Source organism: Leuresthes tenuis, unplaced genomic scaffold (assembly GCF_036924035.1).
Source record: "Leuresthes tenuis unplaced genomic scaffold, fLeuTen1.0.hap1 SCAF_1, whole genome shotgun sequence".
Lineage (NCBI taxonomy): Eukaryota > Metazoa > Chordata > Actinopteri > Atheriniformes > Atherinopsidae > Leuresthes > Leuresthes tenuis.
Window position 1 is genome coordinate 13,641,660 of NW_027325355.1, and position 72,089 is coordinate 13,713,748.

The window sequence follows — 72,089 nt, forward strand, 5'->3', positions numbered from 1 at the left end:
CTATACAACACATGAGGGGCAGAGCTTTACTGTATGTGTGTTGCAGATATACTTTTTGCACTTGATGCATGTATATTGTGTTTTCCTGTCCATCTTGGGTCCGCACACTTCGCACCGCTTCTTCTTCTTGTACTGCAACAGCATCACACACACTTACTTCAGGCTCTGCAGATTGTAGTTCTGTAGTTCTGTAGGGTGGGTGGACAGGGCACCAGCATTCTCCTCCTGAATCCTCCTCACCATGGCTGCAGAGGCTGGGGTTCTGGGGATATGTTTTCTTCTCTCGATTTTTTCCAGATCCTCAAGAAAGAGCCGTCTTTTCTGGAGCTTCACTCGTTTCCACTCGGGGTTCAGTGCCATCCAAATGACAAAGGCATTATACACTGAGATGTCCAACATGTCAAAGAATATCACCAGTGGCCAGCGTAGAGTCCTCCGTTTGCAGCTGTAGGCCGTCACCAGCTTGTCCATGTTGTCTACCCCTCCTTTTGTGGTATTATAATCCATGATGATCTCTGGTTTGTGATGTTCCTGGTCCCAGATTCTTCCATCCCCGTGCAGTGTACTCATGAGTAGCACATTCTTGCCTTTCTTTGGCACATAGGGTACATGGGATGTGTCAGTTGTGTACGCAAACTTTGAAGACTTTGTTCTTTGAAGTCAGCTGTTGAGGTGGGAGCTCTGACCTGTTTTTCCTTATTGTTCCCACCATGGTCAGCTTCCTCCTCAGGAGCTCATGTCCCAGTTTGTGCGAGGTAAAAAAAATTGTCGTATGTGATGTTGTGTCCACTGAGTCCCTGAGACATGTCGAGGACAACTCTCATTCCTTGGTTTTTCTTGGGGTATCCTCCATCAGGTTTCCCTGTGTAGACTTGTAAGTTCCAAGCATATGAGGAAGTGGCATCACAGGCAGCCCAGATCTTTATACCATACTTTGCAGGTTTAGATGGTATATACTGCCGAAAGGGGCAGCGGCCCCTAAATGGCATCAGTGTGTCTGTGTGTACGTGTGTGGGTGTGGTACACAGAACATCAATTTCCACACTTCTATTAGCCCTGGGTCCAGTGGACCCGGACATCTTATATGTAATAGAAATGTATAGGGGGGGTGTATGGTGTGTGGTAATTAAATATGTATTCTGACATATGTTCTTCACGGAAAATGAGCCAAAGTCAGTGAGTCTCAGTTTGAAAAATTAATTGTATAATTTTTATTTTAATAAAAAATGAAAACGGGTCCCACAAACCCGAACACCACACAAGGGTTAAGTCAGGACTCTGTGCTGGCCAGTCAAGTTCTTCCACACCAAACTCGCTCATCCATGTCTTTATGGACCTTGCTTTGTGCACTGGTGCACAGTCATGTTGGAACAGGAAGGGACCATCCCCAAACTGTTTCCACAAAGTTGGGAGCATGAAATTGTCCAAAATCTGTTGGTATGCTGAAGCATTCAGAGTTCTTTTCGCTGGAACTAAGGGGCCAACCCAAGCTCCTGAAAAAAAACCCCACACGATAATCCCCCCTCCACCAAACTTTACACTTTGCACAATGCAGTCAGACAAATACCGTTCCTCTGGCAACCGCCAAACATAGACTCGTCCATCAGATTGCTAGATGGAGAAGCATGATTCGTCACTCTAGAGTCCTGTGGCAGTGCGTTTTACACCACTGTATCCAACGCTTTACAGTGCACTTGGTGATGTATGCCTTGGATGCAGCTGCTCGGCCATGGAAACCCATTCTATGAAGCTAATCTGAAGGCCACATGAAGTTTGGAGGTCTGTAGCGATTGACTCTGCAGCAAGTTGGCGACCTCTGTGTACACTTTGTGATAATACCACTGTCAGTTGACTGTGGAATATTTAGTAGCGAGGAAATTTCCGGACTGGACTTGTTGCACAGGTGGCATCCTATCACGGTACCACACTGGAATCCACTGAGCTCCTGAGAGTGACCCATTCTTTCACAAATGTTTGTCGAAGCAGTCTGCATGCCTAAGTGCCTGAATTTATACACCTGTGGCCATGGAAGTGATTGGAACACCTGAGTTTAATTATTTGGATGGGTGAGAGAATACTTTTGGCAATATAGTTTACATTACCCGGTTACCCTCTGTGACTAAATCCCTTACTGGCTTAGAGGTGGATCAACTTTGACCCTCCCTATGCCTCTGATACCAGTCCTGGCTTGAAAGGCACATGTGAAAAGGCATTTAGTCTCACCACAAGTTTTTTGACAGGTTGCATACACAGGAAGTAAATTCAGCTGTCAGTTACATCAGATAATAGAGGCCAACATATCCGGAGGTTTCATTGGAACAAAGATGCTACAAAGGCACTTATATGGGTTCATTTGTGACTGCTTTTATCAGCTCCATTGAAGCTCGAAGTAGGACAGGCAGCTACTTACCTTACAGATTACTCTAATGAGCAATTTAATGATTTATAGCTTCGTTATCTACCTTACAAGACAGCACATAAGTATATTACAGCACTTCCAGCCTGCAGAGGATTTCTTCTTGCTCCAAGTAAGTGGAATGTAACAATAAACAGGCCAACTGCAATCGTCTCATGGACCCTCTAGGAAAATGTTTTTCCTACTACAGAACATGTTGGTTCTGTTAAGGAGCACATGGCTCAAGAAGTAGGGGTCAAATTATTGGCCACGGTATGTGCATGACTGCATGTATGAATTTCTCCATGATGACATGCATTGATACAGTGACAGAACATAACTGAGAGTTTCTAGCCTCTTCAAATGTAAATAGAGGATCTTCTACCTTCAGGAGAACAATAAAGTTCCTCAGTTAAATCATTACATTGCATTCAGCTGTTCTGTGCTCCAGTGCTATGCTAATGGTACTCTGATATCTTGGGTGGTATTGCATGGGATAGCAAAGATTTGAATTACCTATAGGTATCATAATATAAGGATACAAGACACTGGGACGCATCTGCAGATGCACTGGAGTTTTAACAGGTGAATTGTAATTTAATCATGGAGTCAGTAAAGATTCACACCTCACACTTCTGTGGCAGTTACGTTACATAAAGGAGAACAAAAAACTTTGTTTTTAAAAAAAAAGCAGATTAATCATTAAGACATTCATATACCTATTTTCTTTCTCTCTTTTGTATTACTGAAAAATGTTTGGTCATGGAAAATTTACAAAAAAACTTTTTTAAGTAAGAGATAGTTTGAAGGGATAATTAAACTTGCTGTCTGTATCCTTTAAAAAAAAAAGTAATCACATATGTTTCTTAAAGTTGTACTTCAGTATGTGAGCCTTTATCAAAATATTAAAGGGAAGATTGATATTTAAAGTTGACCTTTCTTCCTCCTACTTGCAGTTGAGATGGGAAAATAATACGAATGTCCTGCATTGACATCAGTTTCAGGTGGTACTAACATTTTTTTTACTGGTCTTCCTTTTCAGTTAGGAAATTTGCAGTGGAAAAAAAGTTTATTTTGAATCCCTTCAGTCCCAACAGTCATAGAGGACAGAAGTGAGAGTGTGATGATAGAGTATGGGGCTGGATGAGTGTGAAAGGCATTGGAGAGATGACATTTACAGAAGGAACCATGAATGTCTGATATTATTCAGAATAAATACTGGCTAACAGTCTCCAGAACCTCAGCACATGAGGAACATCTCAGCATAACAATCCAGACCTGAAGAAAACTGGGTTTGCATGATGCCTCATTTTAATGTATTTTAAAGACTAAGATAAAGCAACAGTCGCTCCTGTAAATACTAGCTGAAAAAAAAGACTCCTGATCTACAGTATTATTGTGAAATTTCTGTTATATGCACTATTTAAACTAAGCTAACCGTCCAGTGGTGATCCAGAGACCACACAGAGCTATTACTATAACACAGAATATACAATGGCACACAGTCACACAAAGTTATTTCTTAAGTCAAGCTTGTCAAACTGTGTAAATTCTCAAGCAGGTGAAGTATGTGTTGTTAATGTACAATGTCATGCAAATTGAAATGATCCAGAAACTTAACCCCAATGAGGATAAAATCTGCCGACCCCGCACACAAGGGGTAATGGACATTGGGGTAATTTAAGGATATGAAATCTTAGAGCTCAGCCAGAAAGGGTTTCCTGTTTATATGATTATGGTTATAAGATTACTAAAGATATTACATGGATGTGAGGGATGAGAGGAGTGACACGCAAAACAGAGCACAGACTCTAACCTACCATACAGACTGATGGTACATCAGGCACAAAACCAGCAGTTTGACAGGGTAAAAGTGAAGTCAAGATCTCATTAAAGGACAGACGGGAAGGCAATAACAGATACAATATATATCCAGAGGGCTAGTGATCACAGACCAAATGAATATCCACAGACATCACAGCTGCTGGTGCCTATAATCAGATCCTTTTTGTCTCATTGTGGATAGGCAAAATATTCAGCCAGAAAATATAAGAATACTTAACCTGATTTAAATGAGGTTTGCATGGAAAAGCATCCACTGAGGCTCCATTCTAAAATATCTCTTTGCAGCTGTTTTATTGTGTTTTACACAGGTTTTTAGAAAGGGAGAACATGTCGTTCCTATGTACTGATAGACTGACATAATCACAAAAAAACACTACATTTCAACCTTTCAGTTGAGATGCACTTGCTCTTCTCATTAACTCCTGTCTTGGTTGGAAAGCTGTCCTTAAAAATACAAAAGACGTAACGTGACCTCAGAGTGCTAACTGGCTGAAAAGGGCGAAAGCCTACCTGGTACAAAAGTATTAGTTTTTCCATTTTCCAGTTTACCGTCGCTGGCGAGTCATGACACGGGCACCACACTTTCATAACATTTGCAAACTCAAATTTTCCAAATCAGTGTAGCGGAGGCAGATAAATCCTCAGGCTTTCAGTTTCCACAATGGGTCAGCATCAGTTCTTGCATCCGCAAAAAGGTCAACTCTAACATCCTTTCATTAGACAAAATAAATGTCGATGTCTCAACTAACAATCTATTTTTGTTCAAATGATGTAGTCTAGCTCAAAACTCTTCAACTGGGATTTTACAGGTATCTGCTTTTGATTTATCACTTTTTCTGGAATTCAAAAGAAATATGAGATATAACTAATGTGACAGTTCTTTGCTTTTATGTCCTTAATAGTACCTTAAATAGAAATGTTCGCACTGTAAACTCAATTTCGTCTTAATAACTTGCAGTCATTCTCTTTCACTGTCGAATGCTGTCTCCGAGTATGGATTATTTTCATTATCAATCAATCTACTCGTCTAATAATGTGTTTTATTAAAACAGTCCTTTTTTTATCTTAAAGGACCATGTTCTTCCTTTAATTTTTATGATAAAAAGCATTAAAGAGGAAGTTTACCAGAAGAAAGCAAGTTCTATGACAAAACGAAGATGTATATCTCTGTTTTTGATAAGAGAAAATTAAGAAAATGAGCTGTGTTAAGGTCATACAACTCAAAATCCCACAACAATCAGAATGGTGCCCATACAAAAATACTTCAATAGTTCTTCCATTTCCACAAGCTAAAATCCAACTGACCTGAATTACATAGATATAAGAGTTATTCCTACTTAAATCCTCTGGAGTAAATAACTTAACCCATAACCCATGGCAACCACCAAACTGTTTGTGGTATTCAGTTTTAGCTTTAGTGTGCTCATTTGAGTTGGTTTAGGGTGATTAATCCGTTTCAGAAAGTTTTCTCTTGTGTTTCTTTGACTTAACTTCACATCGTGTTTTGGGGAATGTTACCCATCTAAACTGGGAATCACTGTCCAGTTAGTTTGGTATCATCTGACCAAATCTGAGCAGCAAGTATAGTTCTTATATGAGCAGCAAGATCATCAATATATTCCAGTGACTCGGTCCACTGATAACAGTCATGTCCATGCAATGAAATGCCTCCACCGTATTTGACAGTTTGTTGGTTCCTTCTCCAAACTCTTCTTCTTTATCCTGACATCATCTGCTACACATTAGTCTTGGTTTAATATGTGCAGCGTTGTTTCAGTTGTTTAAAACTGTATTGTCATGTAGGTACAGGAAATTTACAAAATTACTCCTCCGCATTTAACCCCTCCAAGATGGCACCTGTTGAACAAACACATGCACGGGGTCACAGCCAACCTTCAGGTTATTGGATGACCCACTCTCACCACTGAGCCATGGCAGCCCACAAAAACATGTGCACCCAATGTGGGGCTCGAACCCACGACCCTAAGATTAAGAGTCTTGTGGGTTTGGGAATAAGTGTCTGTGTAAATCTCCTCCAATCACGTTGCCCCATTTCCATCTTTGCCTTCACAGTGGTCCTTCTCCAAAAATGCTGGGAAGGACCAATTGCGACCCACCATTTCCAAAGTTGGGGAACAATAGTCTGTATGGGGGGAGGAAGAAGAAGGAAATAGTGGGAAAGAGAAAAATTAAGAAAAAGAGCAAATTTTGAGAAAATGAGGGATAAAAATGGAAGGAACTTGTACTTATTTGTGTGTCTGCTGCCCATTACAAGTAAAAGCATACATATACTGGTGTATTGATTTGAGAAATCTAACCAAACATAAGATAAGACGTAACTTTACTGTAGAATAGCATAGGAGACTCTTGAGTCAATGGTTGCCGGTTCGATTCCACCATTGGAAAGCTTTTACCAAGTGTTATCAAATGTAACTAAATGTACTTTTATAGTTATTTTTAAATTTCTGAATTAAGTACTGCAACAATGTAATCGTCTTCTATGAATGAGTTTTCACGTTTGCAGAAAAAACTGAAGACACTCACTGAAATGCAACAGTTTATTACTAATTTCACACAAACACAAACACGTGTCAAATTAAACCAGAAAACCTAAAGCAATAAAAACAGGAATACATTAAATAATTAAAATAAATAAATAAGAAAATAAAATGATAAATAACCTAAATAATATAAAAGCAATAAATGAACAAATATAGAAAATAATTAAATTTAGGAAATATTAGAACAAGAGTAACAAGAGTGCAATAATAATAATAAAATAGAATAAATAAATGATAAATGCCAAAAGAAAATACATAGAAAGATAAGCAAAAATTAAATTTTTTTAAAGTTATGTAAATTTAGAACAAGAAACAATTTAAAATAAAATAAGAAAAAAATAGAAATAAAACAAAACAAATAAGTAAAATGAATACAATAAATTAGCAAAAGAAGAAAATAAATTTAGTAAGGAAAATGAGAACTGCAGTAAATTAAGAATTTTTTTTTCTTTTGCAATTATTTACATTATATTACATACATATTGACAAAGAATGTCATACCATTTTTTTCCTTCCCTCTTTTTCATCATCTCCTCCATCCATTCTTCCAGTGGCATTCTGTTATTTTTGGGACAGTATATATTCCCATAATACTGCCCATGACCATTTTTCCTTTATGTGCGGCAGGTGGTACTGACAACATTTGTTTTTTTCCATTATGCGGGTGTAAGCTCTCCGGGACAGAGGTTAGGGGGCCAGACGTTTGTTTCCAGTTGGGATGACAAACACAACTGGCACAATGAAGGGGCTGGGGTTTGAAAGTACAGGAGATGGAGGTGGTGGCTGACTGAATAACTGCATCTGAGCTGCTGACTTTCGCTGATCCACTGCCTGTCCAACTGTACTCTGAGGCAAGGGGTACTGATGGCGGGGACCAGGCCGTGGAGGTACAGTTGGAGGGTGCACTTGCACAAGTGGAAGAGGCCTCGCAGCAATAGGGACAAAGTCAGGCAGGTTGACCCCTTGCAGCAGAATGCTACTGTTATCCCTCTTCAGTCTCTTATTGCTCCACTGAGTTAGTGCAGTTAGTGCTCTGCATCATGGTGGCATTCCCCAGGACAAGCTGTCTGATCTTACTGTAGTCAGTCAAAATCAGAGTCCACCTTGTCATGCTGTAACTGCCCTGTTTGTTGGGGCTTTTGTGAATGTTACACAGCTTGACAAGACGACTGCAGTCTGGGGCAGGAGATCCGAGAAAGCTAATTCACAACGTGTTGTGCTATCTACACCAGTTATAAATTCAGGTCTTTTTTTTAGAGCTCCTAAAGCGTCCTGTAGTAAGGCACACCTGGTGACGTGCAGCATATGCCACCTATTGCTGGTCATACGGCAGAAGGTTCTGCCATAATGCTGTTATTGCACTGGTCTGCTGATTGCTCAATGGTTGACCAGTTTCTGTCCTCAGACCTACCAAGTATTCTCCCAGGCTATCCACTCTGTCCATCCCTGGGATGCCACGCTCATCAAAAGCCCGGAAAAGATGTAGGAGTATACGTCAAAATTAATACACAATTACACAGCTAGAAAAGTACAACTATCACAGTCCAACAGTCACAAAACCATTACCAACTACTGTAGAATGTTCTTTTAATCAGACATATATCCATATATCCGTTGCTTTACCTTGACATGTTTTGGCTGCATCTGGTGTCTTCCTCACAAGAGTCACCTGATGTTGCTGTGATGTTTCACACCAGCTGAACATTGGTGATTATCAAATGAAGTCATAATGACCTTAACTAAGACTTACTAAGACTTACCGCCTGCTGCACAGGTATTACTGGGACCAGGGTAGGTGCCCCAGAGGGACCAACCGTTGCTGTGGAGAGAGTTGCTGGTAGGATGTTGAGGGGAGGGGCAGAGTCTGTGCTGGAGGTGCCAGCTGTTGGTCCAGAGGACAGGGTGTGCTCAATCTCTTGGATGTAAGAAGACAATTATTAATATCAATGATATATAATACATTGACAAGCAGGACATTAAGACCACTGACACCTTCTTGATGCAAAAAGACTAACCAGCTATTTCTCAGGGGCTGCTGGAGTAGCGGTGGCTATTCTTGACCCAGCTGTGTCTGTAGCGGCAGCAGCAGAGGCAGTCGATGTGAAGGCAGTGGAGAGAGGAAGGGCAGAGGTGGTACTGGTGGTACTGGCTGACTGGCCAGAGGACAGCTGAGCCTGAAAAAAAAAGAAATAAAAAAAAGCATATTAAATCATATTACCAGTGCAACAGATGATATGTCACATAATAAGAACACTTACCACCTGCGACAGTTCAGCAGGCGTACTTGCTGGGAGGCTGGTGAGCAGAGCAGGTAGGAAGGGATGACTGATCAGAGTGTGTGGACTCAGAAACAGGCTGTAGAGGGCTGGAGAGAGGTGGGAGTTGGAGTGCGAGCTGATCTGGTGGTGACAGGTGCTGGATCAGACAGGTCCATCATCTACAGTCCATATCTACAGGTCCATATCTACAGTGGGGTCTAACCCACTTTCTTAAAAACCCTCATCTTTCTGTTCCTCCTCAGTGCCTACATCTTCAAGTAGTGCCTCAGTTTCCTCTGAGTCAGGATGTACATCCTGCAAGGCCTTTCCTGTCTGGCTGTACAAGCAGTCTATGCCGAGAAGCTCACCTGGGACAGTGAACAAGGTCTCCATAATAACTCAGCGGGAGGCAGGCTTGACTGCTAGAGATGCAGCTTCTCTGTCCTGGTTCCACCTGTTCAGTCCTTCCAGGAGGTACAGCTGGAAATTCAAACAGTTTGCACTCGTTTATTAAGATAGTAGAAAGACAAACACAATGATATGTTCATTTGTTGTGTTTGGTCATCTGTAAATGATTAATTGTGCCACTGTTTCCAGGATAATGGTAATGACAAACAACAGAATTGTGATTTTAAAGAATCTCACTGATGAATAATGATTCATACTGACCTGGAATGAACCTGTTTAGGTGGAGGTGAAAGGATTCCAATGATGTGGACCCTCTGGTTCACCTGTAGTTTGGCAGGACAATGCCCACCTTGGTGGTGGTACCTGTCTTGGTGTAAAGAAGCACACCTGGTTCGTCCTGTATGCTCTTAACGTGCCTCTGTTGGACTTGCCAGATGTGCTGCAACCTTTTCCTGATCCAAAAGAGGAACGCCAAGAAAATCCCTGCCCACATCAGTTCATTGAGTAGCCGTTCAGTGCAGTGCCAGCTCATCTTTGGTGATGTGCTGATCGATGAGGGTGTCAGTGATGCCAGGGATACCTTCCTGTCTCAGCTGCTCCCGCTTGGCCTGATGCAGAAAGGCAACATCTCCTCTGTCCCACTCAGAGATGCAGCTCGACACCTTCGCCATGAAGCCAGGATACAGAGGACTATCAGGTCTGACCACCCACCAAATCTCTCCTTACAGTTTTGTCTGACCTCTGCCCTCCTGACAACAGTCACGGTCAATGTAAAGCAGCTGAGGTGAAGCCACACCTGCATTACCGTACCTGCAGATGAGGCCAGATGCCATTCTGTCCAGGGCAGGACCCTCCTGAGCAGGCAGGATAAGGATTTGCCCTCTCTTGTTGCTTCCAGATGTAAGCCACAAGGCTGTCCCCTTAGCAATGCCTGAGAGCTTCTTGGTGATCTGCAATAGCACAGAAACCACAGTGAATGCCTAAATAAATTGTTGAATTTGTACCTGAGCACCAGGGTAATAATCATGTATTTATTTTACATGTATTTACTGTATTTTACAGCATTAGCATTTAAAAATACCCCTTTTGTGGAGTCCATTTTTAGGATGGTGCCAAAGGTGGACGTTATGTTGGCTTTGATGTGGTCCAGCCTGCTCAAAATGTCACGCCCATAGACAGCCACCTGTGTGATGGAACATCGACAGGCTCAGGAAGATCCTGGAATCTCACAGGGAAAAGGCTTGGCCTTTTTTTCCTCTCTCGTAGTCACCAAAAATACATTTTGCGTTGGCCGGGAATCGAACCCGGGTCAACTGCTTGGAAGGCAGCTATGCTAACCACTATACCATAAATGAGAAAGAGGCCACTCCAGATTATGTGACTGCCTACCATAACCTCTTGAATGTAATATGAAAGGCTACACTTAAATCACATTTTGGATGCTGAAGGATTTATTGTGGAAACTGAATGCACACTTCACACCTGATTATCACGGATAACCGGATGATATTGGTGGCAAATGGTAATCTGACCAAATGTTTAATTAACCAAAAACTCTCAGGTTTAACCATTTACAAAATAAGATAAATATTTCAAGTCTGCATATTCCTTGCCAGTTTGTACTATAGCTGTCATCACAAACTAACCCCTCTCTGACCAAAGCCCATCCTCAGAGACAGAGGGGAGAGATGGGAGCTGTGTAAACATTGCAAACACATTCTCTGGAAAGCAGGGCGTTCATACACACACACGCACACATGCACAGACACATGCTAGAGATGAGAGTGCCAAAGCTGTCACTGGGGTCAGTCGGAGACGCACGATATCTTGACAGAGCTGAAGTGTTCACTGACACAAACTCACTGTCAAGAGTCACAGTCTGTCCTCATCGCTTTGTGTGACCAAGACATCATGCTTGTGTGTGTCTATGTGTCCTAACTGCATTCGGATTGGTCAGCATTAGGATAGATATTACAGTTAGAATGCATTTACGGCGTTTTAGATTCACCAAAATGGAGATTAAACTTTCACAAAATGTAGACATTTTTAAATCCAGTTTAAAAACATTTCTATTTTCATGTGTCTATGCATGAAATCTGCACAGTATATTTTAATTATCGAGACTGTTCCTTGTTTTTAAATTCATCTTAATTAATTAATTTATTTTTATTTATATTATTTTACATATTTTTAATGCTTTTCTGCTCCCTGCTGCAATGCTTTTATTTTATGTAAAGTACTTGAATTTAATTGAATTGTTTTGAACATGAAATGTGCTATACAAATAAATTTGACTTTGACTTTGACTAAAATATGTACGAATTTTATTTTGTTTTTTAACAAGACGCATTTAAGATACTGGCCCTTGTGGCCCAATTGTTGAAAAACACATGCTAAAGTGCCCCCTTGGGAGCCAAAACGCTTGCTAAAGTGACCTCTTGGGAGCCAAAATGCGTGCTGAGTTGCCCCCATAAGAGCAAAAACGCGTGCTAAAGTGCCCTCTACAGTGTTGAGGACACTATATGTGCCCTTCTTTTTCTTTGCGCCCCTGCCCTTCAAAAAGTCTGTGCACGCCACTGATTTTGAATATTTATGTGGTTAACAAACACAGTTAATTAGCTTTAAAATAAACATAATACCGACTAATAAGATACCCAACAAAAGATCCATTTAAAGAATATAGTCTGTAGGTTTTTAACAAGCATGATGTCACCGCAGCTAAAGTTGGATTTGCTATTTGGAATTCATCGAGATGTCTGAACGCATTCATCCACCCATTTTTTATACCCGCTTAATCGAGTTTAGGGCATTGGGTAAGAGGCAGGGTACACCCTGGACAGGTCGCCAGTCCATCACAGGGCCACATAGACAGAAAATGAGACAAACAACCATCCACACTCACACTCACTCCTAGGGACAATTTAGAGTCACCAATCAACCTGACATGCATGTTTTTGGGTGGTGGGAGGAAGCCGGAGTACCTGGAGAGAACCCACGCATACATGGGGAGAACATACAAACTCAACACAGAAAGGGAATGGAGCCTGGAGCCCACTTGCTGTGAGGCGATGGTGCTAACCACCACACGTTGAAAGCATTCAGTGCACAAAGAGCTAACTACGGACATAGGCACAGTCTTTTGTAATTTTGCCTTTGTGTATTACAACAAAGAAAATCGAGCAATCAAGACGCTTTCCCAAGCTTTTATTGCACACACCTGCAGTTGCTGCTTGTTTGTGGGTCTTTTTCCATTCAGCTTTGACTGCAATAATAACCATAAAGCACGCAATAGTCAATGGCCCATTTGAGAAGATGAAAATCTTAACTTTGCAAAGTTCTTAGGTTGCTTTTGCAGAATGTTTTTTTCGGTCAGAATCAGTCTGTACTATGAAGCGTCCTCCCAGTTTTGCGGCATTTGACTAAATCTGAGCAAAAAGTGCAATTCAGAATTCGTCCTGCTGCTAGTATCAGCAGTCACATCATCTGTAAACACCAGTGACCCAGTTCCATTAACAGAAAACATGCTCATGCGTCATTATGTTATGATAATGTGAGTACTCTTCCCACAACTCCTAAATAAGCTTATTTTAGTTTCATGTTCTTCAGTGTTACCAGTGGTTTATAATTTGGCGCTATATAAATAAAACTGAATTGAATTGAATTAAGTTTCTTCTATCTTTTTGACTGGTTTATGTCGTCATGATGGCTGCCTTAATGTACACTGATGCCTCTTTGGATCACATATTGAGAGTTCCCATGGACAGCTATCATATGCAAATAAAACACTTGGAAACAAACTCATATTTTGCTCAAGTAAAAGGAGGGAAAGACTCCACACTTGTGTGATCATACTTTGTACTTCATCCTATAAACTCACCTTTGTCCCTAAACAAAGGGGCAAATTCCCTGAGATGCAATTTTTTTTTCTGTGTCTCTTAAGCAAAACGAAAGGGTTAAAACTATGGAAAGCCTTGTACAGTATAGCTGCATCATCTGGAGCCTGAAGACGGGCTGTGCAGTTGAAAAGATTACATAAAGGGCAGACGTGAGCTTTCATGTTCACGTTGGTGTGTTGCTGAGAGGGTGGACCTCATTACCTGGAAACCGAAGAAATCCAATATTATTTTTAGCAGAATTCCAACAAAAAAGACGACTGATGCGTTCTGCTTTGTTATAAAAGGCCAGCGTTCGAATCTTAACAGGACTTGATAACACGTCCTCCCGACCTTAAAACTGTTCATGCAGCACAACAGCAAAACACACTCTGGAATGTCACCAGCTGGCAGTTCCCAGTCAAGAGTAGCTGGCTGATTATTCTTCCCCCTTCTTGTGCTGATATAAACTATTGGACTCATTGGTCAGCTTAATCAAAATGCCAATGGGGTTTTTAATGTGAAATAAACATTTTTTAAATAAACATATTTTTAATCACTTACAGATAACCCACAGAAAATAATTTTTCAGGATTTGTAGTTAGCCCCATGACCAGCTATGATGACGTGTGGAATAACCTTGCTCATTCCAAAAAAAAGAAAAAAAAGTCAACCAAATCATGGAACAGAAAAATACTAAAAGATTACGGCCTTAAACAGTTCCCTCCCCTGTGCCCTACCCCTGTGCTTTGCAGGATTAAGGTACTCCTTCTCTTTTGGCTGTCAAGGAGATGATCAGTACTCCTTGCAGCCCCTCATCTCCGAGAAACAGTAAGTAAGTAAAATTAATTTGTATAGCAACTTTTTCCGACAGCAGTCACAAAGTGCTTCACAGGATGGGCATCAGTAAGTACAAAATGGACATTTAAAAATACATTTCAGCAACATGCAGTCAGTATCAGTCCTAGGGGACCATTGGACTAGAATGCTTGTTTAAAAAAGAATGTCTTGAGTTGTTTTTTAAAGGCATCGACAGAGTCAAGTGATCGCAAGTAAAGTGGTAATTCATTCCACATTCTTGGTCCAACAGCTTGGAAAGATCTGTCTCTTCGGAGCCTAAAGCGAGTGCGCGGGACCATCAATAGATGTTGATCAGAGGATCTCAAGCTACGAGCTGAAGCATAAGGCTGGATCAGATCACATAAGTAGGGAGGAGCCTGTCCATGCAATGCTGTGAATGTCAAAACCCAAACTTTATAGTTTATGCGGTAAAATACAAGGAGCCAGTGAAGACATTTTAAGACGGGGATAATGTGGGCTCTTCTGTGAATGCACGTCAGGATCCTTGCAGCAGAGTTTTGTACAAGCTGTAAATGAGTCAAATCCTTCTTGCTTAGACAGGTGAACAGGCTGTTACAGTAGTCTAGACATGGTGAAAGAAATGCATGCATATATATTATTTTGTAGAGATGATACTTCTTAGTTTGGTGATGTTACGCAGCTAGAAAAAGCAGGTCTTTAGTAACCGTTTTGTGGGACGTTCTAGAGACATGGCTTTGTTAAAAATGACTCCCAAATTTCTCAGGCTAGTTTTGGATGTCTGGCTGAGGCTGCCTAAGTGCTGGTTGATGCCAGGAAGAGCACTATCTGGGGCAATGATGAGGGTCTCAGTTTTGTTTGAGTTTAACTGAAGACAGTTATCACCCAACCGTTGTTTTATTTGTGATAAACAAGTTGTCAGGTAGCTCAATTTATGGGTCTCAGATGTCTTAAAAGAACAAGATAATTGGATGTTGTCCGCAAACAGATGATAAGAGATAACAGCAAACCGTTGTATAGTCCTCCCTAAGGGAAGTATGTGCAGCAGAAATAGAATTGGTCCCAGGACAGAACCTTGGGGTAACCCAGTGTTTCTCGGGAGCCTCTCTTTCTAGGGACCCACCGTCCTGCCTGTTTTCGATGTTTCCCTCCTCCACCACACCTCATTCAAATGATTGGCTCCTTATCGGGCCACTGCAGAGCTTGATGATGAGCTGATCACAGACAGTAACGCTCCTGCCGGTCAAATAGGAGGAGAACCACTTCAATACTAAACCAGTCAACCAAACCACAATCCTCAGTCTGTTAATCATAATGAGGTGGTCAACTGTATCAAAGGCAGAGGAGAGGTCCAATAGGACTACCACAGTACATCTCCCTGAGTCAGCTGACATAAAAATGTCACTGGACACTTTGAGTAGGGCTGTTTCGGTGGAGTGGTGTTTCCAGAAGCCTGACTGGAAAGTGTCATAAATGTTATGGGCCTCTAAGAACAATGCAAGTTGGTTGGACACCACCTTTTCTAATATCTTGGCCAGGAATGGAAGCTTGGATATAGGCCTAAAGTTCAGTAAATCTGATGGGTCATGGGAAGGGTTTTTTTTTTTAGTTTTGGTTCTACAATAGCATGTTTAAAAGAGCTGGGGAATACACCAGAAGATCGGTAAAAGGTGGTCAAAAGAGGAAATTGGAATTTAGCCATTACCACATGCATAACCCAACACATTAGATCTTGAATCAATACTTTGAAATGTGGATGTTTGACTTAGTAAGCTTTAAACTTCACAGCACTGCTAGCATGTATCGGCAGGAGAAGATGTACAATAACTTGTGGTCCATAATGCTCTGCTTTTGCATAGTATTCTATGTTCATAGTCCATCTGATCACACCTGTGCATGGATTTTTTTTCCCTTACATGCTAAGAAATACAAGTAGATTTATCCCACAGCTACAGATTTTGCTTTGAGCTCGAAAGGAGGCACTGCTGCTGCGTTCATCTCTGCAGTATTAAGATATAAGTAGGAAAATACCAAGAAATTATGACAAAAGCCCCAATCTATGCATCTTTCCAAAACACCTTTCTTATTTCTTCAGCTTTCCAACCGAGACAGAGTTGCTTGTAAGGGAGTAGCCCACATATACAGAAAGATTTGGGAATATGAAGAAGAAACAGCCGCATGTAATCAATAAATGAGGACAGGAATCACATGTGGGACCTGACTCGAGCGCATTTTTATTGAACGTTTATAACTGTTAAAAACATGTATAAAATTGGTCCTGTTTCAGAAACAAGGCACGCATAGTCATGTCAATGTTCAGTGTTCATGTCATTATTAGCATTATCATTTCTCAACATCATCATCAGCACGTTCCAACTCAGTATTTGTCTAAGAGTAGTATCAAGCATTCCCTAATATAAAAACACGTTCCAATTTATTTTCACAGAGGTTAAAATTTTTATTCCGAGCAGCAAGACAATATTCATGCAAAGACGGGAGTGGACGAGAAGATGCGAACTGACTGCACCGACAGGTCTTTTAATAGTAGGTCTCCCGCTCCACCCATCCTAGAAAAATAGGCAGAAAACACAGATATATGAGATTTAGATGCAGCTTTAGAGCATGATGAAATCCTTAGTTTAAAAGTAGGCAAAAAAAACAAACAAAAGGGCTTAATATGTTTTCAAAGAGACCCAAGATTCTCTATCTTCAGAGTTAAAATTGATCTGCTTATCAGCGCGAGAGAAAGAATAACAGAAGGATGAATTCCGGACTTACCTCCTGGGCTGCGTCTGAGAATCAGCTTACGGATTTCATCATAGATAAAGATGAGCAGGGAGTATGGAAAGGCGCAGAACCACCAGTTGGGCCTGGAAAACACACACACAGAAAGAGATGAGAGCCAGAGCCTGGTGGCATGCAAATGGGTGGAGTATTTTTACAGTTGCGAGCGTCAGCCCAACGTGAGCGAGGGCAATCTACTCACTTGAGAGGGTACATTCTGAGGGCGACGTCCATGCCTGGGCAGTAGGAGAGGAAAGCAGCCAGGGCGGTCTCTTCAAACAGCCCAAAGATCAGGATCTTGTTCCTGAAACGGACGGAAGAAAAAGGAGTGAATCCCATATCCAAACGCAACTGGGGTAACACATCAAAGTGTGTGAAAATAGCTGTGGGTTTTAACAACCATCTTCCTGGTGCCAGGACCCTAATTTGTTCAGCAAAAACTCTGCCAGAGAGCTGTTTAAATAAAGTTTGTTGTGCTAAAGCCCAAAACAGAGTTTGGCATTGGCTGCTCAGCCTTGAATAGCTCAGAATTAGAAGATGTGCTTTCCACACGGACAACTAAGACTCACTTCATGCCCTGCTGGAAGACGGAGTTCCTCCTGGTCTTGCAGATGATCAGATCGGCCCACTGCACAATGACAATGCTGACAAAGAAGGCCGTGTGGCAGGTGAACTCCACGATCTTTCTCTGCTCATAAGTCTGCAAACGACACACAATTCACAGGAGTCAGCGGCTGCTGTTGATGGCATAGTCGATCTATAAAGTCTACTCGCGGCTTTCCCCATTAAAGGTGACTGACCCACTGCTGGCCATAGCTGTCCTCCAGGTCATTGATGTATTTATTGTCCCAGTTCACTCTGATGCCAACCAGGGTGGAGGGCAAGAAGCCGTTTTCAGCCAAAATCACAAAGTAAGTGAAGAAGCCAGCCAGCGCCTGGATCATTCCTGCAGGAGGAACACGCAACGCAGAAATCACCAAGCCGCCTCAGTCAGATGCAATTCAATCATTTAAGAACAGGAATAAATCTATCTTGTAAAAGACCCAAATGAAGCACATTTATTTTATTTATTTTTTTAAAACACTTAAGCGCGGGCCACATTTGTTGGATGAAAATAGGAAGCTGAACAGGTTGAATCAAAACTAAAGAAGGAATAAAATTGGAGGTGAAAACGGCAACACCCGTCTGATCATGTGCTGCTCTTATACGGCTATCAGAGAGCTCAAACCTATTCCTGGCTTTATCATCAAAGAGGGAGTGGCCCTGCTCTATCATCACTCAAACGCACAGCACGCCAACACTCCAGTTCACTATCAGCGAAGGGCTATTTATGGTAAATGCCACTCTTCTCGTTATCTCGGACCACCCAGATACGGAGCCGCCGCTCCGGGGGAAAAAAAAAAAAACGACCAGGAAAGCTCAGCTTTTGAATGTCTGGGCTCTCTCGTTTAGCTGGGATTTTTTTCCCTGTGAATACGAACGGGAGATCTGACGGAAGCGTCGGCTTTTACCGATTTGTCCGTATGCGATGCTGATGAGCCTCTCGTTCACCAGTTTGTCCGTTTTGGGGTTACGGGGCTGTCGCTTCATGATGTCGCTCTCGGCCGCTTCGTACGCCAGGGAGATGGCAGGGACCTGGTGGGCAGGACACAGCACAAAGTGACAAAAAATGAGAACCAAAACTCACGGTTGCGTCTTGTGTTTCATGCGTTTAAATTTTCTGATTTGCCTTTTTTATTCTTCACAAAGTTAGAAGCACATAGGGCACAAAGTTAATGAGGATTTGTGCACGGAACACTCTTGTGTGCATCAATTAACCACTTCCAAATTTAATATATAAATTCAGACTCTTGCCGTCGGAATGGCTATATGGTTTAGATTCTGATCATCTTTAAAATGAACAATTGGCAAGTCATATGTACCATATCGGTTCCCAGATCAATACAGAGGATGGTGACTGTTCCTAGAGGCAGGGGGATGTTGGCAATGATGAAGAAGAGGAAGGGCGTGATCTCGGGGATATTACTAGTCAGAGTGTAGGCGATGGACTTCTTCAAGTTGTCAAAGATCAGACGACCTGATGAGAAAAACAAAGTGAAGAAATCAGCGCTTTTAATGATTTAAAAACTTTTTCCCCCCCTCAATTAAACATGCAACTTGGGACAAGTTTAAAGTACTATGCAAAGCACAATCTGTCACCTTCTTCCACTCCAGTAACAATGGAGGCAAAGTTGTCGTCCAGCAGGATCATGTCGGCTGCCTGCTTGGAGACGTCAGATCCAGCGATCCCCATGGCAACGCCGATGTCTGCTTTCTTCAGAGCCGGAGAGTCGTTCACGCCGTCACCTGTCACAGCCACGATAGCGCCCTGCAGAGAAGGCGATGGGCAAAGTGTTATAGGCAGCAGCTTTTTTGCCTATTTTTTGCTTTAGCTGCTACAGTCGGGAAGAAAAAGCTACAGCTCTTGCTGTTGAGTGACATCCTCAAGTTACACTGTAACACACAATTTCCTGTTGTGTGTGGAAAAAAAAAAGCCTCAGTTTTCGGGAAGGTGTCGGCTTTATTTGACAGTCCGAACGGCTGTGACAGGGAGACGGAGGTTGGATCGGTGGATGAACGGTCCCGTTTGGAGCTACAGTCGCATACAAGGGCGAGGCCTCGAAGACGATTGGAGGACGTCGCGCACAGCAGATTATTTTGCGTTTAACTGCAAAAAATTGCGCTCGAAATAGCTGTCATTTTCCAGCTAGATAGTGACATGGGTTTCCCCACACAATGTGTGCCTCCTACTCACCAAATGAGTTCTTTTTAAAGTTTTTTTTTTTTTTTTTTAAGAAAATTAGAAAGGCTGTTTGGAGAATAAAGCTACAAAAGTCTTTAAGGCTGCCATGCACTATATGTGCAACAGCAAACTGCAGACACCATAACTTTAAACCTAATAATTTAACTGTCATTATACAAGCGTCAGCTGGTGCCGATGCAGCCGATATCATGTGGACACAACATGACTTGGATTGAAGTTACTGGGCTCAGTCATCAATACTCCTGGAACCGGACGGTGATGCATCAGAATAAATTATGCTAGTTAGCTCTGAAACGTTCGAGAGCATTAGCTGGTAGACAAATGACGGCACATCTCCCTTAACTTGGGAATTTGGTCAACGTATAGGACGGAATCGGTAAACGTGGTTCCAAAATGAAATTATGCAGCTGCAAATAAAGTAATAAAAAGATGTTCAACAAATCTGTCCGTATAAAGAGTTTCTTCAGCCTATTGATGAACTATTGGAGCAATTGGATGAATATTCATGTGTGTGCCGGATGTTTTGCCTCATTATTCCGCAAACTTAATCATCGGACCACAGCACTAATCAGAAATAAGCTTTGATAGGATTAGATTGCCAAATACTCCGGCTTTTTACATAATTGGCAGCAAACGCATCCATTATGCTGCCGTTTCAGTTTGTCAGAGACACAAAAATACAAATCTCTACATTTTTTTCTTCCCTTTTTAAACTTACTTGTCTCTGGCAGCCCTCCACAATGATCAGCTTCTGCTGCGGAGATGTTCTGGCAAACACAATCTCAGTGTGGTACTTCAAGATGTCGTCGAGTTGCTCTGGGCTCAGATCCTTCAGGTCGCCTCCGTGCACGACACAGGCCTTTGCGTCTCTGGACAAAACAAAGTGTTGCCGCAAACGATTCAAGCCAATTATGAGGAGTAAATACGGCCGTTTACACTTAGAATGAGATGGATCATAAGAAAATGGGGCCCAGAATATGGCCCTGCGGTGCTCCACGTGCACGAGTGTCTTACTTTTGTACAAAAGCCCCACGACTTCTAAGTCAGGCCATTACCTTGGATTGACTTCATTGATCGGGATGTTTAGACGTGCAGCGATGTCCTCAACAGTCTCATTGCCTTCAGAGATGATACCCACGCCCTTAGCGATGGCCTTAGCGGTAATTGGATGATCGCCTGTCACCATGATTACCTAGGAGAAGGGAGGTTCGTGCTGTGAAACAATGCTCTCGTTTATAAGTGCATTTTTTGGGGACAGAGGGAACATATGGCACACCTTGATCCCAGCGCTCCTGCATTTGCCGACAGCATCGGGCACGGCAGCACGAGGAGGGTCAATCATGGACATGAGGCCGATGAAGCACAGGTTCTCAGTGGGGAAGTTCACTTCGTCGGTGTCAAAAGCAAAGCCCTCTGGGAACTGGTCATCGGGCAGGTTGAAATGACAGAAACCTAAATGGGGACCGCAGGTGTGCTTGAATCTCAGCTCAGCTCGTTAAATCCGACATTTCATTCCAATTCTTACCAAGTACTCTCTCTCCGAGACCTCCCAGTTCCAGGTAGGCGTTCTGGAAAGCGTCTTTCATCTCGTCGTCCAAAGGCTGCTCTTTGCCCATCATCATGATGGTGGAGCAGCGGTCCAAAATCCGCTCAGGGGCTCCCTTCATCACAAGCAAGTGCTTGGATTCACCCTCAGCTCCGGAATTTTTGTGAATGGAAAGCTGGAAGTGGGCGAGGAAAAAATAAATAAAAATATGGACATTAAATTTACAGCCAAGATGATGAATGGTCTTAAATCCCAGCGAGCAACATCACTAAGAAAAGTAACCTTGATATTAATAGCATTCCTTGATATTTAAGCTCTTCCAAAAAGCGAATGTTTGTAGGTTGGTTTTTTTTGTTTTTTTTTCCCTCCAAATCTTTAATTATCCAAAACTCAAAGATTTATTCCATTGAGTCTTTGCTCAAATGATCAGACCTATAACATTTCAGTGAGCAGGACATTTTGGCGAATGTACAGGCAGTTGTGTCTGAAATGGTACAAACTGGTGGGCAGAAAAATTGGTTTTCATACCTGGTACTTATTGGTAGAGTTGAATGGGATCTCAGAAATTTTAGGGGTTTTCTCCCTCATTTCCTGGACAGATCCACAGCAAAGCTCAATACACTTCAGCAGGGCCGACTCAGAGGCGTCGCCGGCAACATCTCTCTGGGAAAGATGACGATGGGATGGCATTAATCATAGCAACGATGGCAAACTCTTTAGATTGCAGAGAGAAATGTTTTTTTTTTTTGTTATTATCAGTTGAATTCAATCACTCGGAACTGAACTTGCGCAATTACTGGACTTAAAAATGTCACGCTCTGCAACTGCAACGCTGACTGAGAAACATAACGAGCGGTGAAAGAGAAGCACGGGCAATTATGATGCCAGCCAGACATTTACAGGTTATTAACACACCCAGATACAGACACACACACATACGCATGGTAACAGGGAGTAAAAACAGGGTGGAAACCAGAGGCCGGACTCAGGGGACATTCAGAGCCAAGAGAGATCCGTACACCTGCGGGTGAATGCGTTCAGGAGCGGGGGAGGAGTTCTGAGTAGTTACAGCATGTGAGTGCGCACACTCGAGGGAGAGTAACATAAGCTGCAAAACAAGCCTGGTTGTCTGAGAGGAAAACACTCCGCTTAACGTAGAACTCAAAATTCCCCTCCGTTAATACGGAAAAACTGCAAATGAATCCTTATGATACAATCAAACGCTACTAAATAGGAGAAGCAATCTCAATTGGATTTTCTAGTTCTGACAAATGTCAGAAACAGCTTTATCCTGCTGTGGAAACTGTAAATGACTTGCTGTACAACTGCAGTACTGTTCCATCTTGTAATTCCTTCATATTTTAGTCGTTCGTCAGATTTAAACACTTTAACACTCGAAAAGGCAGCATTTAGTTTATTCAAATACACGAAGGCCTTGTTGTGAATAAAGAGAGAACTTCTATGGTTTTTCTTTAATTTTCTAAATATTGGGAACATTGCTGTGGCAACAGAAAGCTCGATTGTGTCATGTGGAGAGAAAGAGAAAAAATTGGTGATTTGGAGAGCTTACCTTCAGAATGGGGACGCTTGCCTGCTCAGCCAAGAAGACGGCGCGATTGCAGAGTCCTGCGATTCTGGCCAGAGCAGCCCAGGTGGCTGAGCTCCTGTCGAAGGAGGTGCCAGACTGGTTCTCAGTGGTGTCGGCCTCGTGGATCTGGTTGTCAAACCACATGTGCGCTACGGTCATCCTGTTCTGGGTCAGGGTGCCGGTTTTGTCTGAGCAGATGGTGGAGGTGGATCCCAGGGTCTCTACAGCTTCCAGGTTCTTCACCAGGCAGTTCTTCTTGGCCATACGCTTGGCGGTCAGGGTCAGACAGACCTGGAAGTGCAATTACTTCAGGTCAGGCGGGTAACAATTGAGCAATTTTTGGACACATTAATAGACACGAATGCTGGGACTCACGGTGACAGTAGCCAGGAGACCTTCTGGCACGTTGGCAACGATGATGCCGATGAGGAAGATGACAGCTTCCAGCCAAGTGTATCCGAGGATCAGGGAGAGAATGAAAAAGGACACGCCGAGGAAGACTGCCACACCTGTGATGATGTGAATGAAGTGCTCGATCTCGATGGAGATGGGGGTGCGTCCCACCTCCAGGCCAGATGCTAGCGTGGCGATACGACCCATGACGGTACGGTCTCCAGTGCTGATCACGATGCCACGGGCGGTTCCTGAAGCGAGGATTAAAACGCACGTTTGTTTTCAAGCTACAGACGAAATGTGGCCGTTTCTGACAGGCTGAGATGTTTCCTGCCCTCGTACCTTCAACACAGTTAGTGGAGAAGAAAGCAATGTTCCTGGTCTCCAGGGGATTCTCGTTGGAGAAGTCAGGAGTACGAGTTTGAGGCTCTGATTCACCGGTCAGGGAGGAATTGTCCACCTGAGAAATAAGACGACTACTGTGTAACTAGGAATAAACTAAGAAAAGAGGAAAAGTAATGCGGCTAATCAGCTCCGCTTCAGAGCCGCTTTGCAGCCTGATCATACGGATTTTGCACAAAAGTGTTTGAATTAGTTTAAAATCCACATTGAAAAACAACTGCTCACAACATGTTTAGGGCCTTACGAGAGAGGAGTTTTTAAACTCTTTGAATCTCAGCTTCCTGTTCGGCACCCCCTTTAAAAGGTTGCCAGGAGATGATGACGACTCCTCACGGGAGCACCTACCTTGCAGCCGTGGGCAGAGATGATTCTCAGATCGGCGGGAATCCTGTCGCCGCCTTTCACCTCCACCAAGTCACCGACCACCACCTCCTCGGCGTTGATGCTCATCTTCTCGCCGTCACGGACGACCAGGGCTTGCTACGAGACGAGACAGACGCTTACGTGAGACAAAAAGGAGAGAGCGTCCAATGTCTTTCACATAATGCATAAGAAGCTCATGAGCTCGAGATGTCAAGAGCACTTTTTGCACATCAGGGAGGGTAAGACCTTGAATTAACACAGTCGTTAAGGTGGCTATGATACCATTTTCCATGCGATGTTGTCCCCATGCTTTCAAATGGTTTCTCTGGTTTTATTACATTTGCAATTATGCACAAAGAGATGAACCAAAATAGCTGAGGTGCACCTGTGGGACCAGGTTCTTGAAGGAGTCCATGATCTTGGAGCTCTTGGCCTCTTGATAGTAGGAGAAGCAACCAGTGATGATGACAACAGCAGACAGCACGACACCGAGGTACAACTGTGGGAAAAAAAAACAAACGATGTGCATTAAGATTTCCACAAAGCACTGGGTTCATCAGCAGAATAGCCTTTAGTCTTTTTCTTACATTATCATTCGCAGGTTCGTCCTCCATCGCAGCTTGAATACCATAGGCCAGGAAACAGAGGATGGCACCGGTCCAAAGCAGCATGGAGAAACCACCGAACATCTTGAGGGGGAAAAAATAAATATATATCATTAATTTGACGTCTCAAATAAAGTTTTCCCATTTGTGAAAAATGGCCCGAGGAGGTCGAGACTTCTCAGAAGTCACCGAAGAAGCTGACGGTACCTGCTTGCAGAATTTGACCCACTCTGGAGTGGTCGGAGGAGGAGTGAGAGCATTGGGCCCATCCCGGGCCAGGTTCTCAGCAGCTTTAGCACTCGTCAAACCCTGATGAGAAAGGATTCGGTCAGAGGTGGCGAGCGAAAGACAGTTTCATCAACCCATCACGCACAAACTCGGAGGCCCACGTTAGAGTCCAGAGGGGACGCTAGTTACAGCTAGTTGCCTAGCAACCCGGCATCAACAGAAAAACAGAACCGTTACCTTCACCGGCAGATTGGAGAACGCAGAAGGAAGAGGAGAAGGACAAGAGATGAGGCATAAAGAGTCCAAAGAACTCAGGGCAGAGGGACTTCTGTGGATATTAAATTATTCAAAATGCACGCTTGTGTGCACAGGCAGAGCTTGGAGACCCCAATTAGAGGCACTGATTAACGAGTCTCCTTCATCACTTCTGCGTGACCAGGAGCACATTTGCATGAGGAGAGAAGGCTCCTTGGACGCGATGCATTTAGGACACACCTCTGTATGAAAACTCTGGACGGAGAAATCGGCGCAGAAATTAAAGTTAATGTTGAACATATGGTCTCTTCGGCAGGTTGAGGCGATATAAGCCATGTGAGAGAATGAGATATAATGAAAGAAAAAAGAAAAAAAATGCCAACAAACGTGAGTCGGAAGTCATTCATTTAGTTTTACAGGGAGCAATTTTTGAGAGAAAAAAAAAAAAGATGCTGAGCTTGCAACTTCCACAGTCCGCACTCTACAAATGGTGCCATTCCTTTAGCATCTGACCCGAAAAAACTACATTTCTGACAGGCTAGCAAGCTAGCTAGGTCAGCTCATAGAGAAAAGGGAGAGATTGCCAGGATAAAATAAGCGTGGTGCAGCAATTGATGGTTAAAACCTCCCCAAGTCGGAACTTATCTGGAAAAGGGTGTTGAACGAACAAACTAAGGATAAATAGAAAGAACTTAAGACAGCGAGCAACTCTTCCTTCATAATTCAAGTAGAATTTCCCCCCACCGTCAATTCGACACATCTCAGCCGCATTATGCATTCATCAACTGAATGCAACCTGTCAGATTAAGAGGAACCCATTTTTATGGCATTCGCATGCTGCTGATGTTTCATCTTTATTCGATCTCTGTGATAAATGCACCCGCTCCGACAGAAACACTCTTTGCAAAAACTCGATTGCATTGCCACCAAGTGAAAAAATAAAAATAGACCTTTAAAGCCGCAGGTGCAAAGCAAAACCCAAAGAGCAACACGTTTGACTTTTTAAATCTCACTCACATTGCTGAGGTCTGTTCCATATTTGCGATTGAGCTCGTCCAGGGTCAGTTTGTGATCATCCTACAAGGACAAGAAGACAAGGTTTCATCAGACCAGAGAGCACATGTATGGATACTACATGCATCTTCGGGTTCATTATAACAAAAGCCGGTGACATTTACAGCCCTTTGTGCACCGACCTTTCATTTTCCAATAAAAAATAGCTCATAAGGCTGAAGCCACAAACAGTTTAAGCAGACTGAGCGAACGGGGCGCAGGGGAGGAAAGAAAAGACGGAGAGGAGGGGGACGAGAAGGAGGGATAAAATGGAAATCTGTAGGATGAAAAGCACAAGGAAGGTGGTGCAATGACAAAAAGAAAGGGAGAGAAGAGAGGCAGAGGAGGAGAAAGCAATTACAGGCAGGGAGCAACAGGAGGAGGAAATCCCACACATTGAAGGAACATGAATTCATTTAGGCACTATACACTACACTTTAAACTGAAACATCCTACTCTGAATAACAGATTTGTGAATGTAAAGTGCAATTAACATTAAACGATGATTCCAAGATGTTCAGTTTTTTTTTTGTCCTCATATCTGGCCTTTACATGAGAGACTGTGGCCAGGTGGAGCCGACAAAGGACAACAAAAGTGATGCTGAGACACTCACCATATCCACTTCCTTCTTCAGTTCGTCCATATCCTTCTCTTTCTTCTTCCCCTTCCCCTTCTTCTTGCCAGCCTGCTCCGAGGTCGCAGCCAGCTCATATTGCTCTCGTCCTTCCTGGAAAGCGCAACAGAGGAAAATTAATAGGAATGAGAGAGAGTTTACAAAACGGAACCGGAGAGTTCCTCTACTGGCTGATCTGTCGACAATACAGCTTTTCAGCTGAAATAAGCGCAACCGGGATAAAGGCGATAGCTGTCGAAGAAACGACGATTCTTTCAGCTTCTTTCAAATTTGGCATGATTTCTGATCCTTAGGTAGCTTAGAAAAAAATAAAATATTTTTCACATTATCATACTCTATGATTGGCCGATATGGTACAGAGTTATTTTTCTATTCTCGTACTAATCTCACACATTCTCAGATGTTCATTCTTAAGCCGTTTGACCCAGAGAAAGCTTGAGAATTGAGCTTTTTTTCTGCAGGATATGCCGCGATTATTCCTTCAAGTCAGCTAGCTGGTCGCGTTCGATCAAAAGAAGCAGAAACGCGTCTTAATACATCAGATCATGGGGCGCCTCTGCGTGGCCCTGCCGGTCTCGACCTTCTGCAAAGATGAAAAAATGCCAAAAAGGAGTAAAAAACTTTGGCAAAACGGCGACTTCAAACCGCACATCAAAGACCGATGTCCAGCACAACATGAGATGGGAAATCTTTACTACTGCCGAGTGCCTCTGATGTCAACCTGCTCAAGGTGCCAGAAGACATTTTGTCACTCTGCACGTGGGCCAATCTACCCAAGACCAGAGCAGAAGCAGCCAGGTCCCAAAACATCAAAAATGAGGCATAAACCAGAGCAACAAAATTCAATTTGGCTTTAGGGGCATTGCTGCCATCTGTTACTGCAAACAGACTTCCAATGCGGATGCACTTTGTCAGATTATGCATACTTTTAAATAGTCTTCTGTGAGATAGCTGTTTAATAAACATCTGTTTCAGCCTAACGCTCTGCAAAACTCGACAAGAGCCACTTAACGTTTTCTTTTTTCAGTCCAGTCAAGTTTGGGTTCGTTATACACTAAAATAGCCAAAAGGGAGGAGCAAGCGCAATGTTGTTTTCAGTTAGATTGTAGATAAAAGCTTTCTTCGTGTGATAGATTATGGTGAAACTAATAATAGTTCGCGGGGGGGGGGGCACAGACACACACGCACGCAGACTTTTGCAATAAAGAACGTCACTGTTCAAGGTCTGAATAGAGCACCAGAATTTAAATGTGGCCTCGACAGTAATGTGGCTCAGCCAAACAATGAACCAGTCATTTACTGGTAAATCGCTCATTTTTGTTGATTCCAACTCCGACTGCGACACGACTGCGAGTCTCTCACTGAAGGCAAGGAAGATTTTAAATGAGCAAAAGCCTAATAATAACAACTCAAGTGTCAAAAACCGATTAAAAACACCCTTCAGGTTAGTTTGTGCACTTTGTCCCTCACTTGACACCCTCTATTGCCATCAGCTCCGGCGCACACAGAGACAGTCGGCCTGTTCTCCGGCCCTATCTCCCTGCCGTCTCCTCCACAGACACCACCACCCCCTCCACCTCTCTCATTATCAGCGGTCACCGTAACTGACGGAGCAACAAAGGCATGAACAAAGATCGCGTCTTCTGGGCGGCTGTGAGCCTGAAGGTGTGCGAGACCGTGTGACAGAAAGCGGACGCGATAGGAAGGAAGAAAAAAAAAGTGCAAAAGCTCCCAAAATATGCATCAATTCAGCTTAAGGAGGTATGAAAAGTAAAGCTTGATTTTAGATGCCGCATGAACACATGCATGAACATACTTTATACTTTTACAAACCTCATAACAATGATGGCAACAGTTGAGTTAAAGACTCAGTTAAAGTTTGAAAACTATTGGAGAGGAATTAGATGGAATGACATCAGCTAGCAATCAATTAGCGCCTTCACTCTTACACTCCAGGCTCAAGATAACTTAAGCGCTTAATTAAACTGGGGTTACTGGTCTGTATGAGAGTAACATTCACTGACATGAAAGATCCGTGTGGTATGACCATCATCTATGACCTACAGTACATCTGCTACCCGAGGGCATGATGAAATGACAGGCTAATAAACACAGAACACATCTAACATACGATCCTCCAATTTATTTGACACATGTTGCAGAGTGTTGTCGTCTTGCTAATTCATATCAGACGGTCTATAGGCCACTTAACACAGATCTCAGACCGAGATCTCTCAACTATCATCCAATACATCTGCTCCCAATTGTATCCAAACGTGACCATTTCAGAAGAAATCAGCATTTCTGCTAGCAGCAACATGATGAATCACCTTGTTTTCGATACTCTTGGTAAACAATCTGTACTCTCTGGTCAGTTTTAATTCGTCTAATACTTTTTTTATTTTTGTGAACTTCACAGATATAGATTGCACTCGACATCCTCAGATGCATTCAACATTTGCATAACGACACCCTGAATTGGGCCATAAGGACAACCTGCTAAATGTGTTAGCACTTGGTATTGCTAACATATGTAGTTTTTGCAGTCTGGTAGCTTTTTAGCTGACATACCTCACTCTGAGCACAGGTTTGTTCAAGTGTTATCGTCCCAATGGACTGCTGGCGGTGTGTCTTTCAACTGGTGAAAAACTGGAGGGTTTCTCTGTGCGTTTCTCGCGAAACAAGCTGAGAAAGTTAGGCGACGTGTGTTTGCAGGTAACGGGAGATCGGAACACTAGAAGCAAACATCGATTAGCTGTTAACATTCATCAATAATTCAACACTCTACAAGGATCAGCGGTGTTAGCAGATTAGCAGGAGAGAGGGAGGCCTCCAAGATGCCAGATGACTACTAATGAGTCTGTATGCCACACCATGGTGAACTGTTGCAGTCGTTTTCTTCAGCAGGTGATATTCTGGACACAAAATGACCAAATATGGACATCCTGCACACCATCCCAGTCAAAATACATATGCTAACTAATATTGTTGCTCTGTGGCTTTAGCCGCTACAGTTTCCCAGAGCAGAGTGCATGGTCAGAGCACATGTTGTTATTGTTGCTCGAGCCCCCTGGCCGGCTAAGCTGGGAAAACACTCAGCCTGGTTCTGGATCACTGCGGCCTGATCTTTGCCTCTCGACCCCCCGAGGGCCCCCCATCCCACCCCACCCCACCCCAGGGGCCATCTGGCTGCGAGCAAATAATTCACAAACACTAGTGGAGGGAACAAAGTTGGAATGCAGACTCTGTTCCAAAATAGGTTAGTGAACTGGAAGAAAAGTAGAATGATTAGAAAACAGTAAATGTGGCATTTCCTCCACATCTACTCTATCCTAGAGTTCTTATCAGGGCCGACTTAGTTCTGTTTTATCAGTTACCACATGTCAAATGTTGCCCTTCCTCAAGACTGAAAGAAAAGAAAAGAAAAAAAGCAACTTTGTCTATTTTAACAGAATTGACTTTTTTTTTTTTTTTAAAAAAAAAGGACCCATCAACAGAATTTTAGCCCCCCCCCCCAAAAAAAAAATTATCGAAATGACCCACTTCCAGGAGACAAACTGAATATTTTGAATTTTCCCCATTCACTTTTAAAGCGATAACCAAATGTAAAAAAATAAATAAATAAATACAATAATTGGGAGATTAATTAGTTCCTCTAATTATTAAGTCCGACCCGGTTTCTTTCAAATCAAAGAGAAGCCACAAGAGCTCACATACAGGCCCTTTAAGCCATCGGATTCCGCACTGGAACGACCTGATATTTCAGTGAGCAGAGAAATGTTATCCCGCCGCAGAGCACATCCTCCCTCACAAAAAGGGAAAAACGGCTCAGAAGGCTGCTCCCACATTCAACCAGCTGCTGTTTACATCCGATGAAAGACACTCAAGCCGAGGGGCTTGCTGCAGAGCTTCGCCGCATCTGCTCCACGCTTCCTTTTAAAGAGACGGAGTGAAATCGAGCAGTGAAGTCACACGTTTCAGGGCAGCGGGACGATTTCTCCATTCGCACCTCGAGGTTTTTACCCCCAGGAGCACCTTTTATTTGGCTCTATTCATTCCATCGTGGCAACGGATCGACACGTTTCGGTTTGCTAAAAGTCAAAGTTTCTTGGGGTCCCCCCCACTCTAAAAAGAAAAAAAAAGAAAGAAAGCTGTGTTTCAGATAATCATTTAGGGCTTAATCTGCAGCTCTTACAGCCAGACAACAGTGAAAGCTTTGTTTGATTAAGCAGATTAGAAATATCTTTCTGTAATATGAGGGGCCAAATTAAACCATTTTACAATCAGCTCACCTTTACGGGAACAAACACCCCCCACCCCACTCTGCTAAACTACTTCTCCTCTGCCACCTGTGAGCAGGATCTTTAAAAGGGAGAGTCCCGTTTGATCAACAGCTGTCAGTTTCAACACAAGGCGACATTCCGCCCTTCTGTCTTAGTCACACTGCACTGAAGTGAGAGCGGCGCCCGGCCCCACTTCCTGGTGAAACCTCAGTGTGGCACGTGGGGCCCGACACGTGCCACACATTGAAAACGTCTCCTTTCCGACAGCCAAACAAACGCTAATCTTGACGAGCGTCCTTCAAGGTTGGCGGCGAACTCCTGAGGACGCCAGAATGGCGACGGACCGCAGAAGAAGAGCAGAGGGAACAATGGTTGAAAAGATAGTGAGATGCAGTTGAGCTCAGACAACTTCTCGAATCAAGTGTCCTGAAAAACCGGTGTTGATGGTGATACCGTGCACTGGACAATGGCTCTTTGTACTAGCTCCATAAATTCTGCATTCAAAAACTCAAAAAAAGGCCCACAAGTCATTCCACGTGACCCTTAAGACCACAGGCATGTGGGGCCATTTTATCCAGCCATAACCGACGCTCTGTTTCCCCTCGGCTTTCACGAAGATTTGAGGGAATTTCCAAACAGACCAAGGGGCCAGAAATTCTTTTGTTTACAGGTGTGAAACAGCCACAGTGTCTGGAAACCGTCAACTCGAGGCCACAGGCTTACGAGTCCCATGATCTTCTGAGTGAAGATTACAGCCGGAAATGAGCCATTTCAGTAATGGCGAGATTAGTTTTGATGAGGAAGTAAATCAGAGGAACCCTCGCAGGAGGGTCGGTGGACTGGACCGTGGGGTTAGATGTAAAAAAACAAAACAAAAAAAAGGGTAAAGAAAGGCAAAGACTTATGTGAGCACTTCCTTTCAAAAGATAGGAAATGCAGGAACAAGCCTTTCCTTTTCTTGGATAAATCAAGTCTTTCTGAGGGCCCCCCCCCCTTTCTTGCCTGAGAAAACAATCAAACGATCAGAAGGAAGCGTCCAGTGAAGCTCTCGCATATTTCAGATCGCACACTTTCTGCAGGCAGAATTCCTGCGTGCAGTCCTTCCCGGTGCCAAGGTCTTTTGCCAGATGCACAAGCTGCTCATTCAGTCACGCTCACACACAAAGTCCTGGGACTCGGCCCGGTTGCTACCAGCGACTACTGCCACACCTCTTCAGAAATGTGAATGGACAGAGTCACGTGTTGTCGCCCCCCCGACCCATGCCCCTTCTCTCCTCTGCCACCTCTATCCCTCCACCATTATTCTCTTATTTCCTCCAACTGCCCCTTTCTCTGTTGGAACGGTGAAAAGAAAGTGTGTTCATTTACACAGGCTCGTGTTTAACACTCCTTTCACGTCTTCTGCAACTTCCAGCCCCCCCAAACAGAACAAAAGTGAATGGATGATTCAACGCTTCCCTTGTCGAGGGCCCCTCTTAACTGGCAGAGTGACGCACAATCCAGATATGAAGCCTTTGAATTTACAAGTTTAACAACCAATTTGCAGCTTACAGTGCTTCAAAAAAGCAAAGAAAAACCTTCATCTGTTCTCTTTGCCATGCAGTCAGCTCCACAACCTTATCACTGACACAAATATACTAAAGGAGGGGGAAAAAGAGGGACTAGGAGGTATTTCAAAAGCAGCTTTGATGAAGTGATGGCTGGCAGCAATGACAACAGTCCCACTTCCATCAGTGTCTGAGGGCTACGAAGTTGCGGAAACCCAGTAATGGTGGATGGAAAAAGCTAAATCTGTTTGCTTTGAAGAGTCGATTCGCACTGGAGGAATTTTCCTGAATAAGTTGTGCATCGAATAGAAGTTTCAAAAACAAAAGTTTTTAAATAGGCATTCCTTGAGAAGCTAATGGCTGAATTTCATGATGCAGCATCTGTAATCCGTTGCACTGAGCTTACATCTATGCTGTTACCCCTCATATGGAAAAAAGAAGTGATTCAAAGAGTTAAACTGAAGATGCAAGCAATCGTAATGAGTTTCCTTCCCAGGGTGGCTGCACAGCCATGAGAAGGGGGGGGGTTGCTGCTTCTCCTCTCCTTCGAGTCAGTTGAGGTGGTTTCCAGGCACCTTCATCAGGTAAAAATGACTTAAGGTGGACCAATAATTTGCCGGAGGGCTTATATATCCAAGCTAGACCATCGAGTTCACCAAGGGGAAGCTTTAAGGTGTTGCTGGGGAGACGGAATACCAGTGATGGATGGATCTTGATCTCTCAAATTAAATCTAAGCCCCGGAAAGAAAGGTTGCCATCTTTTAAATGACTGCAATTTCTACATCCTTCTATGAATCTGGATGCGAATATCCTCAAATCAAACCGCAGGGCCTGCATTTTAAGTTTGCAATCATTTCAACTTAATCATGTTTCGGTAAATAGCTCAAATGGCTAAAGCGGCATCAATCAATATGTCCTGAGCCAAGTGCATTTATCATCTGGGATGAAAGCAATTAGTTTGAGCAACAGATTCATGGCTGCTCTGATCTCGTAAACCAGTTAATCAATGTCTCTTTTTTTCTCTTTAAAGACCTTAGCCGAACCTCCCTGACATTATCAGGCTAAGACACCTCAGCAGCATGTTGCATCATTTTCTCAAGAGGAGGGCGGAGTTTGTCACACGCATTTCTCTTATTATTCAACTTCCACGCGAGAAAAATGAGCTAATGATTCAGGCTTACAGCGCTTGGACCTGGATTTTGGATTGGAAAATTTTCATAAAATGCTCGCGAAACAGAGGACGGACACACAGGAAGCGGGTGCTCTGGAGTTCAGTTATTCTTTTTGAAAATGTGAATGTTGCACTTTTGGCTGAGCCACAAGCTTGTAAAAGAAAGCTCAAAGAGCCGCCACAACAAAAAAAACCACCAAAAAAAAAACCACGCAGCTCAGCGGTAAATCTGGCATGTAAAAGAAGAGAAATGAAAAGCAAGGAAAGGGAATAAGAAGGGAGAAGGACAGAGGAAACGGCAGACAGAGATACAGCAAATGGATAGATGAAAGAAAGAACAACAGCGAGGCAGGAGGAATTACGGATAGGAAAGAAAAAAAGAAAAAGAGGAGACGGGGAGTACACCGTGTTCTGAAACGGACAAGGGGCAGTGTGTGACAAAAGCCCCCGTTAATACACAATGACTGCCAAGCGGAAAGAATGCTAAATCCTCAGAAAGGGAGAGGGACAGAGGGAAGGAAAACAGGTACCCAGTAGAACAAGGGGGAAACGGACTGTAAGGAATGGATGTGAAGGTGTGGGCCGGTGCCCCCTTCCACTGAGATTAAAAGGTGACCAGCGGCTGACATGCCCGGTCAGTTTATGGTGGAAAGAACAGGGGAAAACATGAACTGCAGAGGGTTTATTATCTGAAACATGTTCTTTGATCCTGAGCTCGCTTTTCTTTGGCGACTTAAGATTGCTCAGTGGTTGATTTCTGCACTATTCCGTCTTTCACATCATTGAGGATTGGCCTGGAGATCTGCTGCCAGAACTCGTTGGTAAAAAGAAGTTTCGTCCCGTTCTCTCACAGACTTTAAACTCTTCCGGACATTCGCCTGTGAGAAGATCTAACGCGGTTTAGTTTAAACCTTTGGAGAGATCACCCCGCCGGGAAAAGAGACGGCGTTTTGTAGGCTTTAAGTTTGCCAGTTAAACAGAAAAACCTCGGCCGAGTCAGGCGACATCATGAAATATTCAGTTGGATTTGCCTCATTGGTTTTCCTGAAAGCTCCTTGGTGCTGCATGGCTGTTAAAAAAAAAACAAAACAGCAAGCTTATGTCACACCCTGCCCTCGTTTGCCTCGTGTTTTTATTTTGTTTTTTTTAAAGATCGCATCAGCTCTGCATTTGGATCAATTTGAACAAATCACAAGAGGAGAGACGAATCATTAACTCGCTCAGCTGATGGCTGGCGTCGCGCAGAAACTGCCTGCACCCCAAGTTGTTCAACAGTGGCAATGCGGCAACTGGTGCCCCCCCCCCATTCACACCTCCCTTCTTTAAAGAAATCGATCCTCCCCACCTCTCAGCTCACTTGCTTGCTTTTGTGTGCTGTGGATGTGATGAGAAGAGCACGGAAAGGGCAGCAGAAATGAGATGGAGGTGTACGTCCAAAACATTAGGGAGAAAACAAAAAAAACCTTGCTCCCTCTCACTGCCCCAGTTCTTCTCCATTACAGCAAAACAAGTTCTCATCCTTCCTCTCTGCCCCCCTCCTCCTCCTCCTCCTCCTCCCTCCCTCCCTCCACCTCTCCTCTTCACGCCAGGAAGGCTCTGTAGTGGCGATTGCCTCTTCCACATTTTGTCTGTGCCAGCACTGAATGCACTGGAGAAGAGAACTGAAGAGGGGCAGTAAAGGAGGGGAGGCGCAGTGGGGAAGGGGAGGGAGGATGAATGGGGGCAGGGCATGGCTTTCATCACATATGGGAAGACGAGGAAAGAAAAAAAACAAAAGAAAAAAAAAAACAGCAGCACCAGCAGCCAAGAAGATGAATGCGAGTCATCAAAGCTTTTCAGAGCTGTGGATAGAGAGAGGAAGAAACTGAAGAAGACAATGCCTCGCATCTCCCGCCAGATCTCTTTGCTCCATTATTCTTTCAGTCTTTCAGCCCCGTCGGTCCACCTCTCCATCCCTCTGACGCGGCTGAATTTCTAATGAGTGTTTCTGTTGCGCAGAATGGCAGGGTGTGGCAACTCCTGATATTTTATCCAGCAAGGGCTCAATTTTCACCCCGTGCAAATCGGAAGTTTGCGGAAAATAACCGCTCCAAGAGTTGGAACGGCAACAGTCGGAGTGCGGTTGGGCTTCTGAGTGATGAGACGTGACTTATGAAAACCTCACACTGACAGCCGAGAGAAAGACACTTCACGATTAAACAGTTTAAGTTGAAGGTTTAAAGTTAAAAGATGTCACGTGCGAATTAAGGGGCCAAAAACACCACTTAACAGCATTTAAAAACAACTTTAAGAGACTGGCTATTGTGTCCAATTCTGTTTTTATTTCATTATTACACAACCAATCTCATAAGAAACAAAAAAAAGAAGAAGAATTAGACCCTTTAAATGTATCCCTGCAACTAGCACTTCAAATCATCACATGCACTGCATTTCTATCAGTGACACCATCAGCCTGAAAAGCAGCCTCTCATACTCGCTGATATTCTCCCTAGAAGGACAGCAAATCTGACTTTAGATAAGTTTAAGGCCATTTGTCAGAGAGTTCCGAATCTTCCAGCTTGAGAAAACAAGGCATGGACTATTAGCAGAATCCCACTGCCAAGAAAGTACACCACAACACAGAATTTGAATGAGCTAAGGGTTACAAAAAAAAAAGCAAAAGAGGCAAAGGTCTCCTCCTCAAGGGAGACTTCGCGTCGACGTAAAGACGTTATTCCAGGAGTTTATCTGCCACTTGAACCACTTTTCGACACAAATTAAGACTAAAACGAAGCGTGAAATGACACCCACGGTCCTTTTTTATCTTTTCTTTGCACCGTTATTTTCTCGGTTTCATTAGGTTCCCTTTTCCACCGCCGCAAAGTCGCACATAACGCCGTTAAGACTAGCCAAACTTTGACAGTCTTGAACATCCCGTTATGTAACCCGACACCGAGCCGTTACAAGCATCTTTTTTCAGCGACGGAAACTCATTTCTGAGCAGTCACATTTTTGTCGCCCCCTTCCCCTGACAGTCGAATGTTGACAAAGAGAGTATTTTTGGTGTGTGTTGTAAGGGTTTTGGAACACGGAAGTTCCTCAAAGTGCTCTCGAGCAACAGGCATTTTTTAGAGAAATGTGGCTTATCTCTAACGCGTGTAAGCCTCCAGCTCCCCCTCCGCCCCGTCGCAATGTCAGCATCGATTTAGCGAACCACTTGTTTGAATGGCGAAGTTTTAAATCCACCATTGCCCTCAACGCAACGATACAAGTCGATGTGATCAATGAAAACTGTGTTGAAGTCGAACAAAGAGTTATACTCACTCCTCTTCCCATGGTTGCCAAGGTGTGGGTTTAATTCGTCCCAGTTCAAGTAAAATTGGAGAAAAACAAACTATCTTAAAAAAATAGGTCTTATAAAATAAAATAAAACTCCTGGATGTGCGCGTTACTTTTTTTTTGTTTGTTTTTTAGTTTTTTTAATTTTTTTTTCTTCAGCACGTGTCACTCCTCCTGAGCACACATCCGAGCTCGCGAGCAAGCCGCGGCAGAACCTCCGGTACTTATAGACGGCGTTTCTTCCATTGTGACGTCGACGGCGTTTGCCATGGTAACCCCACGGATGGAGGCGTGGTGTTCTCCATTATTGGGCGTTTTTCTTTTCTTTTCTTTTTTCTCTTTTTTCTTTTAGCTTGCAACGCAGCGCACACGCGCGAGCGTACAGAGAAACACATCTATGGAGTGGCACGAATAGGAACAAATTACATATCAGTCAAATCAGCAATGATTGTGACAATATTACAGGAAAACATAGGAAGATATTAAACAATATGAGAGAAATGCATATAATCACTCTTACAACACTTTCATACAAGTTATCTTCCATTGATGTGATTAGAAATAAATCAATATCATCCGTTAACAAATCTCTTGAATTAATATTTTAATTTTTTTACTTTTTTAAATATATATATATATATATATATATATATATATATATATATATATGGAATTTGGTCTTAACTTGGCTATATGTGTGTGTAAAAGGGGAAAGATAACCAAGTTAAGACCAAATTCCACTAAGGGATACCTGTAAAATAAGAAATAGAATGTTATTTTGTCTGTGAAATCAGAAAAAGAAAGAAATATTTGCAGAGCATAACTCCCTGGGTAAGAAAAAGGTTTTTTGGCGTCACAAACACCCAAAGCCAGGAGGCCTGAAGAAATAGGTATAGCGAAAATTATTATCTCAAGTACAATGGCTCAAGTCAGAGACCTGGGACGGAACCAGATATGTGTTTATCTCAATTTTAGGTCACCGCAGATGGTCCAAATGTCACTAAATTGGTCAATTGTGGCCTAAGTCTATATACACAAAACCTGATGACACTTTTTGGGCCAGAGCTGTCTCGCTTTACTTTGCTGACGCTCAACTGGCCAAATCCTGCTGACGAAAACAGTTTTTACACTTCAGCGCAGTTTAAATGAAAATGAGGGAGCAAGAAATGTCAATTCAAATTCCAACTCTGGTGAAAAAAGGCCCCCCCATCACCCTAATACAGCACAGAAAGAAAACACACACAAACACACACAATCCTGATTTATCTACACCTCTCCCGGCTTAACAGCTGGGTTCACAGACACCTCCTTTCCCCTGCTGCTTTGACAAGGTTGTTGCGTGCCAATAGCGGGCAGCCAACTTCTGAACCCTCGCTGCTTCTAAACACAGAGTTGCAAATACAGATTTATCTTTGAGACACTGCAGTGCAACAGATACACCTCTGCAAACAAAAAGAAACCATCAGATATGCTGATTTGGATTCATAGCATATACACGTCCCTATTAACTTTGGGGCCCCAAGAAAGTATTTGCCCTCTCCCCCTCGCTCGCCCTTTGTTTTCTCTGACATATTTCTCGGTCTCTACTGGAACTAGGCTGCAAATAGCTCCAGCTCTGAATCACTGTGAGCTCCAGGATGCTGCCTAACCTGTGACCTCCCCTGCAGGGATGGAAGGATCCACTCTGGGGCCACATTGATTATCATACTGCAGCCATCTTAACACATTTTTTTGCTGTACAGTATACCCCACCAGCAGCACCCTTGTGGCCATTTGCATCTGTGCCAGGAGCTCTTAAAACCCTTTCATCCTGCAATATAAATGAGAGATTTGGTCTTTCATCCCTGGATCTAAGTCAGCCTGAAACCAGAAGCATTCAGCCACTTGTTGTTGGATGTATGGACAGAGAGGCTCCTGTCATATGTGCATTATCCAAAGCTCTATAAGAGCTTTGTAATTTTAAAATCTCCACAGCAAACCTTGTTAAAAAGCCAGCAGCTTTAACCCGCTCTATCAGCAGGCTGCGATAGATCACGTTTTGAAAGCAGTCCCCTCAATCATGGAGTAGACACAGGGCAGGCAGAGCGAACCTGCCATTGGAGGGCTATTGTATCCTGATAGGAGGACTGTGTCCCTCGCCGTCTGGCTCTATATTCTAACAGACTTTATCAGCTGGCCTGAAGAGCTCTCTGTGGCAACTGTCAAGATAAACCTGAGATAGATCAGACAGCAACGGCAGGACTTCACTGCCGGGTTTCTGCTCAGTGTTTGACAAACACACAGACGCACAGGCTTGCATATCTAGCCATCTCTTACACTATTTAAAGCTTTAGTCTCGAGAAAATGTGCCGCGAAAAAACTGGAGTAAACAAACAAAAACCATAGGTGGACCTAATCCACAGATGGGCACACAGCAGCATGCCCTGGCTTTGTGGGGAGAGCGTGTGCACAAGGCTCAGAGCTGTGCATCCATACATACAGTATGATGCATGAAGTGTGTTTTGGTGTTTTGGTTCGTGCACGCACACATCAAATGACACATCAAAGCATGTGCGAAAAGTGTTGCTCGCGTGTCGCCGCCGTTGCTCTATAAATAGCCTAGATTTTATTTAGATGTTGAAGAGAGACCGAGGAAAAGGAGGGAGGGCTGGCAAATCAGTTGCCATAGCAACAGGCACGTTCTGGGGGCCCTGCTTGTGAAGGAGGGCAGGATGTTGGGGGGGGGGGTGAAGGCATGATAATGTTAGTATCTGTCTACAGCCTCTCTCTCTCTCTCCCTCAGAGCAGTGAAGATCCATAAACAGGAGTTTATGCTTTCAAAACACATTAAGATGATTCATTGCGTGTTGGGAAAACTACAAAAGCCAATATCTGTTGTTTTCCTACTCCGACTCCTTCCCTTCCTCTTTATCATATCGACTCGCCTCCCTCATCATCCATCTACCCCATTCTTTCTTTCCTCCTGTTTTCTCGCCATCCCTCCATCCTTTTGTCTGCAGATCCCTGCCTTCTGTCTTACACTAGCACCCTCTACTGTAAAAGCAATCACCTGTGAGGCTAAAGGGGGGAGAAAAATTCGATTGGCCGTCTTTGGACGTTTCTAAAGTCAGCGGGAAAGCTCGGCTTTCACGAACGCCACTCCATACTTTCGGGGGAGACATTCTGAGTAATGGCTCAAGCATTTCCCAAGTGTGTGTAAAGCCAGCCATCTGTTACCAGGTTGGCATGAGGATGGGATACAAGGCACACACACACACACATGTAGAAAAGGGAGAAGGAGGCGCTCACGATGACTGGGGTAAACACAATGTAGATAGCACTAGAGTGGTCTCAGTTAATTTTCACCGAGGGCCTCTTCGCATTACTGGTCAACAGAGCAATCTATTGCAAACACGATTGTGGCACACTGCCTCTCGAGATAATGGACCACACATACACACACACACACATACTAACACTGCCCTGGCAAGCTCTTGGTGGGTGGAGATGAAATCCACTTAAAAAAAAAGATGAGCCAATCGATGAAAATTTCCTAATTTATATTACGTTCTAATCATCATTTTGCTTATTTCATATAATGGAGACCTGAATAATATGAGCACAAATAAGTTTGTCCGCTGCAATCATTGCCAATCTATTATAAAACATTTGTTTATCTGCTGAACTCTTCATTATTTAGCTACTGCTCTGAAGTTTAGGAAGCGCTGGGGTGGGTAATCCCACCTAACGGATCGCTGAACCTGACTCATGAATGAAAATGAGCACACACCGCACTTCCTGTTGCATGTGAGGTATGTGTTCATTTTTTTAGCCATGAGTCAGGTTCCCCTCACGTGCAACAAGAAGTGAGGTGTGTGCGAAATGGAAAAAACACACAAGCAGCTTTTGTGCATAATGATACGGACATAATTTATTGTGAATGACATACATCGAGATATACTTGTTTTATCCATGCTTCTTTTTATGTTGGGCGGTGTAGCTTTTTAAACTATGTAACATGGCAGCAAATAATGATGAAACACGCTCCCTCCTTCTGTGTCGACTCAGTAGTATGTCTCCTGTTCCACCCAACCTAGAAACCAAAGTAGACACAATTAGGGGTGTATATTTCAAGGGCCTCACATTTGGACTTTAAATGCTCCACGTTTTGTTTTACTGCAAAAGAAAGTGAATAAGAGGAAGGCCAAGATCGAACAAAAGAAAAAAGGCCTTTGATTTGGAACACAGGCTATAGGGTGATGTTGTCACTCACAGTGACTGACAGTGATTTGAAGAATTAAGACCCGACTGGGGGAGCTAAATACATCCTGGATTAGAGACAATGCAGCCTTGACTTTCATGATGATGTCTCCTAAAGGCATTTCAGTCTCACTGTTGCTCTTGAGATGAGATATCATGACTGTGCATGTAAAAACCTTCCAGAGGTGAAATAACTAATAGGGTCAGATGTCACCTGACTGAAAAAAGTAGACATTTTGTAGGGGAGGGTGTGCCACATCATTAACTTCACTTAAAATGAGGTGTTTCAGCCTTTTCGACAGGCCAAATTTTAGGCTATTTACACAAGATACAAATCGTACACATGTTCTGATCATTTCATTTGCAAGTATTGACCAATTTGTGTGGAAAAGATGGGACGGGCTACACAAAGGATGGATCTATAGCCACAGATTGGCTCCATTGAAATAAATGCATTTTCTTTTCCTGAATAGAGGCTGCTGGAATTTGAGTCACTTCAACTTGTTTTTTTCTGTCTAACACATTATTCACCATGGATGGGCAGTGGCATGCTCACTGATCTGTGCTGTGGGGCTCAGATGTGACAGACACACACTCGCTCTCACACACACAAAAACACTGTTGCATCAGAGCCATCCCCTTCGTACGGGTTTTGTTCAGCTTTCTGAGTAAAAAAAAAAAGAAAAACGAGGCATTTACTGTGGCAGGGCTGAGGGGTTCAGCACCTAATGGGCACAACCATCTGATACAGTTCGCTGGTCTGTGTGGGGCAACGGCAGCAGACACAAATGCAAGAGCAAAAATAGATGCAGAACACACCTACACGCCAGTGATTCTTCTCCATACTGCATATTTCCTCTCCTGTGTTAAGGATTGTTTGCTCTGCTTTGCTTTGCTTGCTTGCACTCATGTCATTTTCTCCCATGAATCTCCCATGAATTGTATAGAATTTCAGTTAAACTGGGTGGGATTTCAATGAAGTGCTCTTTCAGTTGTTTTACCAGCTTACATTGATTCAGGCGCATAATTGATTTCCAATTAAATCTGCAAAAAGTTCGCTTTTTTGTGAGTTTACAAGCCAAGTCTTGGATCCAATGTGTTTTTACATGTTTTAAGTTGTTTCAGTTCTCCTTCACATACAGCGAACACGTTCAAAAACGCTTAAGGCCGTAGAAGTAAGAAGGGAAGGTCTTACCGCCTGGGTTGCGTCTGAGGATATATCTTCTGGCTTCATCATAGAGGAAGATGAGGAGGGAGTAGGGGAAGGCACAGAACCACCAACATGGCCTAAGGTATTGATGGACAAACAGAGATATGGAATTAAAAGTGCAATGCGGATAAAAAAAAAAACAGACAAGAGCACTCTTTCCATGCCTGTTAAAGAGGCTACGTTAGTAAGTAACACTAGAACAGAGTTTTGTGCCATTATGCTTGGCTGAAAGTTCTGTAAAAGCACATGAAAGCTTTTGGGGGGGAAACATTGTGCGTTTGATGAGCAGCTATTATGATGAATTCAGAAGCTGTCGGTACAAAACAAGGCAGAAAAAAACATTTTGGGTCCTCTTATGCTAATGCACAGACCTCAATACAAATAGAAACCCCGCTGGGGTGTAAATTATACTTGTATTTGCTGACCAGTGTGCAAGATGGCTTTATTTCATATTTTCATATTTGGTAAAAAAAAAGAAAAGGTACCAAAATGGACTTGTAATGTAAGGGTCAGACAAGAAAGTTTTGAGGTTTCCTTTATGCATCAAAAGAGGAATTGAGCCAGAGGGAAAGACAGACATGAAAGAAAAGGAAAAAAAGACAACAAACATGAAGTAGACTAGATAGAAAGAGTGACAGGAAGCAGGAGTCTGGAGGGAGATAGTCAATCAGACCTAGAGATTGGAAAAGCAAGGGTGTCACCATCCACAGAGAAAGGTGAGTAGGTGAAGAAGGGGAGAAAGAAGAGAAGAAAAGACAAGCAGAGGTAGTATGAGTTGCAGGTGGATCTCTTGGGTTAATGAGTGTGATGTGTCCTCACTGCTTTCTGTTTTTCTCAGCTGGGCCAAGAATCTCATTAGTACAGCAGCTCCTGTGCTTTATATTGCCTCTGAAGTGAAAATTACACATGGAAAAGGATAAAAGCCTCCTTTTTAACATGACATAATGAAGCAAAACAGCGCCGACTGAGGAGAACTATCTCGAGGCTCTGGCTGCGTTGGCAAATGGGAACAAGAAACCTTTGGAGGCTGTCCATGCAAATAAGTAAAGTCTCCAAAAGAGCAGGAAAAATAAGGCTTTCACTGATCAACTTGCGCACGTGAACGAGCAGCCAAAACAGAGTGAGCAAGAAAAACTGGGCTTTGAATGGAATTTGAAATTAAGAAAACGTCCCGGGTGGCACCAAGCTTATCAAAAAAAATGCAAAAAAAGACTTTTTACTACTGGACATTTTTTACATGAAAAAAAATTTGAAAAAAACGATTTACTCACTTGAGAGGGTACATTCTGAGGGCAACGTCCATGCCCGGGCAGTATGACAGGAAAGCAGCGAGTGCTGTCTCCTCAAAGAGCCCAAAGATGAGGATGCGGTTCCTGTTAGACGGAAAATTCAGAACAATAACTGAAAAGGAAACTATCGAGATTTAAAAAAGATCACAAATAGTTCTTCTTTAAAATAACACGTGCAAACTTGAGCTTGACTTTTCCCTTTATACATTTCCCCCTTTTCCCTTTATTTTTGTGTGTGAAATGCTTTGGCTTCTATTATGAGGGCTTAATGGGTAAGAAGAGAACAAATGTGAATAAAAGTATTTCTGTGAGCACGCACTTCATTCCTTGCTGCAGGATGGAGTTTCTCCTGGTCTTGCAGATGATCAGATCAGCCCATTGGACGATCACAATACTGGCAAAGAAAGACGTGTGACAGGTGAACTCCACGATCTTCCGGCGCTCGTAAGTCTGACAGAGAAAAGGGGAAAAATCAGAACATTCTCCTTTTCTCGCTTTAAAGTTTCAAGTCTGACGCTGGCGGCACAAGGAAATAGGAGTAACGTGAACATGACTGACCCACTGCTGTCCGTAGCTGTCTTCCAGGTCATTTACAAATTTGTCATCCCAGAGCACTCGGATTCCCAGCAGGTCCATGGGGAGGAAACCATTTTCAGCAAGGATCACAAAATATGTGAAGAACCCAGCTGTGGCCTGCATCATACCTAATGAGAGGACAAAAAATAAAAAATGAAACCTCAGAGCATCTTTACTGCTTTTACTTACTGCTATGCTTCGTTAAAACCTTGTACCAGCTTTGCCCGTTTCTGCTAACAAATGGCATTGAATGGTTGTAGAAATTTGTCTATGCATTCTAAGTGGTGAACATTAGAGCTGGTGGATGAATATAAAAACGGATTTGGAATAATGTGCTTTTAAAATGTTAAAAAACAAACAAAAAAAACATAGGTTACCGATTTGTCCGTAGGCTATACTAATGAGCCTCTCGTTCACCAGTTTGTCTGTTTTGGGGTTTCGGGGCTGTCTCTTCATGATGTCACTCTCGGCTGCTTCGTAAGCCAGGGAGATGGCAGGGACCTGTCAACAAGTATGTTAAAAAAGTTAAACAATAAAAATATAAAGTGAACTATTCATCTGATCAAAGCTGTTATCTATTTATTTTTTTCAATCAAATAATCAGATCTCACCATATCAGTTCCCAGATCAATACAGAGGATGGTGACTGTTCCGAGGGGCAGAGGAATGTTGGCGATGATAAAGAGAAGGAACGGTGAGATCTCGGGGATGTTACTCGTCAGAGTGTAGGCGATGGACTTCTTCAAGTTGTCAAAGATCAGTCGGCCTGACAAAGTAATGTGCCAAAAGTTTAGCATTTCAAACAAGCATTTACAAAGAACCTGCGAGATTTTTTCACTTTGCCGTTCGCCTCACCTTCCTCCACTCCGGTAACAATGGAGGCAAAGTTGTCGTCCAGCAGGATCATGTCAGCGGCTTGCTTAGAGACATCGGATCCAGCGATACCCATAGCAACACCGATGTCTGCTTTTTTCAGTGCAGGGGAATCGTTTACACCGTCGCCTGTCACGGCCACAATGGCACCCTGCAGAGAAAGCAGCGTTAAGACATGCACGGAAGTCTACGGCCTTCTTCTTTGAGTCTTTTCCCCCACTGATGCTCACCTGTCTCTGGCAACCCTCCACAATAATCAGCTTCTGCTGAGGTGAGGTTCTGGCAAACACAATTTCTGTGTGGTGCTGCAGCACCTCATCAAGAAGTTCTGAGGTCATTTCTTTCAGCTCGCCGCCGTGGACGACACAAGCCTTGGCATCCCTGTGGAGGAAAAAAGCAGTTGCATTAGGACGAAAACAGGGTGTGACGGTTGGGACATTAAAAAGAGAGATCGGTGAGCAAAATTTCAACTGGCAAAACAGGAAATACTTCGAGAAGACAATTTTTAGCATTGGCATATCGAATTTACACTTCAGAGAATACAATGAAGTGTTTTGCCAAGACGAACTACATTTCTCATTAAAGTTTGCAAGAAGAACTTGCAGCCCAGGATGACAGCGATCTTCACATATGGATTTGTATGAATGTGTCTGTGATCTGGAGCCACAAACTAAACTTGCTGATGAAGTAGCACAAAAAGCTACCAGCTCAGAGCCACGACTTGATTGCATTTTCTGCAGCGAATCAATGGTAAAAGCCTTTTTGGCTGAGGAGATTGAGGAACCTTGTTAGTCAACACTAATATAATTCTGCTCTTATTAGTGCTGATTTCAGGTGATTTTAAAGGCGTTGCCACTAAATAGCATCAAGTGGAGCAATAATTATGCTCTAGGCCTCAATAGGAGTTCTCACCTCGGGTTGACCTCTGAAACTGGAACATTTAGGCGGGCAGCAATGTCTTCGACAGTCTCGTTGCCTTCAGAGATGATGCCCACACCTTTAGCAATAGCCTTGGCAGTGATAGGGTGGTCACCTGTGACCATGATAACCTGAGAACAATTACATAAGATGAGACACTAAACCAGCAGCTTCTTCCCCAAATTTGACAAGTTAGTGTCTTGGTAGGAGTAGAAATTCCAACAGTTAGCGGGCACTGTGGTTGAACTTTTGATTTTCCTGAAACATATTTTAGTTGAGGATGTAATCCTGAAAAGACCAAGTCCCGTACCTTGATTCCAGCGCTCCTGCATTTTCCCACAGCATCGGGCACGGCAGCACGAGGAGGGTCAATCATGGACATGAGGCCGACGAAGCACAGGTTCTCAGTGGGGAAGTTCACCTCATCGGTGTCAAAAGCAAAGCCCTCTGGGAACTGGTCATCAGGCAGGTTGAAATGGCAGAAACCTGGATAGGACAAGAAAGAAATGCTCACCAGAGTTCACAGATTCAGTTTTCTCCTTTCGTTTATAAAAGATAAATGGATCTTGCTACTGAATGGAACTATGCTGTACCTAGGACTCTTTCTCCAAGCCCTCCCAGCTCAACATAGGCATTCTGGAAAGCGTCTTTCATCTCGTCATCCAAAGGCTGCTCTTTGCCCTGGAGCATGATACTGGAACAGCGGTCCAAAATCCTCTCCGGGGCTCCTTTCATCACCAGCAGGTGCTTCGTTTCTCCAGGAGTTGCATTCTTATGGACGGAGAGCTTTGAGGCAAGACAGAGGTTGGATTTACAAACTGGTTTTGGTTTGACTGAATGTAAAACGAACCTCAAATTTACTTTAGTCAATATTATGACGATGACAGGAATTATTCTGACCACTAGAGGGCAGAAGTGAGCGTACAGTCACAAGTCCAACAACAACTGGCACGCTTGTTTTTTTGCAACAACAATTCAAGAGTTTAAACTTCACTGTGTGGATTGCTTACCTGGTACTTGTTGGTAGAATTGAATGGGATCTCAGCAACCTTGGCGTATTTCTCTCTCATGCCAAGAACGGACCCACAGCACAGCTCAATACACTTGAGCAAGGCAGCTTCTGAAGCGTCACCAGCCACATCTCTCTGTGGATTTGAGTGAAAGAGTTGCATCAGGGGTTTTGACACAATTCAAGATGACATCACATCTATTATTTCTAAGTACAAGACAAAGCAAATATATAGTACTGCAAAGAAAAAAAAACGAGTTGGCCCCATTTAAATCTCACCACAGTGCATTAGAAAAGAAACATAATTTCTACTATTCAGCATACACTAGCTGGCTAATAAAAGCTCACTGTTTGGAATATTTTTGTTGGACCACCTTTAGCTTTGGTTACGATATATTTGCTGTGGCAATTTTGGATAAATCTATTTATATCACAACTGTCATTTCTGTCAAGAATTGCACACATATTTTTTACCAAGCTTTTTGACAATGGGAGGGTCGAACGACTGTGTAAAGTTTTCTCAAGCACACCAAAAAAGATTTCCCATGAGGTTAAAAATTAACCTCATGGGAAATATGTGAAAATGATGTGATATGCTCCCTGAACTATTCTTTCACAATTTGAGCCTTATGAACACTGGCATTTTCATCATGGAATGCGTCTGCGTCATCAGGAAAGAACGACATATTTTGATGGAAAAACCTAGTCGTTCAGTAGATTTTCGTGGTCGGTTGACCTCATTTTTGGGCTCATAATGTTGCTCAACCCAGACCTGATCAACTGGAGCAACCCCCAAATCATTTGTTTAGTTGAATCCAGGTGGTAACTTCTATTTTGACCAGGCACTGTAAGTCAGTGGATCTGTCTCACCAGCCCCCTGCAATAGCCTCAGCTATATATTTCTGAAAAAGCATTAAATTATGTTAAGAGTTCTTCATAGATATTGTTGTGTATTTTGGCTGCATCTGTAGTTTGCTAGATCAAAAATGTTTCGTGCCAAGTTATAATATGTTTATGCATTTGGCAGATGCTTTTATCCAGAGCGACTTACACTCATATCCCAGGTAGCCATGTGGCATAAGGGCCTACCTCCAGTAGGGGGCCTAAGGACCCATTCTGGAGGTAGGACCTTTTACGGCAATCTTACCACTACACTATTCAGTCATAATGCTTCCACACAGTCCACAGTGTTCGAAAGCAGATCTGGGTATCCTGTAGCATAAATTTGAAAAAAAAAAAACAAGCTCATAAGTTTTTTTTTTTGCTTCACGTTTTATGTCTTTGCTTGTTTGCAAGCAAGACCTAGACATTGAAATTTCGTCAACGCCCGTGTTTTTTGCCTCTCATTAGGTCAAGTTCATTTAAACTCCTCTGCGCTGATGAGAAGGTAGGAACTGGGAGCAGCTTTTCACCTTCAGAATGGGAACATTGCTCTGATCTGCAAGGAAGACGGCGCGGTTGCAGAGTCCTGCGACTCTGGCCAGAGCAGCCCAGGTGGCCGAGCTTCTGTCGAAGGAGGTGCCAGACTGGTTCTCAGTGGTGTCGGCCTCGTGGATCTGGTTGTCAAACCACATGTGCGCCACGGTCATCCTGTTCTGGGTCAGGGTGCCGGTTTTGTCTGAGCAGATAGTGGAGGTGGAGCCCAGGGTCTCTACAGCTTCCAGGTTCTTCACCAGGCAGTTCTTCTTGGCCATACGCTTGGCGGTCAGGGTCAGACACACCTGGAGACAAAAATCACTTGTTACTAGCTATCACTGGTTTTTTTCTTCAGTCAATGATATCTGGTGCCGAATAGGAGAATAAGATGAGAGGATCTCACAACTCACAGTGACAGTAGCCAGGAGACCCTCTGGCACATTGGCGACAATGATACCAATGAGGAAGATGACAGCCTCCAGCCATCCATACCCAAGAATGAGGGAGAGAATGAAGAAAGAAACACCAAGGAAGACAGCAACGCCAGTGATGATGTGGATGAAATGCTCAATCTCTCTAGCAATAGGAGTTTTTCCGCCCTCCAGGCTGGAAGCCAAGCAAGCAATACGGCCCATGACGGTACGATCTCCAGTGTTGATGACAACTCCTCTGGCAGTTCCTGAACAGAAAGGGGAGAAAATTAGATACTCAAAAGATGAGTCTGCTCATAAACCAATTATTTATTTTGGTTGTCATCTTGACATGATTGTCTCAATCTCTTAATCTACGTCGCTAAAGTTTACATCAAATGGCAGATTTAACTTTTGTTACCATCTAGTATGTCTTGAGTACATGAAACATCAGTCTTTAGTACAATTTAAATATGATCATTCACATTGTCTATACGGATTTTTTCATGTTTTTTAATGCCAGTCCATGTCCTTGTCCATGTCAGAGGTAAAGAATGGACACAAGCTGCTAGTTGCTTTTTCTGTACCTTCAACACAGTTGGTGGAGAAAAAGGCAATATTCCTGGTTTCCAAAGGATTCTCATTGGAGAAGTCTGGGGCACGGGTCTGAGGCTCTGATTCACCGGTCAGGGAAGAGTTGTCCACCTGTATGAAATGTAATGGAGACCAAGAATTGGCATGAAGGAGTCAAAGTGAATTAATCTTTATGACAACATACTGTAATTTCCAGTCAGAGGTTGAGCAACCTTAACCGTGACTTACAGGCTGTAATATGGGAGGATTTCAGGATTTCATAACATCTAAATGTGTCGTGAAATTATGGTGCTCTGTAAGTTAATGCGGTGCTGACCTTGCAGCCATGAGCGGAGACGATTCTCAAATCAGCAGGAATCCTGTCTCCTCCTTTCACCTCCACCAAATCCCCAACCACCACCTCCTCTGCATTGATGCTCTTCTTCTCACCATCACGGACAACCAGGGCTTGCTATGAAATCAAAGATAGAAAATGTGTCTTGTCCTGAACATACGTGAACAAGTAAAAAGCACTTTGTATCTATTCAAAACAGCAAGAAGTCAAATGATCAATGATTCAAACCAGTCAAAACTGGAGTCTTACCTGTGGGACCAGGTTCTTAAAAGAGTCCATGATCTTAGAACTCTTGGCCTCTTGGTAGTAAGAAAAGCAACCAGTGATGATGACGACAGCAGACAGCACAACACCCAAATACAACTGTAAGAAGACAGAAGATTTAGGTTAAGACAATCTTTGGAGGAAACCGCTTCAAAGTATACACTACCAAAGATCTTCTTACGTTGTCATTAGCTGGTTCGTCTTCTGAGGCAGCCTGAATACCATAAGCGAGGAAGCAAAGGATTGCACCAATCCACAGCAACATGGAGAAGCCACCAAACAACTGGAAACAAGATAAGATAACATTCAAGCTTTTTTTTCTACTTTTACTGGCTGCAGGAAATAGGTCTGGATTTGCATTTGTGAAATTTGAATATTAAAATTCCGGCACTCCCCCAGTCTGAATTATTCAGGCATTATTATGTGAGACTTTTACCTGTCTGCAGAATTTGACCCATTCGGGGGTGGTGGGAGGAGGTGTCAGGGCATTTGGGCCATCCCTGGCCAGGTTCTCTTTTGCTTTGTTGGAGGAAAGACCCTACAAAGAAAGAAAAAGAAAAGAGAAAAAAATCTCTGCTTATCCCTGAAATAACTTGATACATAGACAGAAAAAAGAAAACAACACAGGAGAAGCTTTAAGCGGTTCAGTTTATTTTTTTGCCTGATTCGTGTGCACTGTTGGGTCTGTGAAAACTAAAAAGAAGAACCCGTAAATCCAGTTTTTAACCTCTTCTCTAATTCTGACTTTGCTCACGGAGGAGAATAACGCCACATAAACGCCACCCTTCCGGTATTATTTGGTAAATAGGTGCACTACCATTCCTTTTAAAATTGGTTAAACTTAAAACAAAAAAATGCCCACATCTGTAAGAAGAAATAGTACTGTAATGTTTCAGTTAAAACCTCCTCTTTTCGCAATTGTACAGTAAAGAAAATCAATTCACAGCCTTTGATATGGAGACTCTAACAGTGTGAGATCATGTTGTAACTATTATTAATGAGCAGTGTGTACTTTAACTAAGAGAAAGTCATATTTTCTTACAGTGTACTGGAATAGGAAAGAATGAGAGGTAAATACCAGGCGTTAGTAATGCCACTAAGACTGGAATTCCTGTATGAATCAGGTCTTTGTTTTGGGGGGGGACTCAGATAGATCAGATTTCAGCAGGTTTCAGTGTCTCTGCTGTGTTCTGTTGGGTTTTTCTACTGTAATGAGATTTGGTGTATGCTTATTGTAGGTAACTAAACAAAAAAATAAAGCTATGGGGTAGCAGTTGAGTTTTCTTCTTTCTATGCAGACTGATTCTTTAAAGGACCATTTCACCGAAACTATAAAGCATCTAGTCTCTCTGACATCTACCCATTCAACTGAGACCTTTTCATTTTTTTTTTAACTACTGGATATCGACCGCATTTAGTCTGTTATATTTTTTTATTAGAAAAATACTTTAACAGAAGCAGAGGTTTAATCTATATAATCTATCTAGTCCCTATGTTCATTCATTCCAAAGTGTGCCTCTATGTTGTTGTGTGCTTTTGACCTCACCTTTTACTGTGAGAGCTTCCCTGTCATCTGGCCTTATCTACCTCCATGAAGCAGAATAAGTTCAATAAGTTTATGGCCCTCTGACAGCCTCACAAACACACACACACACACATGAATGAGGAAGCCTTACCCTGCTTAGGTCAGTCCCGTATTTTCTGCTAAGTTCATCCAGTGTCAGCTTGTGGTCATCCTATGGGGAAAGAAAAGCAGAGATGAAACTGAGAGACATTGCGTGAAACGGGGCAAAGATCGAAGATTAGCTAAGGCAGACGTTTGAGTGAAACTAATTTTTGCCGAAGACTGAAAAATCGCAGCCGCACGCGAAAACTGAGCCGCCATAAGCTCGGCTGTGTATGGACTCATCCGAGCCGTCAGTTTGCTGCGAGCAAACACTCCATGCAGCCAAATCAGTGACACCCAACTGATACACTGGTGTTTGCTCCCAAGAGTATTACTCATGTGTTTGACATTTTTTTTCAAGAATTCACCCAGGAGTGCAGACTGTTCTTGCAGACTCACAGTGAAAGAAATTGTCATGCAGCTGCAGTTGCTTAATTTGTAAATGAAACAGCAGTGTGGGGGTTTCTGCAAATGAGTAACAAAGAGACTGACACACTCATAGGCCTACACTGTGCTTTCTTTTTTTTTTTTTTTGGAATAACGCCTACAGAGAGTGAAAGAAAAGAGATTCTTCCAATGTAATTTGGATGTTGTGTTACAATAGCTGACTCCTACAGTTCATCTTTGTTATGCTGTGAAACACCAAAGTATTGTTATCTTCATGCAACATCCCAAGCAGAGATGCCCAGACTGGTTTCTGTGGTAATAATGTCGACTTCAAACATGTACCAAAAATTCTTGTTTGGACTGGGATGCTATTCCAGACAGCGCTAAAGAAAAAAAGAGCTCTAGAAAAAGAGCTTTCTAAATCAATACATAATGTAAAGAGTCAGCTATCACATCTAAGGAAAACATGTCATGTTCTAACCTTCTGTCTGCATTCATTCACATAGATTAGAAGCATTTAAGACATATCTTTAAATAACTTTCCACTAAAAGCACTAACAAATAGCAGTGAATAGCAAATTAACTATCTAAAGTAACTTAAAGTGGGTGTAATTTGCTGCTATTCACTGTAATTCTAGATCAATTATAGTAGTTAACTGTGAAATATCAGTTAAAGGTTGGAATCGTTATATCCCGTTATTTTACTATGAAATATTTAACTGCAACATATCAAATAACATGAAATACATTTATAATAGCATTATTACTGGGTAACTAAACTAATTTCTGCTGTGATGTCAGATTCTGCTGGTTAACAGTGGCTGAATGAACAAACTAATAAACTTTGACAAATTGACCTTCAATTCTCTAATATTCCTCTGCTCGGAGGGTATGGAAATATTGCATCATAAGACAATGTAGTGTCATAGTTAGAAACTGAACCGCTGACAATTTCACTGTTTTCGGTCACCAGATGACTTGAATGCAATTACACACGCATGCATTCCTTACAGTGAGAGGGGGGAAATGGGTGTAACTGCATGGTTCTGGCCAGCCCCCACGAGCGCTAATAAAACAGCATATCAAATGTGCCGTGGTTAATGTGTTATCACATGGCCCAAACGACTGTTGCTTCATTTAACTGGCAGCTCCTTTGAAGCTTGCTGAGGACATTTGTTCCTTCGCTTTTCATATTCCAGCCACCTTTTTGAACACATTTGACTGGGCGACCGCACACCTCTGAACATTGTCTATATTTAGCATTTTCTGATATACTGTGTCACATTTGATCAACTCACTGGCTTCTGTATGTTACTATGGGAATAGCTCCTATTGTCTTCATCTGGACTTTGACACCTCATTCAGATGTATGATGGGGGCAATAAACATTAACATGTCAACTACATTTGCCCTCTAGAGACCCGCCTACGCTTTTACCACTGTTTAACTAGTGGCCGATATGCCATCATAATTCAACCACGGTTCAAATCTGAAAACTGTGGATTATCAGTGCATGGGAGAAAATCACTATTATCCTCGTGTTTTCAAATCAGATGTTTTGTATGAAAGGCATAATTCAAGAAATGCATCGAAGGCAGTGCCTTCTGTTACTTGCAGCAAGTCCGGGGAGGTCATAGTAGATATGGTTGCTATGACATTGAGATGTCCTTCAGGGGCAGTGGGACTTTGAGATCTAGTTAAGAACTTCAGAAGACAATAATCATTAATATGTCACCAATATGTGACTTTTACTGCCTAATAATCTGAAGTGCCCTGATGACCTGTCGGATGACATTGGGCAGGGATTGTCGCAGGATTTCTTACGCTAACAACATGCCATGACGGTTACAATGAAAAGTAGTTTTTGAGGGTACTTTAGAGCCATGCATGAAAACTGCAACAGACTAAAAAAAAACTACCTTACTTGGTGATCTTGTGAGTCAATAATCAGCAACGTCGAATAATTAATCTTTTTCAAAATAGCTGAAAATCATTGCCACAGATATCAGCGTCACAAAATTTAACCATAGCTTATTCGCTAACTTTATTTGTGCCTTGAGATAAAGGTGAGACCTAACTCTTCCTCCAAGGGAACTGACCTTGTGAAGGACAGGATCCCGTGAGGGTTAAACTGGTATATAGACAGGAGCTTTGCGAAATGCCTTCTGCCTTGGGGAAAATTTCAGGAAAAAGCTTAGCAATTTGAGGTAATACATCCTTGTCTTTAAAATCCCCCTATGATGTACATTTAAATACAGATTTGGTGTTGTGAAAGCATTCCTCTCGCTCATTTAGTCGTGAACTTAAAGCAAGGTCCTCTCTGACCTTGGGGGGAAATGACTTTAGCAAGCTTGACACTGAGAAATGCTGACACCAGTGGAAATTAGACAACTTTATGTCCACTGCCCTGATTCACCCCCCCCACCACACACACACACACTTAAACCTTAAGGTAAGAAACACTGCAAATTTCAAGACGTCAAAGTCAGACAGTAAAGTACGATGTAATAAAGCAATGTATTATGTGTGATTAAAAGAACAGTATTACGAAAGCGACAGAAATAAAGAGAATGATATTTGCTTATTGTTTGCTTCTTTGGACTCTCACTGATCAACATAACCATGACGTAGAGGCTAATTACAGCTGTGAACTCCCTAATAACACGAGACAGCACATATGGCAGTGCAAGTAGCAATCTTTATGAAGTGTGGGGTAGACAGCTACATCTCATGTGACTATTAGTGAGGTTTGTCTCAGCAGTGGCTATATCATTGCTGTGACCAATGCTAGTGACAGAGTATTAACATGGCCTGAATAAGGCTTGCACGAAGCAAACTTCTACAAATAGGGGGGGATAATATTTTGAATGCTCCTAAAAGTGCTTTAGAGGAAATCCGCAAGATCCATTACTAAAGGAGAAGATAACAAAAACTGGCTTTTTGTGTACTCACCAGGTCGACTTCTTTTTTCAGGTCGTCCATATCCTTTTTCTCTTTCGCCTTCTTCGCTTTCTTTGAGTTGCCATCTGAAGTCGGTGCTGGCTTGTAATCATCTTTCCCCTTCTAGGTTGAACAAAGTGAAACAAAAAGAGCCTTTGAATATGACAGGAGACGTGAAGATTTTTGCTCTGAGGCTTCTGTGTCCCCCTCCCTGAGTCAGCGCAGAAAGCAGTGTCCAACTTTGCTGTTCAAACATGCTGCAAAACCTGCGTTAATCATTATCGGAAGGACTGAGATTTACTGTTTTGAGATCTCAAAATTCTGGAAGCTCGGAAGAGTCTCGCTGCAGATTTCAAAACTGTGATAGAAAGTGTGTTACGCAACCAGCAACTGTCAAGCTTAACCAATGACATGTGACTAACACTTAAAAAACCATATGCACCCTAAATACTCTCAGAAAACAGGCCAAAACATGTGACAAAGTTCCAATACTTACTCCTAGCCCCATGGTTGCAGTGCACTTCTGAGAGCAGTCAATCCAATTGTCTTTTTAAATTGAAACTTCCCCACTCCGCCTCTTTCTCTCTCTCACACACACACACACTCTCTTTCACACAGCCCTGTAGTCTTCCTCACTCCCAGAGCAGAGAAGATAGCTTCCGTGGTATTAGCATACCTTTATACCCACTGCTTACCTGCCCTGGAGGGGAGGAGCTGGGGGGAAGGGTGGTGAAACTCAACAGGTGAGTCGCAGAGTTAAGGGGGAGGGGGAGATGGGTGTTACTCAAAGAGGCAATGAGGGAGGAGGAGTGTAGGAGAAAGGGGAGGAGATGAATCTTACTCAACTTTTCTGTTCAGTCCTGACTGCTTCCCTTCATTATTTCACATTTTCTCATCTCTTTTGTGTTAAATCAACTAATTTTTCTGTTGCATTCCCCTGATCCGACAACTTCAAAGACACTCGTGCGTCCTATCTCAGTCACGCTTAGCTTACAGGACAAACAGGAACGACCAGAGATGAAAAAAAAAAGGCAAGATAGTAGGGCAGTGAATGTGAGACACATGGAGATAAGGCCACAGTCACAAATGTGAAAGTCCACTTCTGGAGGTAACTGATTGCCCCCGACTGAGCAGTAAGTTTAAACTACAAAAACAGCTTGAAAACAAGGTGAGAATCTGCCTGAAAACCACGAGAAGTAGGGAGGACAAACGTGTTCCTCACAACCGAGATAACGAGTGGAATGCAAAGGGAGTATTCCACTAAGCCTTCGGCTTTGCCTCGTTGTCGAAGGTCAGTGTGACCCGCAACAACAAAACAACAAAAAAATAAAAGAAAAAAACTTAATTGATTTTGAAATTCTTTCAGTTCAGGAACTAAGAAAATAGTAGCTGGGGAAAGTTGTTTTTTTTAAAGCTTAATCATTGTGTTGGATAGATTAGTATGGCTGACCTGCAGCGCCAATCTGCTGCCCCTTACCTCGACTAAAAAAATTAAATACATGTTAAGAATTCTTTTTAGAATCAATATGTGCTTAATTCAGGAGAGATTTCATTGAAAACAACTGCTCCTTTAATCTGTCAAACTTGTTATTGGAAGCCCCACCTCGGTGTTCTAGTGGTGAGCAGACATCTAAGGCGATCCCATAAAGTTTAACAGAGAGGGTTTTAATGAATGATTAAGCAACGTAATGTCCGTGGAATACGCCATGAATGTCCTTGAAGAGGCAATACGATCTGTCACCTCAGGTCAGGTTGGTGCAGAACTGCCAAATGCCAAATAAGGATAGTTTGTAATAATGTGAGGGGAAAATGCAATGGATAGACACTTTCTAGATTTTTTTTAGTAACCTCAGCTCAATCACATTGTTATTACACAGTTATGGTGGCACCCAAGGACACCGGTGACCCTGATGAAACAAGGAAGTGCTCTTTCTGTTCATTAAAAGTCACAGGGAGAAGGGTAGGATTACCCTTCATGGCTGGCTTTCTGGCTTGTGGGGGCTGCTGCGCGTGTTTGGAGTAAACTTCCGACTGTTTGTAGTCACTCGACTATGCAGATGGGAGGGGGCTATGGTGAGAAAACGGGGAGAGAGGTAGAGGGAAAGGGAGGGGTGTTGTGTAATTGTAAAGCTAAATATGAGGGTGAAAATCTGAAGAATGCGATACAGAAGAAGACTGAATGTCTTTGTCTATACGGAGGTCTGGAGGACCCTCCATGGCATGAGCCGGCGGTGTATTGACTCCAATTTGGCCCAGTCTATTCAAGATGAAACAGAAACAAGAGAAAGAGGACATTGATGTAAAAGTGAGAGACAGGCAAGACTTCTAAATATCCACTCAGACACTGCTGCAGCTCATCTTTAGTACATAACCCGCGGGAAAATACTTTTCTTACCCCTGAAATTAAACAAAAACTAATTAGGGCACTAACACGTGCTTCACAGCACATCATAACACCAAATTTAGATATTGTGTGCATCCTTACACACCTATTCGAACCCATTAAGAATTCATGTTTACACTTTCATTTGCTGGAACGACACTTTGAGTGTGGTTAAGTCTTTGGGAAGCTGACCTCCCACGCAGAGATGTTGCAAATCCCTGCATCAATAAAAGCAAAACAGCAAGTTATTATTGAGCTTGAATGGCTCCTTTGTGGCTTTATTGTAGCTGATGGGCATTTAAGCTCTATAATTTAAGCATTATAGGTGCATGTTTAACCCAAAACAATACCCATACCGTACATAAACAGCGTGGGAGCCGAGGACGTAAAATGTGGCCTTTGCAGTGTCACTGTAGTAATGAGAACAAGGGGTAATAGTAATATTATTAGGGGAAACATAACCGACAAAAGGCACAGGGTTGATGTCATTTCATAGCCACAGCAGTGCTAGATTTAACTCTGGTGGTCTTTTTAGGTAGAATACATGTGAAAGTAGAAAACTCAAAGCTTCAGCATATACAATACAAACACATAGCTATAGTTACCACATTTCCTTTTTTAAGAGAGATTTTTACAAATCATACTGCAGGATTTCCGTTGGTTTTTACATGATCTGAAAAAGAACTTTGAAAACTGTGCATTTAAAATTGTCTTTGGCCAATGCAAAAGCCTATAAGTTCTTTTTAAAAAAAAGCACATTGTTAATGTTTCACTAGCACACTAGTAGCACTCACAGCGTCATGAACTTTGGACCGAGGGTGACGCCGAGGCATTTAAAATGTTTAATAATCAAGCTGAAAGCGGCTGGGTTTCATATATGTCACTGTTTGATTGAGGTCCAGCGCTGACCGACTGTCTGGAGAAGAGGAGAGTGACGGAAAGCATCAGTTCAAACAAGCACGACTAACTCAGATTACAGTTTAAATCGCATCTGCACAGGGGCCTGAGGTTTATCTGGCAAAGATATAAACATATGACGGCCGGGTTTTACTGGAATGTTGGCACAGCACTGCTCTCATTCAGCATATGGCACCTACAATATGGGAAAATTTGTTAATGCAGTGTCAAAGTGCTTAATTGAGTTATTTCTTAAATAGGAGACGTACAAGCGCAATGAGACACATTTATAATTTATATAAATTCTTATAGATAATTATTCTTATATATAATTATAGCTTGATAAATTCATGATGCGTCAAAGCTGCCACTCAAAAATGATTATCACATAAAAATAAAAAAAGATAACTCTTTTCAACCATGTTAACTAGACTATATCTACAGGAATAAAGATACTGGAGACAAACTGAGTTTCCATGACTGGTTTGAAGGTATGATGTGGTTTGCTGCAGCTATTTATGCAACCACACAATAAATCTGAGTTTTGTTGTCAGCGACAGTGAAAATTTAAAGTTCACAGGATCAGCATTGGCTTTTAAAACTCATCTCTCCTCCTCTTCCTGCAGAGGAGCCTGAACAAACAAAGATCCACTTGTTTCCTTGAATAGCCATCACAAGATTTCAACTAAAACCACCACTCGTTTCCCCATTAAGTTCTTGCAGTTGATAGCACAGAGCGAGCAACACGCTAGATCTGGAGTCTATGAGTTTATTGAAACGGCTTCAGCGAGGCTGCTGTGCTGTCAGGTACGATTTATCTAAATCATCAAGAGAAGAGTGAAAGGGAAACAGGGAAAATATGCAGTGCAGGCACAGATGTGAGTCCCCCGGTTCACAAAAACAGAATGATCCTTAGCTTAAAGTGTTCAAACTAATACAAATACTGTTACAGCACAACTTTAAATCTAAATATTAAAAGATGGAGCAAGATTCCTGCCTCATGCAAATAAGTAAGAGAGGTCGCCTGCTCTGTTTGGGATGGTGACAGCTAACAAATCCATCTTGCGATTGTGGAAAACCGAATGGCTCCTTCATTTGATTGATTGCAAATATTCTGCACCTGGAAAGATTCTAAAATAAAGACGGAGGGAATATATTTCATAAGATCTGGGAACCAGACTCAGGATCACCAAGGCCTTTTTGAGGGGATCGTAACTAATGACATCACCACCCAGGCAGAGAGGAAGCCTCCCCCAAAGAGTTGTAAAGACTGTAAAAGAGGATCATCGGAACTGACCTCCCATCCAAGGAACGATCTGTACGTACGATCCTACAGGAATAAAAAGAAATAAAGGACGCACAACACCCCAGCTCACTCGCTTCTCAGGCATAAAAGCGCTAAATATGAGCTGAGACTTTCCAGACCAAGCCAGCATCATTACACAATAGATTCTTTCCAATTACAGTCAGACTGATGGCAAAAGAAAACAAAGAAAACATCTTGTTGTTTATTCCCTACCTCAGTCCAGGTCACTGATTTAATTACACCACAGAGTGCGACTACAACTAAAAAAGCGCAATATTGTCATATGAATTATTGTAATTCCCAGTAAGTATGTCCTTTTATTAAATTTTTTTGCAATTCTTTCTATAAGGTCCTATTACGTATGTAGATTCTACAGTGTCTTGTCTTGTAATAAGTAAAGCAAAAAAGTGTGTACATATGGCAATAAACCTCTTGAATCTTGACTCCTGTGCTTGCATGCGCCTATACACGTACCCATATACACCCATCATAGGTGTTATACCTATGATTGATGTATATATGGGTATGTAACAGGTAAAAATTAAGTAAGTATCCCAGGCAATGTGCTCTTTAAACTGACTCACTTTGCCTCAGCTCCACTGCTAATGTGTGCACGTGAACTCTATTTATTACTCCATAAGCCGTCCCTTTGTTTGTCAACTGTATCATCTTCCCAGAAGCTGTAATTACCAGTCTGTCATCTGCTTAGTACGCTGCTCTGACTGCAGCAGACGTGGTATTTTGCTGTGAAATATTCTCAAATATTATTCAGGTTGTTACTGCAGAGTCATTCAGCGACCGAGTACAAATTTTCAAAAATAGATTATTTCTGTTTAGACTGAGCGTTTTATTCTTTTGGGACTCTCTGTGCATTTTTCAAACATGCACGCCGCCCGTCGCAGTATGGTTACTTGTGGCTTTGAACACTATCTGGAGATTTGAAATCACACCGAACGAGATGTCATCTCCTTTTCTCACTGGGGAAAGTCGAGACTGCAGCCAATTTGGAGGAAAAAGCATAGACTGTTCAGTGGCAGAAGCTGAAAGCACTACCTGTCTCGCCACATATCAAAAACAGGAGGATGTGACAACCCTTCACTACTTGGATTAACTCAACTGATGTCGGAGGACTAGATAACACACAATCATAGCTTTTTGCGCAGTGGGAGGACGCTGGTGTGTCAAACCAAACGGCATGAAAGATCTTACACACCACCGTTTCTGTGACAATGAAGCTACAGTGTCTCTCTGTTAAGGCCACCTCGGTCCCAAATATAAAAGCATTGTACTGCACAATTTTTTCATATTGGGGACCGAGTTCCCTTGAAAGGATCTCACTTTTTCTCAGAACGAATTCAGAACTGCTCAATGAAAACTTCGCACACGCGCTTGAAATGTCCAACTTAGGTGTTTGTCTCAAGGTCATCTTGCAGTTTAAAATTTCCCCTTCATAGTGAACATTTTGGAAGATAGAATGTCTTTCATTGGAATGAAGACAGATCTAAAGGCTTCATGCAAAGAAGCCTCAAACAACGCACCTCATGAGAGTTCCTTAGTATGCTACTTACTTATAAAGATGCTTTATTCTAAAGCAAACAGGAAGTTATGCGAGGAAGAGAGAGGAAATGGCATGCAAGAAATATGGCTTTTGAAATTTATTTGGCTAGTTTTGCCTGCAGTTTGCATGTTACTATGCAGATACAGCAGCTTTACTTTAGTAAAACCCAATTATCCTCAAATCTATCAAAAATTCAGACACTGTCCTCACAGGTTACCTTGTTTCTCAGCCATCTGCCCATGAAATTTATGAATAAATTTGATTATTTCTGGTCTTTTAAGCACTGATAAAAGGCAGGAGTAAATTGCAATTAGACTGATGGATCATGCTGTAAATATAAACCAATTAAGGCAAACAGTAACCAGGTCAGACTACCCACGAGGGGAGAGGAAGAGACAGAGAGCTCTGCTATTTATAGGTCCAAACATTTGCCAGAAGCCTTGTTTCCCACCAGGCCAACTTGTATTTAAGACACGAAAGGCATGAATTCTGAAATCATGTTCGCACATCAGAGGAAAACTGCTTTATTCTGTAATAAGGAAAAAAATAAGCGATTTACCACCAGCATCAGTAAGAAAGAGAATATTTGACAATTCATATTGCAATCAAACTGGGCTACAACGACACATGCTACAGCATCTCTGCCCTGAATAAAACATCTAGCGGTTTGGTTTGGCTGGTGGCTTGGAGAAGAAATTGGATTTGGATTCTTAACAGTTTCACCCGGTGAGATGATGACAGGAATTGAGGAATTGGGTAATCGCTTAAAAATCTACGAAACATTCATTCAGACCACACAAACACAAAGGCAGACAGACACTGACACACACACACAGATCCTGTACATCCCTCTAATCTGGAACAGGATTAAGGATACAATTAGAGGAATGAGAAAGAGATGATGGGGGGGAGAGAAAGAGAGCAATAGGGCAATAGGGTGAGAGGAGCATCTTTTCTAATTCAGATGATTGCTGTTGTATTCACTGCTCATTCATTTCAAAAGCTGCAAATCAGCATTCAGAACTTAACCTGAAATGAATATAGACAAACCTTTACTTGGGTTTTTTTTCATGTGCTTCTCACTGGGAAGGATTGTGTCATTCTTCGTACCTTATGATTCAAATAATCGCAGTTGTTTTAGAGCGACCGTCGTCTCATTGAAATTGATTTTGATCTTGATGTCGAAGCTCATCCCTGTTGTGAATATAACCAGGTTTGAGTGCACGTGTCTCCTCACCAAAGGAACAGATGCGAGAACTTCTATTTTTACAGTGCCGAAAGACACTCCAGAACAGGACATCTTGTGCCAAATGCAATATATCCTGACAGCGTGAGCTGGGTACCACTTTTGGGGAACTGGATGTGCACCTTTTTCTTTTTCTTTTTTTTTTTCCAGCAATCTGCAGTGTGGAAGTATAAAAACCCAGACACTAGTGAGAGGATAAAGAAAGAATCACTGTAGTCACTGCTGCCCTGGCTGAACCAAACCTTGGCAACGGCAACAAAGAGCCACTGTTTCTGCTCATTCTGTCTCTCACGCACACATACTGTAATGTGTGAACCCCAGTGTGGCTGTAAGCAGGCAAGCTTGCCTACAGACCGAAAATTACCACCAAATTAGGAAAACGTGTTGGGTGAGTTTCTTTTCGGCATACTAACTTACGAAGCTGACATGGGAGGCAGTTTGTTACACAAAACCTTTCAGTGAGTTACACCCAGTGACACAATTTTCCAGAATTGTGCAAATGGAGACTCCAGCTACCTCACAAAGTGACAAACCTATTGGACATCTGGCTGTCAGCATCCTAGTTAACATCAGAGTCAATTGCAAACCGAGGCTGTATTTGAGATCACACACTCCTCTGGTTCTCTGATTGTTAGGTGTATGTAGAGGAATAAAATAGTGAACTAAATAAGGTAAAAGAATCCTTTCGAACAATGCTTGGCCCATTTTCTCAGTTCCATGAATGGCAAGAAGAATGCCATTGTACAGTTTAACACTTCACGGTCAGTACAGGCATAGGGATTTTGTGGCATACCAAGTGAATTTCGGCTTTTGTTTGAGCTGGAACTTGCATTTTTCTTATGTTTTCAGTTTAAAAATTTAAAATTTTACTTAATGGTTCTACAATATATGATAGGGACACTAATGTATGCATCATATGGCTAAAAAACTGAAAAAAAAACTTGAAATATCTTCAAAATCTAATCTTAAATTTATACGGCAAATTTTAGAGCTGCTGCAAGTTTACTTGATTGTCCTACATCTTTTCGTCTTCGCATTACATTATTATATACATTTGCTGGGTGACCATCGATTATAGATAACTTTTCAGGGTGCATTGTTGGATACTTGGAGTAAAATACATTGTGAATAAAATCTTACTATTCAGTCACCCATGACTACAAAAATCCAAGCTCACTATATGGTGAATGATTTTGGACAAAGTCGTTGCTAATATTAGCTCATAACTTAGCATTCCCCCCTCTGTTTTAAATAGGGTCACTTCTGGCTCAAAAAACCCAAGAGTTTACCAAGTTTTAAAGCCTTACTCCAAGAATCAACGGGTGTCAGTGTCTATGAATGCCAGTTTATGTTAGAATAAGCTTTCAGTATTGGTCTTTGCTCTTCTTTCAATGAAGAATAACCCTCTTAAGTGTGATATAACTAAACCTATAGTAGCATATTAGGGAGTTTAGCTGAGCTACATTTAAAGCTGAACGTGGCTATTTAATTTGTCCATCTTCCTTGTCAAAGGATACATGCACAGGTGTAGAATCGAGTTATAGACTCATACGCTGTGTTAGTTGTTTTGAGAAACTCAATTTCATAAGATTTCAGTCGGACTAACGTGTCTACATGCATTTTAAAAGTCTGGTTTTGCTTGAACTAACGCAGTAATTATTTTTCTAGTGCCACAATTGGTGGATCCGGAGCTACAGACCAGGGCGGAAGCTCAGGAGGAAGAGCAGTCGCCCACCAATCGGAAGGTGGTTCGACTCTGGCTTCCCCGGGCTACATGTCGAAGCGTCCTTGGGCAAGACACTGAACCCCACGTTGCCTCCCAGTGTATCATTGGGGTATGAATGTGTGTATGAATGGTCAGAAACGCACGTAGTTATGTATCTTAAGACGTGCTGTATGAGTGTGTGTGAGTGGGGTGAATATGGCATGTAGTGAAGCGCTTTGAGTGGTCAGTTAGACTAGAAAAGCACTATACAAGTACAAGTGCATTTACCATTTACAATTGGTCGACAAAAACGGGGGCTTGGTCGAGAACACACCTGTTGAACCCGAGCAAGATGGATGTCCCCTCAAGACGAATTGCAAGAGCTGCTGTGCCCGCCCAACTTGACATCACTAAGCATCTAGAAATGACACTAGAAACAAATGAATTATTGTGTAAGTCCAACCAAAATCTGACTTTTAAAATGCATGTAGACATGCTAGTCATGCTATGATAGAATTAAAACAAGACCCCTTAAACTGAGCCATCATAGCCAGATAGTGAGGTTGGAGGTCGAATCGCTCTTGCATTAATATGCTTAACTAGACTCAAATGGGCGTAGATGCTCCACACATGTTGCAAAATTCCATATTCTTATTTCCACATCTTAAACATTAATTTGCCGTCCACAACATTGTGGCATTGGTCATACTATATCATACTAAGGACAGTGGTGAAGTTAAATGTCCCAATCGAGCTGTAACTGCAGCTCTACTCAACTGTGTGGGCATTTTAAGTGTCATAATAGTTTGTATTATCAGTTACATTGTGGAATAATTACAGATGAATGCTTCCATTTTATTTTTTTTCTCCAAACGAATTAAGTTTGAATGCTTCCTGACACAAGTCATAAATTAACGGTTTTAGAAAAGAAGATAAAATGGAAAAAATGCACCACAAGTCCATTGCTTGTGTTTTTCTTTCCAGTCCTGATGAGTCAGTTATACATTAATCACTCATACTCCTTCAACTGTCTCATTGGCAGTAAAAGTGGAGAAAAAAATAACAAAAAGGGGGGTTTCACAAGGGTGAAAGTGTTGAAATCACTATCAACCACTGCGAGTCTTGATAAGGCGAAGGTGTTGCATTGCGGTTTGTTCTTGAAAGTATTTAGTCTGCTTCAGCACACAAGAATCAACATCCACAGCTCAGGCTCACAGCTGACTGTTATCGCTCAAGTGAGGTACTTTATAGAGTAAGTTGTCATTAGGACTTTTACATAATTGTCAACGTGCTGCCACTTGGACATTTTGGGTGCACCTGCAAAAACAAAACAACATGCAATCAATGTCTTAAACGTGACTATATGTTGTAGTGTTATGGCAAAGGTTTGCCTGGCAACTGACAACGGTTTCTTTTCAGTGCTTTTAAAGAAAACTCAATCCCAAAAAAAAGATGAACCAAGTTGTAATTTGGAGATTTAAGCAATAAACTAACACATATGAGCAAGCAAAATTAGGTTCAATAAAAGAGTAGAAAATAAATGTGATCTCCTAAGTTCTCACCACCATTAAGGTACAAATTGTGAAAAAACACATTTTGAAATGCAAAACTTATAAATAACTAATTTGTTCCCTGTCTGCTTTCCTTTGCCGGCCAGAGAGTGGCAGCGTATTGAGAAAGGCTTTGAAAATAAAAGTCCCGTCGGTAACTGCCAATTAGGCTAAAGCTGTTGTCAGATTAGTGAAAGAGACCTCAGCTCACGAACTGAAAATGGTCAATAAACGAGTGATGACTTTTTGGATTGGCATAATAACATTTTCAGGGGCCGTGAGGAATGAACAGATATGTGAGCTGTTAATCCATGTTTCACTTCACATTAATGTTTAATGTATTGACAGTTTCATGCATCTAAAGATCCACCTGGATGCATCTCAATATCTGATATCTTAAAACGACTATGTGACCTCATACAGATCATTTTCTGTCTGAACTCCCCTTTAATTCACTGCTTTCAAAAATCAGACAACTGTCTGAATAATTTAAATCAATATAAAAATGAATGCTACCTTTCTCGGTGACCCACTTCAGTACAGTACTTACTCAGGGCTCCAGTCTAACTTTTTCCACAATTAGCACTGGTGTTAGCATCTTTTTTCCCCATCGTAACTGCATTTCTGAAGACAACATGTATATAGAATAGAATAGAATAGAATAGAATAGAATGGGGGGGGGGGGGGGTCAAATTAGTCAAGTCTCAATTTTTTAAAAATATTTACAATGATTGTATATTAGAACAATAATGATAACAATGACTGAATAAATAAATAAATAAATTAGAGAAGAACATGTCAGCAGTCACTGTTAAAAAGTCTTTTGGCTGTGGGGACAAAGGACCTCCTGAACCTCTCAGTCCTGCAGCTGCAGTGAGATGAGCCTCTCATCATGAAATAATGAAACAACAAACCTCATAGCGCAAATTAAAACGTCAAAGGAGGGGACAAAAAGAGTTTTAGTTCAATAGCGCCTAAAAAAAAAGACACCAAAATCACAACTCGCTTCATTTTACTCCTCCTTTAAAAAAAAAAAAAGCACATTGGTATTTTTGAAAGCGATAAATTGGAAAACATTTATTGGTTCTGCTGTTGAGATTGAAAATATGAATGTATTCAATCAAAAGTTGATTTCTGTCACTTGGTTAACACCGCTGAAATATCACTGAAAATGAACAACACAAATATTGTGTCCTTTGTCTAACTCAGAGGCTGTTTTTGAAGATGGAAATCAGAAGCTTTCAAAGGCGTGGTCTGTGCAGTTACTGTTCACGCAATTGCAGCAGAAGGCCATCTAATAGAGATGAGCTCTTCCTGCTGGAAATGGGAGACTAACGAGGGAAACGGCTGTTTAGAGCAGGACTGCAGAACTGCATGTGATGTAGAAATTAGACTGTGGAAATCACTGTTTTTCTTTAGAAAACAGTAAACATATAGGATAAGACTCTTTATTGGGTTGATATGAGTACAAAGGTTGCTAGAAACTTGGGTGTCATGATTGATGACCAACTAACCTTCAAAGATCACGTTACCTCGGTTGCTCGTTCATGCCGCTTTGCATTACTAAACATAAGAAAGATCAGACCATACCTAACCCAACATGCCACCCAACTCCTAGTGCAGGCCATGGTCATCTCCCGCCTTGACTACTGCAATGCTCTCCTAACTGGTCTCCCAGCCTGTACTATGAAACCTCTGCTGATGGTCCAGAACGCGGCAGCGCGTCTGGTCTTCGATCAGCCTAAAAGAACACACGTCACCCCTCTGTTCATTGAACTCCACTGGCTGCCCTTAGCCGCCCGCATCAAATTCAAGTCACTGATGTTAGCCTACAAAGTACTAAATGGAACGGCTCCCATCTACCTGAATGCTCTTGCAAAGGCTTATGTCACAACTCGGTCCCTCCGATCGTCCCAGGATTGTCGTCTAGCAGTGCCTACACCACGCCTAAGACAATCCAAACTCTTTTCATGTGTCGTCCCACGATGGTGGAATGAGCTTTTAATATAGCTTGTTATATCTTCATTTGTAAGTCGCTTTGGATAAAAGCGTCTGCTAAATACATAAACATAAACACAGTACTGCTTGTCTTTGTACATATCTAAAATAGCAAGGAGTGAGTGGGAAGCAGCAAGCAGGTCAGCAGAAGGGACAAACTCCAACCAGCACACATACATGCTCATAAGCACAATGACAGCAATTGCGACGGGAATATTCGTTGACATGTGCAAATATTCTCTCACTAGCTGCTCTGATGATTTTACCAGGGGGTCTGTTTGGCAACATCTGGAACATCTCTGCAACATTTGGGGGCTCCTGTTCTCTTGTGAAAACAGCCAAAGACACTTAATCGTCATCACAGTGCACAACGTGGTCTAAATGTGACCTGTGAAATTAGTGGATGATACATCACATTAGCGGGGGAAGATGAGGGTTGCAATCTGCAACTCTTCAGCTAAATGTTGCTAAATCCTACACACTGCTCCCTTCAAAATGCTGCAAACAGATGTGCCCCTGCATATTTTGTGTCATGCTGTGTTTTCAAAGCTTCTCGTGTTTAAAGTTTGCGGTGGAGTCAGGAAACTTGTTTTCCCTGCAAATGTCAGGCTGCACAAAGAATCGTGCAATCAATACACGTCTTTACTTTCTTTGCAATACCTCAAGCTTATAAACTCCATGAGTGTTTCATGTCGGAAGGCGTCACAGACCATTACCAATTCCCACATGACATTCCTCATTCTGTTCCCATCAGAGAAATTAGGCTGTGGTGTCATAGGAAGGTCATAGGTCTCAGTTAACCTAAGAGCTCGAATAGGGGCAACTACACTCCTTTTTTCTTGATGTTTGAAGAGGCCTCACCTCTCATCCAAAAGGCTTTTATTCAGTTCAAAACTGTTTCGGCTTCTAAGTGGTTGAAAAACCGTTAACGACTTGGTTAACGTCCCATCTGACCATTGTGTGGGTCGTTTAAGTCGTTCTCACCTGTGAGTTGTTTACCTGCCTGAACGATACTTGATGATGTGACACCTGAGCCTCCTTTGTTCATAGATGTTTTTGCCAGTTTAACATTGATATCTCACTACTTTTAAGCCAAAACTCTGCATCATCAAGTTACTAAAGAAGCCTTTTTGGGAGAGAGGTGTTTTATTTTTAAATCCCAGAGTTCTGATTAGTTAAAAATAACCAAAGTTTGGCAATTGGAACTCAATTTTGAGTGTTCTCACAAAAACTTCCATAGACAAGATGAAATGTGTGATGAAAAGTTTTTTTCCCCCTTTCAGACCTGAGGCAAGGCCATCTTCATTTTAATTTTCACCCTTTTTTGTGATAATGATGGACATATGGGCAAAGTTGTTGAATTCTAATAAAAGTTGAGAAGCTCAGAAAAAGAAGAGTCAAAGTGGACAAAAAACCTTTTCTGTGGTGGATTGAAGTATCAAAGATAATTAAGATTGTCTCAATGTAGGTATTGTGCTTTTTACTATTTTATATCACTTGTCACATTTTCTCCTCTTTGTGAACAAATCTGACTTTCAACCATTTAGCACATGTGTGGCTTCATCTCTGAGCACTGCCCTGTTTGCATCCTCTCTGTCTGGTAATCAATGCTGATCATTCTCACCTGTCCTCTCCCCTTCTTATGCATTGGTTGAATGCTTTACTCTGTGTGGGGCGAGACTGTAGTAGATGGATACCATGAATGTAACCCTGAATTAGTACTACCTTTCCTTGCAGTTATATGAGGTTTACACTCAGGGCCCTTATAAACTGAGCCAACAATTTAGAGCATTGGTGAATGTTTGTCTCTATATATTTTGCTTTCTCTTTGTGTAATACACCGGCAGCATCGTAGAATGCCATCAACTCCTTTTTTCAGCCAATTCAACATAATGAATCTGCATAAACCTAGCTCATTCTGATTGATTCTGATTGGCTGTTCGGTCTAGCAAATAAGTACAGAAGATAAGTCATTGTCCATCTCAGGCAATATTAATTATACATCTACACTTTGATTTTTATGCAAAAAGATGAAACCTTGGAGCATGTGCAGAGCACCTGAGCCCATTTGAGTCAAGCTGAGTGTACACAGGAGTGGTTTGATCCTATGCCACATTTTCTGGGTGTGTAAGCCATTTTGAGAAGCTTATTTCAGTATGAATTCAATGGGACAAATGTGTTGACATGCATTTCAAAAGTCCAGTTTTGGTCAAACTAACAAAAAGACTGCTTTGTGACTATTTCTCATACTGGTTTAGAGGGGGCATCAGTCAGTGGGGTTACATGGAACTGTAAAGAATCGAATTAATGGCTAATTTAGAATAAGACTGAGTTATCAAGTTCATGTATACACCTTAGACTGACTAAAAATTGGACTGGATCGGTTTCCTCGCAGTCGGATTAAGACCCCAAGATAACTCGGTTGATAGTCGCACTAAACGTGCTCGTGTACAGTGAATTGGACATGAACATTTAAAGTTCATGGATAATTCATGGCTATAAATTGTTTCAGGAAGCAGGAACAGAAACATCTCTGAAATAAACGAAAAAAAAAAAATTCCCTCAAAAGTATTCTTCTTCCTCGGGATACTCTTACACTTTTCACTTGTTTTTCCACACTATGACTGTTGTAGTCGGCAGCTTTCTCACCTTCTCGTTCAACTTCACTGGATAAAGAAAGAGAACAAGTTGGAGGAAGCTCTGTGTAAAAGAAAAGAAAGTCAGATGACGGGCAACAGGAAGTTGGAGAAGGAGGAGTTGAACACACACAGAGGAGGAGACAAGGAGGAGGAGACTCCTCACATGACAGTAGTGGCATGTCTTCTTGCCCTTGGAAAGGACACCGGTGTCTCAAAACAAACACTTTCTTTGTCTAGCTCCCCCTCACTTTCCCTGTCGTGTTTTCTCTCTCCTCCCTATGCCCTTATCTTTCTTGCCCTTTATGTCTACCTTTCCACAGCCACTGTTCTCTGTTACGCTATGCAACACGCATTACAAGGACACACGCTCACTACTCAACTACTTTGCACTTTGGAGTTTTCTACATTCTACTCTACTGGTGTCATTGCCTAACAGAGTTCAAGCACACATACACACAGAAGTTCACACACCTGTACCCCCCCCCCCCCCCCAACCCCGTTAACATGCCCCCTTCCTCTTCATTGTCATAATCATGCTGTCAAAACACACACAGAATTCCTTTGCTTACTCCTCCCCTTTGTAAAGTATTTCCCCTGAGGCCCTTACAACCGTCTCTCATGGAAAACTACCAGTGCACACAGCTCTCCACACGGAGTCACAAACAACAAGGTCTGTGTTAACGGTGGAAAGCACAAGGAGGGGAATGCTTTGAAAAAAAGAGTGAGGGAGCTGCCTTGGATGGTGTCGATAAATCTGATGGACATTACGTTTCAATTGTAAAATTCCCAAAATTGTAATTCAGCGTACATGTGACAACACAAATCTTTATATTCCTGAAGCTGACTGATGCTTGAATGAACACAGACCCTCTTGTTTTATAGCACAAGCTGCAGGGAGGGAGTGAGCTGTTTTAAGCCAATCCCATTTAAAGCAACACCACCTCCCAATGGACTAATTCTCCATTGACTTAACTGAGGCAAGCAGGTTCATTACTATAGTAATTGCCCATTTCCATTAATAGACGTTATATCTAACTGTAACAAAACGCAAGTTCAAATTGTGCTTTTTGTTGGTTAAATTAGCCTTTCCAAAACAGAATCTTATGCACTTCTTGTGAGCTTAAGGTTAAATATCATGTTTGTACCTGTACTTTCCACAGGTAGACTTCTTACATAATGGGGTATAATGTCCAACATCATGAACCATCCAATCATGATTACAGTTTAAGTCTCTTATTTTCACACATGCACTGCAGCCTTGAAATATTCTAACTGAGCCACGAAAAGCTGTCCATAGAACTTTTTAGCAAGTGAGTGCATTGATGCCACGTCACAAGACGAGCGCAAAAGCTGAAAAACATCAAAATCCTAAAATTGCTATTATTCAATGCAAATGCTGGAAGAAAAAAACAGCTACCCCACACTCTCTTTGGATCATCTCCTGCCTTCTGAATGCTCTTATCAGACACCATTCCCCGTCGAGACCAAACAGAATACTGAAAAGGTGTGACAATTCTTGGGAAACCACTTGTGTAAAAGGGCAACTCCAG

At 42.3% G+C, this 72,089-nt stretch overlaps 2 protein-coding genes and 1 pseudogene across 2 annotated transcripts; all 3 read right to left on the reverse strand.

Annotated features, from left to right (window-relative positions):
* Positions 1 to 153: 153 nt before the first annotated feature.
* Positions 154 to 1,079, reverse strand: LOC140295887 (piggyBac transposable element-derived protein 4-like; annotated as a pseudogene).
* Positions 1,080 to 16,369: 15,290 nt separating this feature from the next.
* LOC140288850 (sodium/potassium-transporting ATPase subunit alpha-1) lies at positions 16,370 to 37,340 on the reverse strand. Its single transcript, XM_072379223.1, has 23 exons — positions 37,118 to 37,340; positions 26,793 to 26,906; positions 26,143 to 26,202; positions 24,850 to 24,951; positions 24,625 to 24,726; positions 24,423 to 24,536; positions 24,020 to 24,154; positions 23,615 to 23,732; positions 23,255 to 23,523; positions 22,862 to 23,170; positions 21,820 to 21,954; positions 21,271 to 21,466; positions 21,022 to 21,197; positions 20,801 to 20,937; positions 20,464 to 20,614; positions 19,142 to 19,310; positions 18,865 to 19,019; positions 18,454 to 18,577; positions 17,743 to 17,888; positions 17,512 to 17,642; positions 17,145 to 17,246; positions 16,937 to 17,028; positions 16,370 to 16,725 (listed from the first exon to the last, which is right to left on the reverse strand). The coding sequence occupies exons 1-23, from the start codon at positions 37,127 to 37,129 to the stop codon at positions 16,697 to 16,699; spliced, it is 3,078 nt and encodes a 1,025-aa protein (XP_072235324.1). The 5' UTR covers positions 37,130 to 37,340; the 3' UTR covers positions 16,370 to 16,696.
* A 3,675-nt stretch (positions 37,341 to 41,015) lies between these two features.
* Positions 41,016 to 55,911, reverse strand: LOC140289010 (sodium/potassium-transporting ATPase subunit alpha-1). The gene is made up of 23 exons (XM_072379235.1): positions 55,754 to 55,911; positions 55,270 to 55,380; positions 51,941 to 52,000; positions 50,701 to 50,802; positions 50,446 to 50,547; positions 50,250 to 50,363; positions 49,983 to 50,117; positions 49,660 to 49,777; positions 49,073 to 49,341; positions 48,659 to 48,967; positions 47,248 to 47,382; positions 46,831 to 47,023; positions 46,548 to 46,723; positions 46,232 to 46,368; positions 45,550 to 45,700; positions 45,302 to 45,470; positions 45,058 to 45,212; positions 44,824 to 44,947; positions 44,429 to 44,574; positions 44,190 to 44,320; positions 43,853 to 43,954; positions 42,567 to 42,658; positions 41,016 to 41,204 (listed from the first exon to the last, which is right to left on the reverse strand). The coding sequence occupies exons 1-23, from the start codon at positions 55,763 to 55,765 to the stop codon at positions 41,176 to 41,178; spliced, it is 3,072 nt and encodes a 1,023-aa protein (XP_072235336.1). The 5' UTR covers positions 55,766 to 55,911; the 3' UTR covers positions 41,016 to 41,175.
* Between the last annotated feature and the right edge of the window lie 16,178 nt (positions 55,912 to 72,089).

Excerpts from the sequence above, each read along its gene's own strand:
- LOC140289010 (XM_072379235.1), bottom strand. Across the intron at positions 46,369-46,547 it reads GCAGGAGCGCTGGAATCAAG|GTTATCATGGTCACAGGTGA; the intron begins GTACGGGACTTG and ends AATTGTTCTCAG. Across the intron at positions 45,471-45,549 it reads TGGAGGGTTGCCAGAGACAG|GGTGCCATTGTGGCCGTGAC; the intron begins GTGAGCATCAGT and ends CTTTCTCTGCAG.
- LOC140288850 (XM_072379223.1), bottom strand. Across the intron at positions 19,020-19,141 it reads TGTTACTGGAGTGGAAGAAG|GTCGTCTGATCTTTGACAAC; the intron begins GTGACAGATTGT and ends TTTTCTCATCAG. Across the intron at positions 17,247-17,511 it reads GTCTTCCAGCAGGGCATGAA|GAACAAGATCCTGATCTTTG; the intron begins GTGAGTCTTAGT and ends CGTCCGTTTCAG.